The sequence below is a fragment of the Melospiza melodia genome, chromosome 4 (assembly GCF_035770615.1).
Source record: "Melospiza melodia melodia isolate bMelMel2 chromosome 4, bMelMel2.pri, whole genome shotgun sequence".
Lineage (NCBI taxonomy): Eukaryota > Metazoa > Chordata > Aves > Passeriformes > Passerellidae > Melospiza > Melospiza melodia.
The window spans coordinates 61933779-62005867 of NC_086197.1; the positions used below are offsets into that span (position 1 = coordinate 61933779).

At 39.0% G+C, this 72089-nt stretch overlaps 1 long non-coding RNA gene across 1 annotated transcript; it reads left to right on the plus strand.

Moving 5' to 3' along the window:
• The first annotated feature begins 4566 nt into the window (after positions 1–4566).
• On the plus strand, positions 4567–18682 carry LOC134418072 (uncharacterized). Its single transcript, XR_010027678.1, has 2 exons — positions 4567–4758; positions 18406–18682. It is a non-coding gene; the product is annotated as an uncharacterized LOC134418072 (long non-coding RNA).
• Positions 18683–72089: the final 53407 nt, after the last annotated feature.

Genomic DNA, 72089 nt, shown 5'->3' on the forward strand with positions numbered 1-72089 from the left:
GCATTCAGGATTTCCAGGAGGAGTGTAAGAGGATCCACCAGAGCCATAGACACCCTAGAGGTGTGATTTTGCTTCAACCAAGGAACATTTGCCAGTTGGTATTTTTCTGAAAGTTCTAAAGAAACTAAAACCCAGAGCTTGAATCTACTGACTGATTTGGAGGACTTATTTCCTAAATACTTTACATCTTAGGCTGCAGTAAAATGAAGGAGACAGTTCTTACTATAATTTGGTTGAAAAGAGGGAAATAATGGATATTTTGTTCCTAATTCCATTATAATAAAATAGAGAAGATTAGATAACTGCCAAATCCAAACCTTTTAAGAAGAAATCCTCTCTAAAGGCAATGAAATTATTTCCTTGACTTGAATTGTGCTCATGTACAATTTTACTGTTTCATTGGAGTGGGTGATACCAAACAAACCCTTTTGTGATTTTCTGGGTCAGGTGGCAAAACATAAAAGATACGAACAGGTGGCTTCAACACTTGTTCTAAAGCTTGGATATCCCTTATAATTTGAGGTAGGGAAGGCGTATCCTGTGTTTATGAGAAGAGACAGAGGAAGGGTGAGTGATAATCTGAAGCGCAGACTTAAACCCAGCACAACTGCAATAATATTAGAGAGTAATGACCTACCAAGATGTTGGGGCATATTAACACTTGCAAAGTAAAATAAATTCTGCTCTGCAATATATATATGTATTAACTCCAGAAAGGTTAACTTTTAATTTTCTTGAGTGTCTTAGGAACACTTTTCTCTTCTACACAAGATGAAGAAGGGGAAAAAAGTTTTGCCTTTTACTAGTTGTTCAATCCACTCTGCAGATTGCACAGTAACATTCCAGCCCTGGAGTTTGAAATTACCTACTAATGACACAGGAAGTACCAGGCAAGGAAGGTCTGTTCCAGCTGCCCAACAGCACCAGCTAATGTGCTCAGATACATTTTCAGGGGTGAGGAAGCAGGTTGTTTGCTCTATTCATTCTGTGCCAGGGTTGCCAGGATGTTGAACAAGGTTGTATTTACACAAGAAGCTCTTTGCTGATATGAGAATACTGCTGTACTCTGTTGGCAAAAGGGTTTTCATGCAATTGCAAACTACAATAGCAGAACTGTGGAAAGGCACCCCTTACCAGTGAGGCAGTGGAAGTAAAACAACTCTTTTTTCTGGCTTAACCCTTTTTGAATTACAGAGTCCTGAGAGTGCAGTTATGTTGGGGCAGAGGTAAAAGGAACTGAAAACTGCAAAATATTTCAATATTACTGTGTGCAGAGTGTATTGTAACTTGTATTACAAGTTCCTGACTAAACACATGGGTGAAGAAAATAAGTGGAAGGCTGGTAGCAATAAAAGAGCAATAAAAAATGTCCTTTAGGGGTTCTTGGAGATCTGGAATTACCTCATGTAAATTATGGCAAATTTATATTTTTGTATGGGGGCAGAATTTTATCATTCCATGGAATAATCTAAGAGGGAAAAATCACGAAGGAGTCATTGATACCCCAGATATTAACAGAAGCACAAGAACAACAGAGTAAAAATTGGGTACAAACAAATTTAGTATGAAAAACACAGAAATATTACTAAACACTAGAGGACTAGCATCCTGTATTTGTTTGCCAGTAGAGAAATTGTAGTGGCAAGAACTGTCAGCTATTGAGAGACTGACAGTAGGGTACTGTTCACCAATGCACTTGATGACCCAGGAGGAGCCTTCCAGCCCTAAGTTCCCAAAATCACTTTAGGAGTTACAATAAAAGACAGTAAATATTTAGAAAGACAGAACTACTGTTTCCTGGATGTCAAATACAAAGGAGTTTCAGCTCCAAAAGATGTCTAGGTGAAAAATGTTACTTCATATTTTTATTGCTGGTTACAGGGTTTTGAGCCCTTGATGTTGTGTAAGGACAATGTAAGAAATCAACTTGCAATTACTTGGATAAAGTTACTTTTAAAGGGAAAGGTTGTGGCAGTTTGCAAAAGACTGTGGCAGGAGCAGACCCAACTGCTCTTTGCCAGCAACACATCCCTGTGTGGAACACATTTACTGATGCACTTCTCAGGAAAAAGAAATAAGAGCAACTGCAGGTATGTAGAGTTTCTTCCTTGTCCCCACTCCTGAGCTGTAGTTCTTGCATCCCAAGCAACTGTTCTTCCTAAGCTGCATGCAAACTTATTCCTGATGAAGGGGAAGTTATCTTCAGGAGTAGGAATGACCCAGGTTGTGCCAGCTAACTCAGGAGAAAAAGGGTCCCCTCTGCCTGTCATTGCTAGTTCTAAGAGTCAGTTTTCTCTAATTCAAAAATTTCTGCCTTCCTAGTGTTGTTAAGGATTGTGGAAGTGGTGAACAAACAATTTGAGCCTGCCCTGAAAGACTGTTGTCCTCTGGTTTATAGTTATAGATCCTTTTAAAACACTGCTGCCCTTACACAGAAAATTACACACTACTGTGAATCACGTTAATTACATGACAACTCAAGTGTCACCATAATACCTTATACAGTGGAAATGCCACCATCTGGTGGTTGCGTCTCTGCTGGCAGACTGTTGTGGTGGTACTGGGGATTGAGCTGCCTCTGCTCAGTGAGGAAACCCTGTTTTAGATTTAGAAATTAAGGCACCCTGGAAGTCATTTCTGCTGGACAACGTTTCCCTTTGCAGGCATACCAGACAGGCCCAGCAATGTGGAGTAGGAGACACCAGAATAAACGCCGCTTCCATCTGTTTCTGGTTTCTTTCTTTCTTTCTTTCTCTTTCTTTCTTTTTCTTTCTTTCTTTCTTTCTTTCTTTCTTTCTTTCTTTCTTTCTTTCTTTCTTTCTTTCTTTCTTTCTTTCTTTCTTTCTTTCTTTCTTTCTTTCTTTCTTTCTTTCTTTCTTTCTTTCTTTCTTTCTTTCTTTCTTTCTTTTTTTTCTTTTTTGTGATGTGATTTTATTACTGAGAAACTTGTGATGTTGAGACACTTCTAACACAAGCTTTGATTGCAATTGCTTTTTTGGGAGGGCTTGCTAGGACAGAATCACAAGATGACTTCTATTAGAAACACATACAGAGTCCATCTGCACACTTCTTGAACATGCAGCTTCTTCCTCTTTCTGTTGAAATGATTCCTATGGTCTTGACACCAGCAGGAGTTTATTGTCTCCCTACAGGACGCTCTTTAGAAAATCTCACCTTTCTCTTGTAATTTTTTTCTTGTTAGCAATGTCACTTTGTTCTGGAGAGATTTTAGTTAGGGTGTAATTTTATATGCATCCTTCTGAGGTAGCTCAATGAGTTTTGTTGTGATTGTCACCATGTTCTAGGCTGAGTAAAAATATTCTTGAAATTTAAAAAATAAAATCTATTCCTCATTCCACAAAGACATAAGACTTTCTGCTTATGTTTACAAAATAAGAAATTAGTGATAAACTTTGAGTAAGCCAGAAGCTTTTATGCCTTTTGACTGAGAAATTTTGAGTTTACTTCATTTTTGGAAACCAGATTTGTGATTAGATTTCTGACCTATTCTGTGCTGCAGTTAAGACCTGAAGTTCACAGCAAAACGAATTCATGTTCTTAAGCAAAACTCTCTTCAGTGTGGCACAACAGAGCTGCAGAGTCAGATATTCTGTATAACTTGTGAAAATTTTAAAATTGTGTTTTGATGCATTTCAGCAATATATGTGGAGCAGCTCACCTATGTGACCTGCAGAACATCAAGATTTTTTGTCCTCTTCCAACCACCTTGTATTATTTTGAATTACATTTATAAGTCTTGAATACAGGGCCCTCTTCTCCTCACAGACTGTTATGATGCCTACTCCGTGGGACATCAGTCTCTGCTGGGATCCCTTGGTAATATAACTATGTCAGACAGGTCCTCTTACCTTACAAAAATTACTTGGACAGCTAGAGCAGCCTATGCTTGGCTCTCCCTCTTTCCTGAGTACTTCTTGGATGCAGGCAGGGGAATGTGGGTAGGAAATACATCTACTCACAATAAATCCCATGAGGTAAAACACCTAACATGCGTGGATGGTAGGGTCTGTTGCTTCAGGGAGAACTGGAGACACAGTAGGGTGCATGCAGGACACCCTGCTCCATCATATTACACATCCAGCCAGGAAAGTTTGTTATCCAGGTCTAAAAAATCATTGAAAATTGAGTAAATCGAAAGGGAGAGCAATTAGATAGATATTTTTTTCTTGAAGTCCTTCTGCTTTTACTCTGCCATGCGAAGCACAGTTGTTAATGGGTGTCGCATTTTTTCAACTAGCCACTCCGCTGCTTTGTGCATCTCAGAGCTCCCTGTTCCTCTGTCTGATGTGTGTGTCATAGCCAGTGAGAAGGGCAGGAGCTATGTGGCTGAAACACAACAAAGAGCTTTGCAATTGATTTTTCCTCTGATGTTAGAAAACATCAGATTGCTTAAAAGATCTCACTGGGAATTGCAACCTTCTTCCCCACTGGCTTTTTGTAACTTGTTGATTAAACATCCTAGCCTGGGTTTTTCTAGTGGCTTAAAACAAGGACTGACATGAAAGTATTTTCTCACGGGATAACCTTCTCATTCCAGGCATTTTTAGCCTCACACTGACAGTGGTTTCAGCTGCAGTGGGTTCTTGGAATCCCTGACTTCCCACTGGTGACATCCATTGCCAACGATGCCAACAGCAAGCCCGCACCCTGCCTGTCCATGTCTGGTACCTCCCAACAAACCCAGTGTGCAGTGACACATGCTGATGAGCAAATGGAGAAAAAAGGCCCAGAGAGCAGGTATTTCCACTTGTTATGTGTAAGGCCATCTGTCTGCTACCTGGCAGCTAAATGTTTACTGGCTAGCATGTGTGCCTGGCTGAAGACTTAATTGTCTACCACTATTATTAGCTACCAGTTATTGAGTGCCAACAATATGTTCTCCTGCCCTACAGTAGGAGACACAGCTTTCTCATCTTCAAACAGCTCTCAGGAGAGAAGATAAGTAATAAACAGTCATAAGTTACGTGGCTGGGCTTAGTTCTTACAGATAGATTTACTCCCTTGCTTTTCCAAAACATGTTTGTCTTTCAGTAGATTCCCTAAAAAATGCACAAAACCCAGGAAAAAAATAATGGATTTATACAGGTTTTATAATGTGCCATCCTGTTTTATTTGCTCCTAAGCAGTGTCTGGGATTACTGCATTGTCTAAATATGCATAAGATGAGTTTTAAAGCCACAGAGATTTCAGGCTCTCTTGTACCTAATTCTTCTATTTACACCATCCAATTAGTGCTGGTCCTATCAAGATTTTCAGACGCCTCAGAGAAAAAAGTATTACTCCAGAGCCACAGGGACATACAATGGAGCAAGGCAATCTATGTCCTCTAAACACAAGAGATAAACTCCCCTGATTCCTCCCTACCCCTGAAGCTTCTGGAAAAAGGATAACCACAATAAAGGATTTCTGAAGTGATTTTGAGATGCTTGACAAGCTTCATATTGCATTGCTTCTAAGTGTCAGATTAGCCTTAGTAGAAGTATGTTATTAAATAATTCAACAATCACAAGAATTTCAGATTCTGTTTGACTGAAAACTATAGGAAGGAGAATAGACAGTGTAAGCATCAAGAAAAACACTTTTATATACACTAAATAACTGAGTCACTACTTTGGCAAAGTAAGTTTTGTTCCTAGACTGCCACCTCAAAACATCAGTTAGCAAAAAGAAAATTTAAAAATTCCTATGTGTTGGGAACCTTCCATCATATTCTAGCTGAATCTCTAGGGCTTTATATGTTTATATCAATTAACTTAATGCCCAAATGAGGTGATAAAAATAGGTAAGCTGCATGTGGCCTAAAGTCCTTTGGAAAAACAGGACTTATGCCCTTCATACACTCTGGAAAATTACAATCCAGTTTTAATATTCTGAACCATAATAGGATGGTTGGCCTGAAATGGGTCATTAAGCAAAAACTGCTGTCAGGTTTCTCCAACAGCTACAGTTTCAGTCTTTAATTTTCCACTGGCCTGAACTTCTTTGTCAGACATCCACTTCATGTATAAATGTAAGAAATACAATTGTCAGGTCTGATTCCTACACCATCTTCTCAGAGAGCAGTCTGACAAAGGACACTTCAGATGGTAGGCAGCCTGGGCTCCTACTTGCCGGTTACAATGAGAACTAGACTAAAAAACCATTCCATGCAGTGGTCTTCTTCCAGGTATTTAGTGTGAACACTGGGGAGCAAGACCTCTCCATCTTTTCCCCATCACTGTGCATGGCCCTGGATCAGATTAAACACTCAGCTGAGGAGTATGCTGTGTAGACTGCATGTTAAAAATGGGGGATTGATGAAGTTTGTCAGTCATCTTGATACAAATTTGAAGAATAGTATTTCATTTAATAAGTAATTTTTGAAGGTAGATTGACAAAACAACTGGGGAAGAGGAGGCTTCAAAGCATCTCAACAGCAGTAATCCAAAATGCATGAGGAGGTTGCTGAGGAGATATAGTTAGGCTTTTATGAAAATGCTCTTAGCATTAGGCCATTAAGGTACAAGCCAAGCTGGGTTTAGAGGTCTTCTGGGTGGGCAGCCAGCTTTAGAGGCACTCTGGGTGGGCAGAACCCAGAAGATGGAGGCATGTGATATTTTAAATTTTTTTTTCTGGATTCAGGGAGTGAGTTAAACTGCTTAGCTGGGCAGGCAACAATTGACTCAAGAAAATGCCCACCTCTTCTAAGCACCCTAAATGTGACCAAGACAAGCGTTTCATTCATATCCTCTCTGTGATCACTTAAAGAATCCTGGCAAAGTGAAACAGCTAAAATGATAAATGCTTAGAATTACCAGCCATCAAACATAGCTGTTCATGGAGGTGTTCTGAGGGAGTTGAATTGCCTCCTGGAAGAAGGGAATGAGTTTGCATGCACTGCTTTCTGGGCAGTCTCCTTAGCAGTTCAACCAGTAAAGAGAAATTGCACCAGGTCTCTGAAGCTTCTGTAAAACTTACTCCACATCTCTCACCACCTCAGCCCAAGAGATCTTGCTGATTTTCAGACACTTTGCAGAAGTAAAATTGCATTTTCTTTTCAACTGTTGACATGCAGGCCCCATCCTCAGTGTGCTGTTCCTCCTCTGTGTTGCCTTTCCCCTCTTCTCCCTCCGGTGGGAAATGCACGCTTACAAGGGTGGTTTTCACATGGAATTGTGAATAAAGCTGGGAGCATGGAGTCGCTATTCTACTGCCTGTGAGACATAACAACCTGGATATGTTTTGTCATGTTTTCCCTTCATCCCAAGATGATTATTTCTTATTAGTCCTCACCCATCTACAGGAGACTGTAAAACTGTCATTGTGATCCAACCACTAAACCTGTCAACGAATGAGCACCAATGTACCTGGCCAGCAGATGACTCCTGCCTCAGTTATGCATCTCTGGCATGCTCACACCTATTGCTCAGGCAGTCAGCCAAACCACTGCCCTGCCAACATTAAAAGATTTCCTGAGGCTCAGCAAGCTTAAGGATCCACATGGTGGCAATCTTAGATGCTCTTGTTCCTGCCTTTCCCACATAATTCTTATTTCCTGAGCCTTAGAAATTTCAGACATCTTGCAAAAAATCATTACCAAGGCACTGAAATAGGCTCGCTTTGGAGGTGAGATAATACAAAAAGATTAAATTATGGAAAACATCAAAGTTATTTCTCTTTAAGACACCTGAAACCAGAAATTTAAAACTTCTCACTAAATTTTTAAAATGCTGGACGTAGACATATTTTTATTTATAATAAAAACTCAAATACACTTATTGAGAACATTCTTTATCCTGTTATAGAAAAAAAATATTCACCTAATAAGTTATTTTTTAATTTTTCATTTAGCTATTTCACTTGTTTATTAATATTTGAAGACGGCTTTAGTTTACAATTTTAATTTTCAAAACATCTGGCACTGAACTGGGTCAGAAAAGCCCACAGCAGGACTGCTCCTGCTGTGAATAGTTAGAATCCAGGTATCTGCCTATTCATTTCGTCTTTAAATCTGAAACCGAAAGAATTTGTAACATAATGACTAAAATGAAATTATTTCTTTTACTTTACCCTTATTTATTTGAATTCTTTGCAAGGATGAAGAGAATGAGGCAATTAATCAGAAAAAAACCCATACCTTGGTTAAGTGAAATGAAAGTAGCGGTACAAAACTAAGAAAAAGTGCCTGGGTAAGGCATGCTAGTATTTAATTTAATTTGCCTTCTTTCTGGTTTTATTCACAGGCTTATCTAGACTGTTCCTATCACTTTAGACAGGAAGTTCCCTGAAAGCCTTGTCACTACATGAATGCAGTGCTTGGTAGAAGAATAATTTACTTGTCTTATGAACTAGTGCTGGTGTGAACACAGCTCTTTACCATTAGGCCATTTTCAAACTAATTTGCTAAAAAGAAAAGTTGTCACTGTTGCAGTGGATAAGTGATCCCATTCATTATCATTTTTTTTGTATTATCTGTGCTGAAAAATGATGAAATTTATTGGAATTACATTCCAGAGACACCAATCTGTTTTTCTGCCCCTATAGGGCTTTTTCCAGAGGTACCCAGAGACAGCTTGCACTTGCACATCCCTCAAAACACCTAACAGCTTTGTGCCCACACTCCCTGCTGTTCACAATGCATGGATTTAGGGCTCTCAGGCCCCAGGTCCTGGTGTGACATCCAGCTTCCATAACTCGACAGACAGCTGCCAGGGCACAGAATGTCTGAGCAAACATGGCAAGCCCAGCCTGCCAAAAGTGCTGCGCATGCATACGGAGTACAGATACGTGCACGTTGTGCTCAAGGTCTGGGAAAACTGGCATGTCCAGCAGCATAATTGCAGTCTTTGCTGGTGTTATATTTGTGCAAATAAGAAGTATTTGGTGAACATAATTTGTGTTTTCACCAAGGGAAACTTCTGTGCCAAAATTATTAATTTCTTTCCCATGGCTGAGATCATTCTGTTCACAGTTATTTTACCGGGAAATATCTGTCTGTCTTAAGACTCTGATAGAAACACTCCAGAAGGTTAAAGTTGAATGATTGCTGTATCTCTCTGAGGGAGGCTGTTTTCCTTGAAGAGGATGAGATTTTATTTCTCCATAAGCAGCTCCTGAACTGCTGGAATATTTCACAGCATGATAAACCAGTGCCAATTCCTACTGATTGTAGGGCACCAAGACCAAAACTACTATAGTTTAGGAGCTGTTAAGAGGCAATCATAGTCAAAGAGAGGCTGGGCATAAAACTAATTCAGAATGCAAGTTGCAACCATCATTTTTCATTTATTGTCCCATATAAATCAGAGGCCATAGATGCTGAAGTTTATCTGTGGAAATCTACAATCCTACTGTTTCTCTCCCTTTCCTCTCAGGTCCATTTGTTTAGGCTATATGTCCTCCAGCTTTCTTTTTCTGTTATCTTTTATACGATTTTTCCCCCTTTAGCATTTAATTTTCTGTCTCAAGTCTCAAGCATCACATGATGTCCTGAGGGAAATACTGCAATGAGGAGAAACGGGTGATTAGGTGATGTTGTGTCTTGATCATTATAGGCTTTTCTTTTTTTCTCAAGTATGCTATGTTCAAGTGCTGGAAGATGTTAATGGCTGCCATAAAGTTTGTCTTTGATCTGCAGAAAATTCCAAGCCTCATTAATCCCCTGGTTATGGGGGCACCCTCCATTCAGTCTAAACAAGAAGCAGCAGCTAAGCTCCTGTACAAAGTAAATTTGCTGAAAACATTAGAAGCAACCACCAAGGCAGATATCTTACAAAGACAAGCTGAAGTATGAACTAATTTGTGAAGAACAAAGAACTTTCTGGGAAATTATTAGATATTCACTGACTGAGACATTAACTGATAGGAGTTATGTGTTTAGAAATAATGAGAAAACTAGGATAAAGCAAATAGACAATGTGGGTGGCCCAGGGAGAAAGCCAAGACTAAAAGCTTCTGTTGAGTAGAGTACCTACTGAAAATGGAAAGCTAGATTTCTGAGCAAGGAAATAACCTTCTGCTGTTTGTTCCTACCACATTCAGCGAAATGGAGCTTTGTGTACATTCTTTGCAAATACACAGGCATTCATCAGAGGCACTTCAGCTGCCCCAAATCACAGTTTCTCCTATGACAACAAACATGTCAAGATGGTAAGTGGTAGCTAAATTTTGGGACAGGAAAACAGTTGATAGGAAATGTGAGATGTTTTAAAAAATCTGCTTGTTTACTGCGATTGTAGACTTTTTCTACCTTGAGAATGTCTCTTCATATCTGTGACTGCCTCAGTGAGTCTCGGGGAATTGAGGCATCATGCAGGTCAGACTGCCTTTCCTTTTTCACCATAAGTAACTGCAGAATAAATCTGTCAGGTGAATGATCTCCATGATTGTACAGGTGAATAACCAGATTCCATTAGTTTTGGTGAATTTCTCCTTGGCTCTCAATCCTTTCACAGATAGCTCCCACTTTTATTGCTGTATATTGTTAAGGGAGATTAGAAGATCATAAATCTGCACTAAATTGAGCCTAAGACTAGATAGAGGATAGAGTTGTTTCAGGCTGCAGGTCTGGTTTGGTCACTGTCAGAGCTCTTTTGAATGCATACAATTGATCTAAAGAAGCTTTTTGTGTCAATGAGAAGTGGGTCATTGGTGTCGTTTTATTAGGCCATAGTCTAATGATAGAGCTTATTTCTCCTCTGATGCTTCTACCAACACAAGGCTTTTTCCTAACTTGTGTGATAATTCTGTGACCTACAGGACTTTTCAAGCTAAGAATTGTGAGGAAACTTCCCTGGAATTTCTTTCAAAGGCAATCAAAATTTATGACTCAAATTTAAAAAAAATTATTGATATTATTTTACTTTATCACAAATGGCTTTTGGAATAAGTTATTTTCTATATGTATCTTTATTTTCTGTGGAGTCATGAATTTATTTTGCCATCTATCACTTTATCTTCAGACTGATAAGTTTTGAAAGACTCTTTGAAGTCCTTGTTAGCTAATATCATCTGCGCTTCCTTTCTTTTGGGACTGCTTACACGTATTTAACGTCCTAAGCCTAGAAAAAAAAGTCACTGTAAGAATCTACTGCTGCCCCATTCATACTGTTCTTTGACCCATTTCCATCAGAAAGAGAAATTGCTAATCTAGGCCAGATATCTTAAAATATATCTGGATCCAACAACACAGTCAGACTTGAGTATTTTTGAATTTAAATAGATATCTTGAAACAGTTTTGCATTTCTTAGTTAGTTGCAAGATAACCTTGGAAAATGTTGCTGCTATGAAATCAGAATCCAAGTAATGTCTTTTGATCACAGTATACAAAACAAACATTCAGGAGAAAACATGTTAGTTGTTAGTTATCAATTGTTACAGCTATTTGATTTTGAACTGGTCTATCTGATCTCTTTCAAATTCCTACTGAAAAGAAAGCACAGTAAAAAATAGAATTACAAAGGCCATCTGTAATTTTTCTAGTTTTCATAGACTTGACAGGGGACTACAGGCCTGGAAGGAAAAGGGATCTGTGCTGCATCTCTCCCTGTGTGCCTGCAAGCACAAACGCTGTGTGGTTTGGGGAGTTTGCTCAACAGCAACCTTCTCAATACCTGCTCTGCTCAGGGAAAGCCTACCTAACTTGGCACTATTTAACCTCCCAGAAGTGCAAACTCTGCCTTGGAAATTCCTAACAGGCAGAATTTTATTTTGGCTAGTTTTGTTCCAATTAATTTTTATTTGTAAGACAGAGAAAATGACAGACACATTTTGCCAATGCATTGAGTAAATATAGCCCAGCTATCTAAGCTGACCTGCTGCTGGAAAATCTAAGTAACTCCAATCCTTCCCTTCATCATTCTCTCATCCCCAAAGAAATAAAAGCAGAGCTAGAGCAGCGAACACCTGGCATGCTGGTCACGCAGCATGACTTTACATTGTAATCATCTTGCCACGGAGCTGAAAATAGCATTGTGCTGCAGTGTTCACCAGTGCTTCAGGAAGGAAGACAATAACCAGAATTTGGCAGCAGCCCACACACTAGCTGTGAGTGATGCAGAAGTATTCCTCAAATTGTTTCCCTCCTCTCATCCTGAAAACATTCACCCTGCATCCCCTGGTAATGAATCACAGAGGCCCTCACTTCCAGTCTCCAGCTAGAGAAGAGGTGGGCAGGCACTGTGCTGCACACAACCAAGCAATCTCATTTAGCAACACTCTAGTTTTCAACAAAATAGTGCATTAAATTAAATTAATTCTAGCATGTTTAGTATGCCATACAAATTCCAGGAAAAAAATGGCGATAAAAGGCTTTGTTTGAATGAATTGAGGTGAATCATGTGCAGATAGGAGTCATAATACACAGTTGTTGAACTACACAGCAACCCAGGAATACAATATTTAAAACAGAAATTTGGACAAGACATCTTGACTGAAGAGATCAAGAGGGTGGAGAGTGTTGTAGCTAACCTGGCACCAAGGAAATGCCACACAGGACTATAGGGATCACAGGGATTGAATAAAAGTCAAGGAATAGGCACCATTTTCCAAAAAGTGGATGCTATTGTGGCAGAAAAATTTTGTATTAAATTCTTGGGGAAAAAAAGCACAATATTAGGAAGATGTAAATCTGAGTATTTTTATGGTCAGTCACTCATTCATATGCGCAGCTAACACAATAATCAGTGGACTAACAGCACTTGTACATTTTTGGATTTGGGGAACTGAGTATTCAATGATGAATATTATTGTATCACTTCATTACATGAGCACAGCTCTCTAGGTTACTTTCTGCAGAAATACATTGGAAGGAACAAGCACACCAAAGACAAGAGGCACAGAAACATGATGTATTAGCAATGTTTTTTCAAATTTGATGCTAGGTTAGCAATTCAACTGTGTAGTCAACTTGCATTTACTAGTCAGAGATGGAGGTAATCCCTGATCTAAATATTAAATTTTAAATTTTGGCATACTAGGGACAAGAATTCTGAGTGCTAATATTGTAAGAGTTTTTCAAAAGTCAGGTAAGATGACCCCTAGATATGTGGATTGTTATGCATGTCCTCATTATTCCCATGCACTATGATAAGAAATCTGGTATTCCCCTGATAGAAAAGTATAACTATAATCAGTACAATTCCATGCTATTTTATAGAAAATGGTCAAACAACTATGCTTATCTTCACTGAGGAGGTTACTTCCATGAAAATTCATTTATTTACCCAACTCATAGATTGCTTGGACACATTCTGGACGCTTGAGCCAGCAATACCTGGCTTTCTCCTTAAAAAAATAATGCTGTACAGGGTGAATCAAGCATACTGCATTACATAGGTTAAGAGCTAACTAACTGCAGCCCACCAAAACAATCACCAGAGGGAATTGTTCTAACTACATCTCACTGGAGATGATTTCCTGAAGCTTTGTAGAAACTCTGCCGAGAACACCATGCATTGCACACAAAATAACATGGACTGTGTAGTAAAATAAATCCCTTTTAAGAAAGATATTAGTGCAGTCAGGGGAAAACTTTTCCTCCTCTGTCTTGTATGGGTTGTTCTGCACAGGGCAGAGCATAATGACAAGCCTCAGAAATAATTCAAAGACTGAAGAAAATGAAAAGACAACAATGATGCAGAATTTAGCTTATTAAAACAAGATGACAGAGTATTTAATTACAGAGTGTAAGTACAGCAAGTAGGAAAAAAATAGTGGTTACTGGAGGGGTTTTTATTCTAGCATAATGAGAAAGCAGGAATGCAAGACAAACCCAAGAAATGTTGAATTGGATTTTTTGGCAAATGATGAAACGGACTGCCTTCAGAAAAATTTTCCAAAGGGAAGCACTAATTAATCTATTTTTCATAAATTTTTAATAATATTTGAATTGGCCCTGATGCTGAAATGACCAGAAAAATGTCAGTCTTTTTGCAATGACTGTCTTCTTTTCTGGTCAGAGCCTTTTTATTCATCACAGACGATGCCTTAAAATCCTGTTTCTATGCAAGCATTTATTATGAATGTACTTTTAATGCATTTTGCTTGTCTGAGTTGCCCTTTCTGAGCAACTTATTAGACGATAATCATAGAGGTAAAGTCTGATCTGCACTTTTATTTTGTCAGGCAAAATTTAGTCTGATCTGTGTTTTCTTTCACTTAGAATAACAAGCTCTGGGTTTTTTTTTTTGTTTTGCTTTTATTTTTCTTTGTTTGTTTTTGCTTTTGTTTTTTGTTTTGTTTTGTTGTGACAGGGAACTAGCAGAGGTAAAATATGGTGGAAATTTTTGTAAAATTAAATTTAAGCAATGGTTTTGTTAATGCATTAGTTTTTTGCAAGGGTCTTCTCAGACAAAAAGACTGAGAAGAAAAAATTAAAACCTGATTACTCTTTTGCTGTGATATTTGCTGATGTGTCTCATATGCTATAATATTTCAGTGTTTGGTAAAAGGGCAAATTTAGATAGAGGCATGAAAAACATGTCAAATTAAGGCTTTTAGAAAGTGATGAAAGACAGAGTAACCTATGATGTGTTTGCCATGTCTGAATTCTACATGATGCTCAGACTCGTTTTTTCACCACCGAAAGTCAGGAAGTTTTAAAATAATTATATTTTAGCACATTGTGTATGCTGGAACAAGAGAAAGGGAGAGAGATTGCTTATAACTCATGTGCACATGACTATTTATATATTTTTTAATCTCTTTAATTGCCTCACAAACCAATCCATCACTTCTGCTGATTTTATTTGCTAAAATAATGTAAATTGACGAGAATAAGATCTGCACATACACTCTAGAATATAAAGATGTAAACACACTGGAAAGCAGCTACTTGAGGCAGAGTAGTTAAGTAACCATGGCTAGAACTTGTCATTTAAGATTGATGATCACTGCTTGTGTTACTGGAAAATGAGCTGAATATACATTTACAGCTGCTTGCATTGACTCCTTCTGAGGGCTGGAACCATAAATGCATAGGTTTCTAAATAACTGGCACAGAAAAAATGGTAATATTGTGCCTTGTGCCCCTTCCAGGTTTTGGTTTATTGATCCTAGATTACATGGTGCAGGGTTGCTGAGCTGCAGACAAATGGGCCTTGACAGTTCTCTCTGTGGGGTATTGCTCTATGATTCAGTTAATGGTAGAGGAAACCTCTACCTAATTGACTTTTAGCATATTGAAATTCCTTGCTGGGTTGCTATCACAAAACCCACCATTATGACTCGTGTCATCTTCAGTAATTCTGTGAGAGAGAAAGGCTGAAAAGTCAGGAAGAGTGATTTATCATGTCATTCCTGAGAGGGGTCTCTTTTGCTTTGAGAGTGAGAGACAACTCTCAATAACAGAGCTCATGTTGCCACTTGGCACTCATAACCTTAATCTGTCAGCAACAGTACTTAGCATTTCTATAATGCTGTACTGGCATTAGCTAATTAATTCTTACAACACCACTGGGAAATGAGTCACTAAACACCTTTAGAAAGACTTTTCTTTTAATACCTCTGGTGATGTTATGTGCTGAAATTAACAGATTACTGGCACTCATCTCAAAGAAAAGCTAGAAGGTGATCTTAATATTTTATGGCTGTTTCTTTAATTAAAAAACAGTTAAAAAACCTTCAGAAGTTTAACAGAGTTTACTAAATCTTGATTCTATTCCATCTTTTGTCAGAATGAAAGGGAATTCCACTGTATAACATTATTTCAAATGAAATCTCAAGGAATAGTGATTTGTGTCAGTTGAAAACCCAACAATATACTTGCTGTAAAACAGCAATTTCAGATTGTTAATACGGAGGGGAAAACATTGAAAACAGAAAAAACTCCAATATTTTCTCACTTCAACAGCTGAGCCTCCCAGATTGTACTGAAAGATATCATTATTCAGTCAGAATACACTGCTACACTGCATGCCAGAGCAAACCTTGTTGCAGCAGCAGAAATTTATTTTTTTGTCACTTAGAAAGCACCGTTTTTGGGCTGGGGCTGGTTTGTATTGGTAAGCCTCATGCCATTCTTCCTCAGTGGTGGGCACAGCCAGTTGTCAGCAGGCTAAAGTTTATCATTCCACCTTTAGCTGCCTGGCACAGACTGCTTTTTTCTGGAGGCAGGCTTTTTCAGGAGCAATTTCTGTGCTTCCATCCTGGTCCCTACTCCTCCTAGGGCACGCCAGCTCCAGCCTGCAGCGCAGCCTCATGTCTTGCGGGCAGCAAAGAGAGGGGCAGAGCACTCATCCCAGTGTTATTTCTACTGGAGGCAGGTGCAGCATTGTCCTGATTTCAGCCAGGACATGGTGGATTCCCCTCAGCAGCTGTTACAGGGCTGTGTTTTGGATTCAGAATGAGAATGATGTTGATAACACACTGCTGGTTTGGTTTTTTGCTAAACTGTGTTTATCCTAAGTTGAGGACTTTTTCCCTTGTCTTTTGCTCTGCCAGTGAGGAGGTACACAAAAGAAATTGGGAGCGAACATAGCTGGGCAGGTGACCTGAACTGACCAAGGGGATATTTCACACCACAGAACATCATAGCCAGTACGTAAACTGGGAGGAATTAGCAGGGAATGTGGCCAGTCTGGGTTTGGGAAGGGGATTCTGACACCAGTGAGTGGTTGGTGAGCAAGTTCATTGTGTACCACTTGTTTTTCCCCTTTTTATTCCAATTAATATTATTTACCATTATTATTGTATTTGACATTATTTTCATTTATTAAATTGTCTCAACATACATGTTTGGCTTTGATTGTCCTCCCCATTCCATCAGGGTGGGGGGGAAGAAGGAGATTGAGTGAGCACAAGCATGTATGGCACAAGGCTGAAAAGACAAATCTACTGTTGAGCTACAAATGAATAGATCTTACTTTTTTGTGTCACCCAGAACATCTCACTTCCTAGCTGAGTGCTGACAATTTGAACTCAAAAGCAGTTTGCTTTCTCTGCAATTGAGGTATGAAACACACAGTTGGTAACTTTCCTGTCAGTACCATAGCTACAACCAAAGGGAAAGCAGGACCTGAAAGAAGGGAAGGTACCATGGCATCTGTGTCAGCCAAACAAGCTGCTGCTTGTTGAGTTACTATTTACTTGCACAGAGTGCACATCAAAGTACAACTAACCTCTGGTAGCTGTATTTCTACTGTATGCCACTGATTTGTACAGAGAAGGAATGACTTCTTTGGGATTTTACCGTTCAGAAAATGCATTGCTTACACTCATGACAAAATAAATAATCTTAAAATCAATGCTTGGCGTTAGGAGTCACATATCAACACAACTTTTCATTGATTTACTTGTTTGCAAGGACTATTCAATTCAAAATACATCTCAAGTTCCTATTCCCCCCTAAAAAAACAACCAATGGTTACAATACATAAGCTATTAAAATATTTAAAGTATGGAAAGTGGTAGCCTTACAGTCTGCATACAATTGGACCAAACATGTCAAAATTAACCATGGCAGTTACTAAAATATTCAAGATTTTTATACGTCACAGATTTGTATATACGTATGCAACACCAATTTAGAAGTTCTCTTAATGTGAGGGCTATTGATTATATATTTTGTATGACCATAGGTATGCTCATAATGAAGTCATATCTGTTGCAACTGATATTTTGGTTAACATACAATGAGCACACACATCAGTTGTTTGTTGATTTAATGTGTGTAAAACAATAAGGAAACAAGGTATGCAAGTAACCTATATCTAATTATTTTTTACCTGAGAACTTGTATGTCAAAATACTTAGACCATTGATACACTCTTGTTTTTATGTGATTAATGTGTGGGATATTGGATTTTTAAAAAAAAAAGTCTTTGAAGATAAGATTTTAAAAAGTAGCCTGTGAGAATTCAGTGATTTTATTTAACTGAAATCAGAACTGATTTGTTCTTTGCATTAGCTTTAAAATAAATTCCAGAAATTCTTTAATAAAATATCTTCAGAAACTTCTTTTCAGACAACCACCTCTGATTTTACTTGCATACATTTAGAAGCAGACAGCAATGCTATACTCTCATAAAAAGGACATTGATTAACAAACATGGATTAACTCTGAAGGTTTCAGCAATTTATAAAAAATAAATGAAATATTAATACAGAAAATGCTTCCACAGAACATTTGCAAACAGGCTTCAGGGGTTTTTTTGAGAGATGATCTTACTGTAATAAAGGATGTCTATGGCAAGAGGGAAACAATTAGCACTACTTATATAAACTTTTTTCTTCAGTGTTTTTCAGTGTTGTGTTACTGTGTATGTTTGACACACTGGTCTCTGTGACTTATCTTTACGATTTATAAAAGGTTTCAAAAATAATTCTACTGCACTATTTAATGAAATATTTTCCACCTTCAGTTAGAAACAGTAAATGATGGATACCTATTGCTTTTTTTCCTTAAGGAATGCCAACTTGTCCCTGGTGCAGCCAGCAGTGCCTGCCAGCTCCCTGCTCAGCGCAGGAATGGCCAGAGGGCTGGGATGGATGTGCTGGTAATGCAACACGTGGACTGTTTGTTTGGAGAACTCAAATGAAAGCAGGCAGCGTGATCAAGATAAAGCTTTTAATGATGTTTGCCTTATTATAGTTATGAATGCTCTCTATTGATTCTCCTCCTCATTTACCCAAATTGCTAAGTTGTTTTCAACTTCTTCCTGCAATTAACATGAATGAAGCTGACTGGCGGCTGGCTAGAAATTTTTGCTGCTCAATCTTTGTTCATTAACAGCTGTCATGAATAGTGGTCAGGCACAGAAGAGGTGCCTAAAATTTATACCATACATAGAGAGTAAAGGAATGACTAAATGCTTTAGAAAAGACTTGTTTATTTTAGACTTTAATTGGTGCAAAACCTGATGACAGAACAGGGTTTTGACGTAATTTGAACAACAAAGTGCAGAACTGCTCTACTGTGCCAACCTGAGTTCCTGCCATGTTATTGTTCTAAAAATTTCTGTTGTCTCATTTCTTCAGCACAAATATTCCTAGAGAGCATGAGGAAGAATATAAAGGAATTCTAGCTTTCTCCCATTCACATTTTTCTTATTGACTTGGAAAAATAATCACTAAAAATTTTCAGCCATACAAAAAATTCTGAAGTGGTATGTAATGGAGATGTTGGACTAGTGGTCGCTGAGTAATTTAAATAACTTGTTGACTGGCAAGCAGCCAAAAAGTAGGCGTACTGAGGCCAACAAGAAGCCATGACTTTCCAATTACACACCACTGGCTACATTTTCATTTGATATGCAACAACAGCAGCTGTTTTCTTGCTGCCTTTCTTTTGTGTGCCTACATCCTTGGCTTTCTCCTTAGTATTGATCATTAACATTTCTATCCAAATTTACCTCTGTCAAAGGGTATGAAGATAAGTGGACAGTTGCTGCTCAGCTTGTTAGCAGCTTGCAACATTTAACTCTACCAAACACACTTCAAGTTTTAGAAACTCCATCTTTCTGACTTTGGAAAAGAATTGGTGTAATACCAGGAAATACCAGAGAAAGCACAGCTCATAATGAAAAAATGTGATCTGGAGCACATTTCTGATGAAGGATATACACACACTCAAAGGAAAACCAAAATGCATACAAGGCCAACCTTTTCTTTTCTCCTTCCCTCTCCCTTGATGGCACTCCTACAATTGCTCTTATTCCATTAGCTGTGTACTGGATGAGAAAACTTTTAAAAGAGCCATAAGAATGATAAAGAATTAGAAAATATTTGTATAATATGAAGCCTAAGAAGCTCAGTCCATTTACCTTACTTGAAGAAAGGAAGAAGGTACAGGAATATAGTCTATAAACTGTAACCATAAGATTAGAAGATATAGTTCTTCAATCTATCCCACAAATATGTAATAGTCTCTAATGGAAGATAATATTAAATAAATCTAGCCTAGAAGGGAGATGCAATTTAAAAAGTGCAGGTAGTTAAGCAGTGGACCAATTTTTTGGCTTTAGAATAGATACTGATTTCTCACAATCTTACAACACAAATGGGCCTATTTATAAAATATATTTCTCTATTTTAAGTATGGCTGTTGAAATCAGCCAGTGAAGTGACAGTTTTCCTATATTCTACATTGCAGGTCTGACCACAAAAAATCCCTCATAATCCTAGTATGTTTTCTGCTGTTACTTCCAGAATTACTGACAGCAGAAAAATGCAAATGTATGTGGTCCCAATTGCAAAGGATTTGCTTTTTAAAAAATACTCCCATCAACAGCCTCTTCATTAGCCCTCATTCCTGCATGGAGATGAGTTGTATCTTACTGAAGCACTTCTTATTGAATGCTGCTAAGCATTTTCAGCTCTTATATGAAACAAAACACCTAAATGATAACGTGTGCACTTTAAAATATGTAGCATTCATGTTTTTGCAAGTTTTTTTGTACCAGAATATTAGTAAGCCCCATGTACAGAGAGAGAGAGAGAGGGAAAACAGGAAAATCATGGAAACAATGCTAGCAGGAATGAATACATGCACTCCACTCCTGCAACAAGTTTTGGTTCCTGCCTTGGAAAACCAGATGTTGCTTGTTTGCCTTCTAGTGGCTTGAATTTAGAATAGCTTTAGCCAAGAATAGGCTTTGCAAAAGAGCAAAGTGAAACTGAGATGTTACTAGCTCACAATCACTTGCTATTATTATAGCAAGCTCTGAAATGTCAATATGCCTCTGGTGGGAAACATCTGTGAAATGCCACATACTCTATTAAGAATGTGTAAGAGATCCGTGGTACATGTGTACGAAGCAACTCCACAGAATCATCCTGATTTCAAAAGGACAAATGTTTTCCAAGTAGATATGGCTTCTCTAATAATGGCTTCTTTTCATTCAAGCAACTACATCAATATTTTTGGAAATCTTTGGCACAGCTGCATCTCTGAAACAGTGATCTCTGTGGAGCTGCTCTACTTCGTGTGGGACGGGTCTCCCGTGGCACAACCGGGCCTACTGAATGTAGCAAAAAAGACTGAGTGTGCTTCACACGTCACAACATCATTTGCAATGACCTTCACACACTCCTGCCATTCCGCCATGGAATATTTGTGACTAAGGCCACAGGCAAGGACTGGCATCTAAGCTGCTGCAATATAAAAAGACCACAACAGACAATCCTGCTCCTGCTGCTGCTGGGCATGCAAACACGTGTGCCTCTGTTTCCTCTAATGGAGCTACATGGATTTACATTCCTGCTAAGGGTTAGACTACAGCAGCATGTGAAGCAATGATATTTGAATTTCCATCTGAACTAACCTCTTATGATGCCATATTTTAACATGTACAAAACTGCTCCTTTTAGTGAATGGAAACTGCTCTATTAGTGTGAATGTATTTTTTCTGAAATATATTTTTAGTTTGTAGCACATTTTTACTCCTTAAGCATCTAAACTATATTTAAATTTACAGGGTGATCTTTCATATTGATAATACACTCAGTTCCTTGTTGAGAGGCACAAACTCATTCAGAGATGACCCTTGTATTCTTGGATATCAAGGCTGCTGTCAAATCTTGCTGGTCTTTTCCTTCTCTGCTCTGGAAGACTAGTGACTATCTCTGTGCTAGCTGGACGAAATTAGTCTGCACTACTCTGATCCATTTTTCTGAACACTGACGGCTTACCAGAAATCTCTGTTGCTTATATGCTGTTCTGCTAAATTTAAGTGGGTCAGGAACTATCACCATGCTGTCACAAAAGCTATTTTTAAACTTAATACAGCTCAGAGCTGGATTAATGAGTGCACATCCCTCTATCTGTGCGTGAGCTCAGTATGGTCCAGCAGGAAATTGTGCCCTTGGTAAGCACACGTGAGGAGCATCTTTCTGTGTCAGTGCTCGTGGCCACCTGTTCAGATGGCCTAGTGCCCTCTTGCAACGTGGTCAGACAGCTGATTTTGGGTGTTCATAAAAGCAAGGACAGGTTTAGAGCCATACAAGGAATATCACTGCAAATGTCAGCTCCTCAACAAGGCTGCCTGTGGCAACACACATGGCAGATGCTCATTTTTTGTATGCTTCTTGTGTGTATCAGAATGGTCAAGAATACCAAATTTCTGGTGCATAATTCTGGATGCCAAAAATATATACATTCTGCATTGAGAGAAGAAGGGAGAAAAGCAGACAGAGTTGGATCCTCCTGTATCAATTTGTATTAATAATTAGGCAGTTTAATTTCACTGATCAAAAGAGTATTTTTTTTTATTTTCAATATGGAAAAACTTCCCATACATATATGATGGATCTTTTTTACATGGCCTACAAACTAAAGTATTCATTTTCTACACAGAGGCATTACACAGCTGCACTAAGACAACAACTCTCAAGTGATCAGCAGCTGTCTCTGTGTGAGATGTGGCAGCAGCACTATGCAACAGGAATGCAGGAATACTTCTCCTAGCTGTAGTAAGACTGTGCAAGGATGTTCAATTACTCAATGTATTTTACTTATTTCAGGTTATGAATGAGCCACTATTCCACTAGACACCTATGTAAGAATATCTAAATATCATTCATTGTACTGTTTGTTTTACTCTTGAAAAGAACCTGGTAGCAAAATTACTGTGAAAGACACAGAAAAGCTTTAACTTCTAATTCCATTTGCACCTCAGATAACTCTGAAAAAGAAACATTTTTCAGCATGTCCAGAACCCAAGTGGGTTTGGATAGTAAAGGTTAGGAAAAAAATGAAATTCCAGAGAAGAGACTCTTTAAATATGTCTTCAAAAAGTAAGTCCTGCCGATTTTCTAGAGAGTCCTTATGGCCTACTACCTTACAGGTGTAACTGATAACAACCTCTATAGTAATTTCTAAATATGGATCCAGATATATTTCCAGCTGGATATCAGACTAATGAAATATCAAGTTTCTTGGAAACACTGCTTTCTTAATGCAATAAACCCAAGATTTCATGTAGAAAATGTAAGTAAATGAAGCAAATGACAAGTTAAGATGTCATAAGCCACCTTAAAAACTATTAAGAAATTGAAATTTGACTCATCTACATAAATGATTGGATTGTAATTTCAGATTATTTTACATGTAAAGTTCAAGCGGCAGTATGACTATGGTATAATTTTTTCATTGTTTACATGTGGAAGTGTTCTGTTCAAAAATGGAACCACTTGTTTATAGTTAGCTAGTAAAATTAATAAAATATAAGCTTTCCCTTGGTGTAATTACAAGTTACATTATTTTATGTACATAGACATTGTCAAATCAAAATCTCAAAATACCTTGGAATGGAGTCTCTATACTCATAAATGAATGATTATGAAGAAAATATCTCACCCAATAACCCAAATTTTTCAGGTTGTCTTCTACAAATCCTATTCTTAGTTTGCATATGTGTGATGCTTTTTCAGAGTCTCTTGGCCTGCCCTCTGCTTACTGGAGCCATATATATGTCCATAGCTGTCCTCATGGGGAGGGCAAGGCCATTTCTTTACTAAGCCCAGAATACCTTGACAGCAATGAAATAGAGTGAACCAGTCATCAATCACATATGAACAGACCCTGGAGGTATTCAGATACTCAACAATAAGGGTTTTTTCTTATTTTGGAAATTTATTCACAGGTACATCACAAGGAAAGGCGCTGAAAATCTGGCATTGTCACACAGCATTACCAAAAAGCCCTTACATCCTAGAATAAGACTTTTGTCAAAAACATACTTACTCTTGTGTGACTGTTCTAGAAATATCAGAGAAAGTAATGGGACATGAAAAGACTGCAAGTGGTCCCTTATGGGCTGCTTATTAGACCTCTACAGTGACCTGAAAGATGACTCCATTTTAATAAGCTTAAGCTGAATCTATTGCATGCCTGCATCTAAAAACCGCTAGTACTTTGAGGAAAGACTGATTTGATGTAAGTGATATTTTGTTTAAATAACAAGGCTAGTGGCTGTGTGGACAGCTTCTCTGTTTTATGCAACCGCTGGAAACATGGTTTAGTGCTAAACTGGGCAAGAAGCATGCTCTGCTTCCACTTCCATCCTGGTCAAAGAGAAGAACATTAAGGTTTTATGATCAGAAACATTTTCTGACAGACAGAAAGATCATGGTAAGAATCTTCAATACAGTGGGGTAACAGTCCTGTGGTGATTGTGGAGAGGGGACTGTCAAATACATGACCATCAAATTAATGGAAAAATATAATGTTTTATAGAGAATAAATAGGCCAGTATGTTAGGAAGCAGCTGGGATCAATGAGCTACCACTGACTACCAGCTGGTAAATCTCCCATCCAGAGAGCTGGCCAGCAAGGGTCTTTTTTAAGATAATCTGTATTTTTTGAGATTCATGAACCTTCTCAACTTGGCTACCAGCCAGAAGCCAAGTCATAATGTTGAAGAAGGCTGCTTTTTGCTTTCCAATAGATATTTTGAACCAAGTTATGTGCTGTTGGCTGTAAAGGAAGATGTATTGGAGGATAAACTAAAGGCAAGGCGAACTCTGAACACTGGAACTAACAAAATATTCATGACACTAATAAATTTTGTCTGATCTGACAGTGTAGCCAGGGAATCAGGAAGGCTAGAAGACAAATATGTTTAAAATGCTACAGGCCCCATTGTTAAAAAAAAAGAAGCTGGAATGGATCTCGGACATCTTTTGTTCTGGATCAAAAGGCAAAGCATTTCCTATTCTCAGTTTTTACAGTCCTATCTATCACTGGCTGATAGCATCTTTGGGATAGATACACTGTGAGTCAGTGCATCTTTTAACTCCTTCTCATGGCCTGGCAAGAAATGCCCACTGAGTTTTGCCAATAAAGCAGAAATTACGTTAAATCCCTGGTTTCTTCTCACAAAAACTAGTCCCTGTCCCAGCTCTCCTCTAGTGCACAAACAAGGACAAAGGGAATCCTTGGAACATGACCAAGAAATACAACATTACAGGAACTAATTTTTAACACAGTTTTAAAAGTAAGATTTATCACTAGTTCTCCCTAAATCATTATCAAGTTTCTTAAAAGGTACTAGTGGCAGTACCACTAGAGCAGTACTAGTGGCAGAGTGGCAGGCTAAACTGAAGATTTAGAGTTATTAGGAGCTCTGGTCCTGAAGAGCTCCCAAAGAAAGATTCAGAACTGGAAAGAAATTTAGGAGAAAATTTGTATTCAGGCTTGATACCACCCTTAAAGCAATGCTTTTAACAAATCTGTGGGTTTTTTTTTTTAATGAGTACCCAGTGAACAAGGAGGATGATCACTACAATTTCCCACCTGAAAAAAGATGGATGCTTCTCTATGCAAGCTTAACATAAAATTGTCATTCTCCTATATCAATGCACCTGATTATTTTTCAATTCTTTTGTTTGTCTGTGATTTGGTGGGGTTTTTTTGTTGTTTTTTTTGTTTGTTTGGATTTTGTTTGTTTGTTTGTTTGTTTGTTTTTAAACTAGATTATTCCCTAATAGAAGAGATTTTTAACTTTTTAGATATTTTATCAATAGAAGTACAGGTTCTAGCTCTCTGGAGCTAGAACTTTTAGAAAAACTTGGAGGGAAAAGCCATTCACTCTTGGGACATATTTGCACAGTCACAGTGATTTTTCAATTCAAGTTTGGAAGAAAAAGAAAGGCCAGATCTCACAGTCCAGAAAGAACTGAAAAACCTGAAACAAGGGAGGAGTATCTTGAAATCAGTTGTTCTTCTTTGGATTCTAGAAAAAGATTGAAAGCAAGTTGCTCTCCGCATAACTTCACTCAAATATTGGGAAAATATTTCTTACTTGACTGTGGACTGCCATCTGATGGTTGTAGTTAATAATGCTGAAGGATAGATTGAAATTTTTTCAAAAAAAGAAAATAAACCCAGCTTAAAGAAAACCCAGAAAGGTACTCATATGACACTTCTAGATGGATTTCATTTTACTGGTGATTTACAGTTCAGACTAAATTTTTTACACAGCATTTCAAATTTACCATAGCATCCCCCTGAAAGGTTTTTCACTAGAGTGAAGAACGTCTAGGAAATTCCAGTGTTGTTCTACAGAACAGCTGTGCCTTTAAGTTGAATTTTCCAGGATTCATGTAACTCACACATGTCTGTCTGGCTGAGAATTTTTCTGGAAAGGAACACAATCACCTCTTGCAAACAGGCTTTAATGACCTACCTCTGGAATATCAAAAAAAGGTCCCTCACAATGGGCAGAACCCAGTTAATGGTGGCAGACCTGTTAATATAGATTAGGGTTCTTTGAGAAGTAGACAAGTGTCTTCTTCAAAAGATGAAGTGTAAAGTAGTTCGGTGCATAAAAAACTGATACAAGCTGCTGATGACATTGTTGGTTATTGCTCAAATCTAATGCTCTTTGTTTAAGAGCTCAGTTGAGAATCTAGAAGAAATACCAATGCCAATTTCTTCATGCTTCAGGGCATAGCACAAACCAGACTGAAAACTAGTAAGAATATATTTTTTCATTCAACTGCATCCCCCAGCATTGTCAGTGTTTGCTATATATTGGAAGACATGTTCACTATCAATGGACTCTGGCAGTACTTATTCTAAGTGAAGCACTGACATTGAAGAAATCTCTTGTCATAATGTAATCTCTGAATTTAAGGACAACATAAGTATTCTAGCATTAAACACTTTTTGGGTTGAATACCATAAAATCTCCTAATTTAAAATAAAACATGCCAAAATATATATCATGATGAGTATCTGGTTGTACTTCATGAAGGGGAATTTTCCAGACTGGGAAAAAAAAAGAGCCCAAGAATCTTAAAAATATGAAATGTGACTGTTCAGATAATCAACATTCAGGTTAAATAAGATATTAAGAACGAGTTTACTGAAAAATGTTTTATTGCAATTCTTTTAACTTTTAATTGTTCAAATAAAAAGCAGAGGGTTGATGGTTGATAATAGCATGTGATACCCTTACATTCTTACTTAAACAAAGTTTTGGGACTATGTATTCAAGTTAAGTGCCTTAGTTCCCCATACACTGACTGAAAAAGGACAAAATTTATGCAGCAACCGCAAAAGGTCAAGGCATAAACAATCACTGCTTAAATCCTTAAAACAGCCTTCTATGCAATGGATGAGTTTTAATTTCCATGTTAATAAATTTGAGTGGAAGATCACATACATTTGGATGAGTAATGCTCTCTGGAAGAAGTGTTCACTGTTTTGACCACCAGAAGGCCTCCTTACACTGGGAAAGATGCTGTAGCAAAGTCATTGAGCTTCCCTCTCCTTAGGTTGCAAATCATTTCCTTAAAGAAAAAGGAGAAATTATATATTTTTAAATCTTTTTTTCTAACCAATTCAAATTTTGGGTTTAGATTTATAATGCTTTATTAAGGATAATGTTTAAGAAATATTTCTAGTATTACATTTCTTTTCTCATAGTCCTGTCCTCTCCACAGAACAACTTTTTTTTTTTTTTTTGTTTGCTTAATGCCGGAATTTTTCTACACAAAACCATGTCTTTAATTTCTGGTCTTCACTCACAGATGAGTCACTTGTGTCATATTTTAGGTCAAAAACGGCTGAGAGTCCTCTCATATTGTGGTGTCTCTTCTAATACAAATGAGTTAAAAATTTCAGATTATTCACTGCAGTAGTATATTGGAGATTGTTTGTAATTTATTTTCTCCTCATGGGATTAACTTGGAATGCTGAATTTATACTGAAATGCTCTTTTCTTCTTTAGTGTTTTGTTTTCATATTTTTGTGGAATGGGCTTTGAAATTAAAAAGGTGGTAAGAGTTAGCATTTGTTGTCCTACACAGTTCATCATACAAAAAAGCAATCTTCGCAGAACTAGGCAACTGTTACAAATTACATACAGCAAAAATTTGAAAAGTATACACTGATTTGGATTGCCCTCATTTTCAGGTTCTCTACACCAAAGCTCATTTTTGATAGTTTAAAAGGAAGGTGTTTGAAATCAGTGAATACTTTAAAACTTGAAACTGTACTACTCTATTTAATTTAGTACCACTGTAGTGTAAAAGTAATTGATTTAAGATTTGGAGGAGAGAGTAGCAATACTTATTATTTTTAAGGATGTTCTCATCTTATTTACTACAGCTATTCCTTTCTTGTACTGGGAAAAAAGGACAAAAACCCCAGAGTTTATTATATTCCATGGTATTTTTTTAATTGAAATGCTGTATTGTGATAGGAGATAAAAGACATAGAAATAATAGAATCAGAGAATCAACAAGGTTGGAAAACCTACTGAGATCATTGAGCCCAACCTTGGCAACTAGACCATGGCATTGATGCCACGTCCAGTCTTTTCTTAAACACCTCCAGGGACAGTGACTCCATCACCTCTCTGGGCAGCCCATTCCAATGACCAACCACTCTGTCTGGGAAGAACTTCTTCCTAATGCTCAAAATAAACCTCCCCTGGTGCAACTTAAGACTATGTCCTTTTGTCTTGTCCCTGGTTGTCTGGAAAAAGACACCAACCCTCCCCCCTGGCTACAACCTGCTTTTGGGCAGTTGTAGAGAGTGGTAAGGTGTCTCCCAAGCCTCCTCTCCTCCAGGATAAACCACCCCAGCTCCCTCAGCACCTCCTCACAGGCCTTGTGTTCCACACCCTTCACCAGCCTTATTGTTCTTCTTGGACATGCTCCTTCCTAAACTGAGGGGCCCAGAACTGGACACAGCACTCAAGATGTGGCCTCACCAGTGCCAATACAGGGGATAAACCACTTTCCTGATCCTGTTGGCCACACTATTCCTGACACAGGCCAGGATGCCATTGGTGTTCTGGGCCATGTGGGCACACTGCTGGCTCATGTCCAGCTGCTGTCAGTCAGTACTCCCAGGTCACTTTCTGCCTGGCTGCTGTCCAGCCTCTCTGTTCCCAGCCTGCAGTGCTGCACAACATAGGCTATTGTGGCAGTAGGTCACAATATTAGTTATTTTTCCTTCTTATTACTTATTTCCAAGCAAAAATATAGAACTATTAGCTCAATCTTTGGTTTATTAGGATGGCTGAAAATAATTCTAGTGTCAGCAAGAGGTGCCCAGACTTTTGAGAGGAATAGCACATCTGCAAGAGAGCATTTGAGGAGAAGCACAAAGGACTTCCTTCCACTTTAGCCAGAAAGTCAGCTTCATTGGGGACCCAAATTAAATGCCTCTATGCAAATGCACATAGTGTGGGGAGTAAACATGAGTACTTAGGGGCGTGCCCAGACCTACAGGACTATGATCATATTGGCACCATGTAGATGTGGCTCTTTTGACTGGATTATTGAAATAGAAGGGTACAGGTTTTTTAGGAAGGACAGGCAGGGGAGACAAGGAGAGGATGTTGCCTCTATGTCACTGGCCATGTGGAGTGAATGGAGCTCCCTCTGCCTGAGGGTAGATGAGAAGCTGACTGAGAGCTTATTAAAGAGAGGGCAGGCAAAGGTGACATTATACTAAGGGTCTGCTATAGGCTGACTGACCAGGAAGACTGAGCAGGTGAGGCCCTCTGTAAGCAGATAGAAGAAGCCAGACATTTACAAGTCCTGGTCCTCCATGGGGCACTTCAACCATCCCCAAACTGGTTGGAGGGACTGCACAGCAGGGCATAAGCAACCCAGAAGATTCCTGGAAGGTACTGATGAGAACTTCCTTCTCTAAGCGATAGAGGAGCAAAAGATGTGAGGTACTACGCTGGACTTTGTTCTCACCAACAAGGAGGGGCTGGTGGGGAACGTGAAATTTAAGAGCAGCCTGGGCTGCAGTGACCATGAAATGGTGGAGCTCAAGCTCCTCCAGGGGGGCCAGGAGGGTGCACAGAAAGCTCACTGCCCTGGACTTCAGGAGATCAGACTTTGGCCTCTTCAGGGGTCTGCATGCGAGACTGCCATGGGATAAAACCCAGTAGGGAAGAAGGGCCCAAGAAAAATGGTTAATATTCAAGGGTCCAAGCTCCCCCAAGCTCAGGAGCTATACCACACTACCCAAGTCACATAACACAAAGTCAGGGACTGGTGGAATGAAGACCTGCCTGTTGTACAAGATCAGGTTTGAGAACATCCTAGAAGTTGCACAAGTCCATGGGACCTGATGAGATGCATCCACAGGTCCTGAGGGAACTGGCAGAGGAGGTGGTAAAGCCATTATCCGTCATGTTTGAGACATAGTGGCTGTACACAGAAGCTTTTACTGACTGAAAAAGGGGAAATATAATGCAAATTTTTTTAAAAGGGAAATAATAAAAACTCCCATAACTACAGGCAGGCCAAACTCATCTTTGTCACCAGCAAGATCATGGAGTAGATTCTCCTGGAAACTATGCCAAGGTGCATGGAAAATAAGGAGGTGATTGATGACAGCCAACTAAATGCATATTGTGTTTGCCCAATTTGGTGACTTTCTATGACAGGGTTACAGTGGTGGTGGGTGAGAAAAGAGCGACTGATCTAAGAGTAACTAATCTATCTGGGCTTGTATGAAGCATTTGATGCTGTCCTGCTTGATATCCTTCTCTCTAAAGTGGAGAGCCATGGATTTTCTAGATGGACACTCAGTGGATAAAGATTTTCCTGGATGGTCATGCTCACAGGTTTTCAGTCAACCGCTTTGTGTCCAAGTGAGGGTCCTCAGGCAAATGATGCTCCTCAGGGGTTGGTAGTGAGACTGGCACTGCTTAACATCTCTGCAGGGGACATGGACAGTGGAATCAAGTGTGGCCTCAGCAAGTTTGAAGATGGCAACAAAGTGTGTGGTTTGATCAACATGCAGAAAGGAAAGGATGCCATTCAGAGGGACTTGGACAGGCTTGAGAGACAGGGCTGTGCAAACTTCATGAAGTTTTCCATGACCAAGTGCCAGGCCCTACATGTGGGTTGGGGAAATCCCAAGCACACAAACAGGCTGGGTGACAAACTGGCTGAGAGCAGCCCTGCAGAGAAGGACCTGTTTGGGGATACTGTTTGATTGAAAAATCGGACACCACCTGCCCCAGAACTCACAGCCCAGAAAGCCAGCCATACATTGGGCTGATTGCAAAGCAGCGTGGTCAGCAGGGTGAGGAAGGGGATTCTGCCCTTCTACTCTGCTCTTGTGAGACCCCACCTGCATGCAGATCTGAGGTCCTCAACATGAGAAGGACATGGATCTGCTGTAGCCAGTCCACAGGGGGGCCAACAAGATGATCAGAGAGCTGGAGCACCTCTCCTATGAAAAGAGACCGTGTTTGTTCAAGCTGAAAAATAAAAGGCTCTGAGGAGACCCTATAGCACCTTCCAATACCTGAAAGCAGCCTACGAGAGAACTGGGGAGAGACTTTGGACAAAGGTGTGTAGAAACAGGACAAGTAGTAATGGATTTAAACTAAAAGAGGGTAAGTTTACATTAAGTATTAGGAAGAAATTCTTCACCATGAGAATAGTGAGACTGTGACACAGGTTTCCCAGCATCCCAGAGAAGATGCCCCATTCCTGGAAGTGTTCAAGGCCAAGCTGGGTGAGACATTGAGCTACCTGGTATAGTGTAAGTTGATACCCCCCCATAGCAGGGGTATTGTAACAAGGTGATCTTTAAGGTTCATTCCAACCAAAACCATCCATAATTCTGTGATAACTGGGAGATTTATTTGTTTACAGTGCATTCAGTCACACATTATTTTTCTCTCATTCAAATATTTGAAGTGTACAAAATTAACAGACACAAGAACAAACATCCCTGAGAATGTAGGCTGTGAAATTTAAGTTTTAATGCCTATTGAAGTTATGCCAGATAACTATGTGAAAGTAATTTACATGAGTTTGATTTTGCTGCTTCAACATAAAGTTAGTGATAAAAGAACTGCCCATGTATATGCCCATGTATCCTTCTCATGTATATGAAAGCAAATAACACCAATGATTCAACCAAGTGAGTGTGTAAATTAAAAAGGCTTTCTCCCACATAGAAATCTACATAAACCAAACATTCCATATTCATTCATCACCTATTTTACAGTGTAAGTACTCCTTAGATATCACACATCTAAAGGACAACACTAAAATTCAAAGAGCAAAAGACTGGAAAGTCAATATTTTTCTTTCAGACTATTTCAAATACTAAGCATAGTCTTTATTTTTTCCTGAAACTATTGTGATGAAGCATGATCCATGCATTCCAGGTACCAGGGTTTTGTTTAACTGAAAGTGAGTCCAGTACTTCCACAGCTGGAGGCCATTTTTCAAACTATTCATACCAGAGCTGGATATTTATAGAGTGTGGACACCACACTTTAAGTATGGTTTGGTGAGCAGGTTCTTGAGCAGACCTGAGCCCTGCGATTCAAGGAAACTCCGAATCAGTGCCAGTGTTAGGTAGGTATTTCCAGCACTCCTGTATTTTTAGGTCTTTGAAAACTGACTCTCTTACCTCACACAGCTTACTGGTCTCATCTTGCCTCTGTGAGCACATCTTCTTCCAGATCTTGCTGGGTTTCAGTTGTCACACTGAAGCACTAATTTGAGAGTGAAAACCGTGATCTGGCTCATCACTCCTGAAAGATTACCAACCCCCTCTCTTCAGTAATTATGAGCTCCATATCCCAGGGAACGCATCATAAAGAACAAAATTCCCCTCACATCAGCACCAGACATCTCTATTCACTGGGGACGCTTTTTGATGGCAAGGGATGTTTTAACAGCAGACTATGCAACAGATACCTGTACTACCTGCATGGTATGGGAATAAGTGATCTCACTGGGCTGTATTTAACTTAGTTGTAGGCTATATTTGTGAACCTAAGTATCTGTTGCAATTTCTCATCCCCTCAGTTTCCCTAGGGTAGAATGGGTAGAACTCATTAGCATTTGAAAAGCCATCTAAGATCTTGAGATGGAAAGTGATGCATAAGTGCAGATCAAAGAGAGCTGTGCCCATATACTGATAAAAAGGAGAAGACCGCAACTCAAGCTGTAGCCTTAAGTACACCATTAACTTAACCTCAGTAAAATTTATCCAGATGAGTGGAGGTACGAAGGATGCCCAAGGACATGGGTAGGCGCTTGAGGATCTGAGAGGTGTCTTCAAAGTCTCCTCAGGTATCCTCTCACTTTAGTGGGAATTATCAGTCCTTATGACCTGACAGGACTGGTTTGCAGACATACAATGTTCTTGTAATTTTATTTAACATCTGTTTAAACAAAGCATTAACACAAAAAGATCCCTGATACAGGAGGAATGGATCAGAAGTCCTTTTATCTGTAAGAAAATAGTTAAAAGGAAGAGTGGCTAATGAAACCACTTTTTTGAGGTAGTTGGTAATTTATGGAATGAGAGATAAACTAACATGAAGAGCATCACAAACATGCCTAGACTAAATACAGGTATAATAATATAATCTTCTCTTTTAAGCTCTTATGCAAACAGATATATAAGGAAACATTCTTTTAAAAAATCACCAGAAAAATCTGCTTTTCCATTACCCTTTTGAGGCACACAGCCCATGATTTCATCCCTCACAAGGGAGAAGACAGGAAGAAAAGGTCAAAATGGTTAACAGAATAAAGTCCTTTTCTGAGCTGAGTCTTAAAAAGCTGTTATTTTTAGGCTTCCCACAGCAAATGACAGATCCTTTGTCCTGTGACACTGGACATTGTTTAAAAGGAAACAGTTAGTTTAGACTATGACTCTGCTCTGCTCAAGTAGTAGCATTGGTCTGAAAACCTCAGGTATGTAAAGGTGTTATTTAATTCTTCTTTAAAGTTGTAAGAAAATTGCATTGATGTACCCTCACACCTTCTTTATCCACAGACTGAATTTATGAAAAATAGTTGTGATTAAAGCAACTGATTAATGTGGCTTCTGAGGCAATGCTGTGACTTATCCTGAATGTATCCAACCACAATGATTTTAATCTCAATTTTGCCATCAAACACCTTTATTTCTGCATGCAGCAGAATTACTCTAATTATATGGGTTCCTTTTTTTTCTTTTCTTTTTTTTGGTTGATCCAAGAACCCAAAGTGCTTCAACAGCTATAAATCAGCAAATAGAAATGCTGCAGACTAGTCCTCAGAACTCACAGGTGTTCTTGTACACAAACCTACCCACAACGACCTTGTCTCCCCACTTGCCTTCACTCTGCATTTTGCCTTCTGCAGCTGCCTGGGCAATACACACACCAGAGAACACACCTGGAAATCTGGCCAAACAGAGGCCATTTGAATGGATTCTGTTTGAGAGCAGATGGTCTATAAATGAGAATACTTCAGCTCAAATGTTCCAGGATAGTCCATTAATTGTCCATTAACTTGTCACTGAGAGATAGACAAGATGTTGTTTTTGCAAAGTAAATAAGAGATTTTCCTTGTGACATCATGGCGTTAAGCTTGGGATATTTCCAGCAGTGATAAGGAAAGTGAAAAAATGCTCAGATGACTGGGAAACACCCTCTGAGCAGTTGGAGACACACTTCCTAAAGGGCAGGAAAGATCCCCAAGCTTCAAGGTCCCTATTCCATGCACAGCTACTTCTCTTTTCATTTCCCTAGAATTACTGGTTTCCCTTATTTTTCTCCTGCTTCTATCAGTTACAGTTCCATTGAGTCACTCATATCTCCACTGAATACGTATATATATGCTCTCCCTGCCCACTTCTCTCTTGTTAGACTCTGCTTCTCACTCTCCTAAATACTTTTTCAGCAGTGCTTGCTTTTCTTCTGTATCCTGACTGTATTAATGCTTATATTCTCTCCTGTTTGCTATAACACAATTGTTTCCTGTCTCTAGGCAAAAACTGTACCCGCTTTCCCATTCCCACAACACTTTTTTTCTGCTAGTGCCACCAGGAAAAGAATTCTCTTTATACATCTGCTGGTAGGTACTGCCTCTGCTTTCTCTCAGATGTCCCATTGCCTTTTTGCCTGGCTGCTGGCAGCTGGGGAGATTGCTAATGACTCTTTGGTAAGCATTTTAGGTGAACTAAAAGTCCCAGATATGTATGCCAGCACATCCCTGACATCAGGACTGAATAAGTAGACAGAATTTTATATACCAGACAACATGTAATGGAATGACATTTAAGTGCCTGTGTCCAATATTGTGTTGTTGAAAACTTCTCAGCTGCCATATAATTCTGAGGACCTCAACTGTTTGCACTTTCAGGCGCTCCTGTCTTGAAGCTCTGCAGACACAGGCTTCACTACTATTTAAATCTGATTTTGAGTTCTGAGCAATTCAATATACCTATAAACACAAGCTTCAGATCTCACAAAATATAGAGGCATGTGTCCCTTTCTTTGAATTGCACAAGGTGTTTTCAGAAATAATCCACAAAATAAGACTAATCACAGTGTGTGAGGTCCAGGTTTAACTTTGTCTTCTGAGGAATTTGTGTCAATATTTCCTGTATCTTAGAAATTAGTCCAAAAAACAGATGATAGACCAGAGATCTTGGCCAGAGCCAGTGGAAGGAGACTTAGCGATAGAATTCTGGGAGCTTCAGAAAGAGTCAAAGACATGCATCCATACTTATATCTGCATACTGAATAACTTTATGGCAACTAAATTTAAGTACCAGTGACGTTTCCCAGAATTGGGGATTACAAGTTTTCCCTGTTGCTTGTGCCTCTCTGCAATAATACTTTGAATCTACATAGTTAAAAATATGTTTAGTGCTACCAAAAGTGCCTTTCTGGGGATGTCCTTGCTTGTCATTCTCCTCAAGTCCAAAAGTTGAGTAAAGCTTATAGATACACTGAAAAATTGATGAGGACTGATGGTTTGCATACAAGGATCTCCATGCAGATCTTTTTGCAAGGATCCCCATGCATCTCACTATTGTATTTATACAGTATTTACACAGCATTTACTGTATGCACAGTGTATGTAATTAAAAAAGGGTCCCTCTGTTTTGGCAGTATTTTATAGTGAGGCAGCTTATCTGTAGCTTTTCCCTCTGCTTTCCCCTTCATTGTTCCAATTTTTGCCTTGTAACACCATTCCCCAGACCGCCATTGGTAGGGGCTAGGGTATCTCAATCCCAAATTGGTGAAGGACAGAGATTCTGTGCCTAGGTAAACAATCCTTATAACCGCTAGTGGGTAATTTTCTTGTGCTTTAAAAAACAAATTTGACTTTTAGCCATACCACAGAACAGTTTAAAATAACCATGCAATAGAGACAATAAACAGATAGTAAAAGAGAGAGGTTAGGATATTTTTTTCATTATATGGCTTTTGTGCTACATATTTTGTGCCCAGTATGATGGTTAAACTCGCAAACACACCAAGGTCAAGTCTAAAATTCAGAACAGAGATGGAGTTGTTTTTGTCAGGATCAATTTGTAGCAACAGCAGTTTTATCAGCAGGGTGTAGCAGCTATGGCAGAGGACTGTCAAACTGCCAGCTGAGGCCCTGGGAAGCCTGTTATCAGATAGGGTGGTGATTATTACTGCAGTCCCATCATCTTGGCTTTGCTGAAATATTCTTGTAGAAATGTGAGAACAGAATTGATAGACACAATATAGAGAATGAAAGGACTTGTCTTTAAGAGTGAACATTTTCAATAGACCCTGAGTCTGCTTCCTCACCTTACTGAGTAAAAATGACTGAGAAGAGCGGGGCAAAAAGGTGAAGGCAATGAAGAAAAAACTAGACCCTTCCTTCAATATTAAACACTAAAAACTGAGTGGCAAAATCTTGTACATACTGCCCATATCCCAAAACAAGCAGCAGAAAAGGAATCTTCTGTAATGCTGATAAAGTTCAATCAGTTCTAATACAGTTGCCAAAGACACTAAGTAGTACTTATTAAAGTGTAAGGAAAAATATCTGAGAGGAAAGTAGAGGGAGAAGTGTGTAAGTCACGGAAATTGAGGGGAGAATAATACCCAAAGACATAATAGTCAAAAACCAAAAAATACTAGACAAGTGAGAAAAAGAGATATAGAAATGAAATAACAGAAGGGCTGGTCCAGCAGAAAAAGCATAAGTTCTGTATTCACAATGGCTTGCTGCCCACACACGTGCTGCCCACAGGAAGTTCATTCCAAGGTCCTGCCCAAGGTCACTTTCTTGTGATTGCACAATAGGCAGAAATATTTCACTTTCTGGTGCTCTTGTGGCAAGCAGCTTTCTTTATAGCAGCTTTGAAAATATGATACAGCAAGGAATGTACATATCAGACGCCTTAGGAAGACTACTGAGCACCATGTACTTAATGCATCATTCTTTTCCTCTAGGTTTCTGTATTTCATACAATCTAGGGGTAAGAGGAAAAGGGGGTAGAAAAATGCAGGTTTTTTTCTGTCTCTCTGTCTATGTTTTCTATATGTCTCCAAATGTCACTTTCTGAAATATATGTATCAATCTGCAAATAACATGTCAATAATTGTATGTTGAAGTCACCAATTATCTTATCTTGCATGATGTCACAGATGTAACAGAAAAGAATCTCTGTGAATTTTTACTCCATCAGTTGTGAAGTTTTCCTAGTTCAAATTAAAGGCAATTTGTAACAGAGGCTTCTGAAATATTCTCTTCCTTATATTTTTCTTCCTTTTTTCTTTTTTTTTATTTGAACCACATTAATTGCTGCTAACAGAGACTTTTCATTCAATAAAAGCAAGACAATTTATTCTCTCTGCGTCTTCACTTGGCTCAAGACCACATAATTTTCTAATATAAGACCAAGATTTCAGGTCAATATAAACAAAAAGGGTGAGGCTTAAAGTAGCCTCCATTCTTCCTTCTCTCTTTCTTTGTAATTTATTTCTCTAATTATTTCTTATGGTTTTAGTGTGACCATTTTGTTTTGATTATCTACCCTTTGATGTAACTTGTCGCTATCTCCCTCAGACACTTCCTGTGCTGCAAAGATATACAGCTCTTTCTGGATAGTCAATTTACTGCCATTACAGTAAACACATCAATCTTCCAGTATTAAATCCCACAGCTAAATTGCAGGTCTTGTCAGGGATGTTGAAATTTTGTTCCTGATGCAACAAAAGGGAGGATCAGGCTTTACTTGACGATTTCTTCCTCTGCCTTTCTTTAGTTCAGAGTTCCTATGTTTGCCAGGTAGGTTAAAGTTCATTAAAAACAATGGAAAAGATATGCAGTTCCAGCCTTCCCACGCAGCATTGCTAGTATGTGGGCATGGAAGGGCATGTATGCCAGGGTTCTTATTCCCCTTCTATTGTAAAGACTAAGAAGCATAAGCAATCATCTCCTTCTGACTGCTAAATCTGTTTGATTCCCCTCCTTAAAAGAAGTACTTCATTTGAAATCAGTTGTACCAGTCATAAATACGACAGAAACACAGCTATCACAAAAAAGGCAATTTTTTGGTGTGTTTCTCAAATAATCTATTATTTAAATTCTAAAAGTGAGTTTGGAAGGTTCATTTCTAGTCAAGCTTGTTTCTCAGTTAGAGGGGTTTATGAGTATCTTAAAAAAATTTTTCAGCTTTCTAACACATTTGAAGGTATAGGGTTTGAAGGAATATAACTGAAGAAAAGTGCTTCAGGATGTATTAACCATTTGAACCACTCCCTCTGCCCCAAACCAGGACCAAATGTTAGGTAATGAGAGGATCAGAAACTGATAATCACAAGAAAATATAGAAGGATCATGTGACTTCAATTATAAGAGTTTTAAAAATTAATTTTAGTTAGGCCAAAAAATTAATTTTAGTTAGGCCAAAAATATGGGCAGAAACAGGAAGACAAGCCCTATTTGACTCAAGTAGGCAGAAATGCATCCATACTAGCCCTCAGAGTATGCACAGCTTTTAAACATCCGTTGAGGTCAGAATCCTTCCATGATCTTGCACTCAGTTACCCCTCAGGACAGAGGTACAGAAGTGCCTGATGTGCTCAACAGATGAAAAGAGACCACACCCATCACTGTTCAGGGTCAGTGGTGAACACCGTGGGCAAGACCTGGCAAAGTGGGAGATCACAGCTCTTTGTTCCACAGCTGCCATGTTCTGTGCCATACCAGCCTTCATAAACAAGGCACATGGCAGCAAGCCAAGGGCTTCTCTATTTCCTACTGCCTAAAAAAAGAACTTTCCCACTTGTAAGAAGTAACAGGAACAGCAGTACAGCTTCACCAAAGACTGGCTGGCTTCTGAATTGAGAGAACAAGAGGGAAGACATGGCCTTGCTTGAGAGGAGCAAAGCATCCCTCTGAGCAAAAGAGTGACAAGAAGTCAAAACCCTGCATATTACCAAAACCCTGGTTACTGATGGCTCCAATGTGCCTCTCCAACACTTAATTTTAACCCACCCCCACATATGAAGACTGATCTCTTTAATGACAAAGAATATTGCACAGTAGCATTAAAGCAATGTGCTGTCAAGTGTCCCAGTGAATTAATCCCAATGTTTCCAGTTCCCCTGGCAACCTAATCCTAGGCTGTGCGGACATTTCAGCTCTTTCTATACTGCTAAATAAAACAAGGACAAGGAACAAGCTTGAGCACTGGCCTGGTGATCATCTGCACTTTTTAATTGCTAGCATGCTTCCAGGCTGTTTTGGTCTATGCCAATTCTTTGGGAAGCAGTGCCTAAGCCTGGCTAGAGGGATAGCCCATGCAGGGATCAATTCCAGTAGGCAGTATTAGACACCATGGCACCAGCTTTTGTTCCCTGCAGCCTCAACAGTCTTCCAACATTATTCCAGCTTTGCATCTCCCAGCATTCCTGATGCTTTACCCTAGAGCAAGCAATGTCCACAAGCGTGTATGAAAACATAGATCTCATGTATGAAAACATAATTCTGGTGAGACCCCAGAAAAATGCCCAGCTTTTTTTCACATGCTTTGTAGTGAAAAATAAAAAAAATAAAATCACAGAAAATAGCTACATTTTAGTCCTAGAAGGGTACCTTTCAAGGCTCATAGGCAGACAAACATTACGTATCATAGTTGTGGCTAGGCTGGGCTACCCACTCTGAGGGTCAGAAAATTACTCCTTTCTCATTTAGCAATACTGATGTAGGGATTGTGTCTCTCAGTGGTTCTAGAGAGCATTGTGGCAACAAACAGGCTAAACCGCAGCTAAATTTTGACAAAAAGAAAAACAGGAGAAAGGGTTCCTTTTCTTTTCCATTATGCCACAGGAGCAGCAACATGATTTTATCTACAAAACACTGAGGAGCTCAAGGGAAGGAAAAATCCAGTGCTGTCTGTCATTGCTCCACAGGCACCTGCAGGGCGTGTAGGCAGGTCAGTGCACCAACAGCTCACTAACTCCTGTCTGAACAGATGGAGTAAGCAACAAAGAGCATTCTCCTCTAGTAATCCTCCAAGCACCATGACCTGTCATTCTAGGCTGAAACAGAGATGGCCTTAACTTAAACTGAGATGTGACTTGATGGAAAAGAAAGATGAATGCTCACAACCCTTATATGGAAAATATAAGTCCCCTGAGCTGCCCCTACTTCCCCATATCTCAAAGCCAGTGCATCCCAGACTTCTCCTTGGTACAGCCCTGTATTTCATTTACCCCAAAATCTCTGTCAGAGACACACACATATTAATAATTTTTTTAAAAGTTTGCCTTGTGTATGAAGCAGTACCAAAATTTATTCCAGCAAATTCCAGCAAGAGTTAATTTTCCCTAGAAGTCTGATTTGGCTGAAACTCAGGGTATGTGGACAGAAATCATAGCTCTCGGCACCCAGGCTGCATTATCATAACACAGATCTAACTAAACCCATGCAGCCTTCTTGTGTGTTCTCTACCACACAGTGCTGAGTCCTCGCACAGCTATTATCAATGATCTTGTTATTCTGACTTTTAGCTTCATCTCAGTATGAATGAGCTTAAAGGTCACAATTAGACTTGGGGACCAGTTCGCTGGGACATACGTTAAGCTCCCCACCCATAGATAAATTCCTTGGCTACTGTCCAAAGAGCTTATTATTATAATTAAGATTTATATTATAAAGGCATCTAGAGATGCCAAAAGAAATAGAGACCCATTATGTCATAAGTACATCTACTGCATAAATACATAATAAAAAACTGTTCTTGCCTTGAAGAACCTTCTGTCGCGACCTTCAAGCAACTGCTAAACCTGCAACTGCAAGTTTAGCAACAAAGTTTGGGACACACCCAGTTTGGGCAGGAGATTAGTGTTTTTGCTATCAGCTGCATTACTTTTGCCTCCACACAGGGCTGAATCATGCTACATTAAAAAAAAAAAAAAAAAGGAACTGTTTGACAGAGAGCAAAGTGACAGAAATAAGAAAGGCCTGAGGATACCTGTTCCTGTCAGATTTTCTGTAAAGGATGGCCAAGGGCACAGTGCAATGTTTCATACTATTTCTTTCACAGTAACCATTACCCTCTTGTCCCTGTAAAATCACCTGAGGAATTTCCACACTTTTTTGTTCTTATGTAGAGATTGTGCTGAAGTGGCAGGAAGGTGAGAATTTCATTTGTTACATAAGAATCATGGGATCTATTGTAATGTCTTCAAGGCTTTTGAGATACCACCAAGATCTGCTCATTGTTTGAGCTTTAAGTTTGTCTCTTTCTCATCCCTCTTCAAGTCAATAGTTTCTAACAAATAGCAAGCCATCAGAATATAGATATCTGAGTATTCAAAGAATATATGAGTCTGTATGTAGAGGAAAAGTGCTTTTCTGACTTCATGTCTCCTGGTTAGGACAAAAGTTAATGACCCTGTTTCACGCAGAGATGATAACAGAGAATTGCTCTTAAAGCTCATTTCCTTAAAGGATCTGTGAAGGCACTCAGCCACAAAGGGAGTGAAAGGAAAGGTAAATGGACTGTGTCAAGAGGTTTGCTAATTTGCTCTTTCTGGAGGATAAATAAACTTTATTAGTATTTTTAAAATTATTTTTTGAGGACTTTTGCTTAATCTCATGTACTTATGATATAGAAGTGTCCATGGCAGCACTGTACATACTGCTTCCATTCAGTATGCTTACCTGATTGTACAGTTGCAGCAGTTACCTGTACTGGTCCCAATATCTTTGATGATCCCATGCCTAAAAACCTTGAAGCTGAACACTGCCTTCCGTGAGCAGTACAAAGCCCAGGTATACACCAGGAGTGTAAACACCAGGCACAGCAGCAGGATAACATGCTCCCTGAAGTATTAAGCGAAGTTGAAGTTCAGTATTTAGACTCTACAAAAAATAGCCTCTCTCCTCATTAAAAACTTACTTTCTTGAGTTTCTCTCTGGTGTAGAATGAACAACTCTGGGTCATGCACCCTCACTCATTTTCCCATGGGACGAGGGTCAGAAAAATCAGCATATTTCAAGGAGTTGACTCAAGGGAGCTGATGGCAAAAACAAAAGAGAGACTCCTGTACTCACCTTCACTAAGGCACAAGAAGAATAGAAATATTTTCCTTCTAAAAATCATACTATGACTGTAGGGTTTAGCCTATCTCCAGCACTCTGCTGAAGATGTTTCTCTCTGCATTTATGTGCACGAACAGAGATCCCAACCTTGCTCTTCTGATCAATTAATGAGAGCTTTTTCCCTGCAGGTTACAAGGTATCTTTGACCAATGCTGTATGTTCAACTTGGTATATTTTTTCATTCAACTTACTCAATTTTGTATAGAATCCTTGATTGCTCTTTGATTTATAGGAAGGCAGATCCTATTGCACGGTAAAAAGGGTACTCTCACAGAAAGTACAAGTTCTAAGCTTGACAGGCTAATGATAGGGAAAAAAGCAAACTGGAAGATCAGAGTTTTAAGGAAAGGTTCACCCAGTGTACTGCTAATGGCTGAGGCTGATTATATTGTTCATTTTTACCTAGACAATTCAGGAATGGTGATTTTAATTCAGATGATATTTGGCAATAATTCACAGAGATGCAACAGAAAATACCTGAATGTAGAGAAGGAAACTTAAATACCGTGTCCTTTCAACACAGTTGCAATTTCTCACCATGACAATGCATTTCCATTTCCTATATCAGCAGAGTAGAAAATTCAGATTTCATCTTTAGATAGCTTTATCATTTCATTCACCTAGCCTTAAGTCCCCCCATGCAAAGCACTCAGACATTTGGTGCTAGTACAATTAAAAGATTTAGTCTGGGTTAAGGGCTGTTGTCTGCAATTCCAGCTGACCTGCTCAATGTAATTCATGACAGTGGGTCATACTCACTGAGGCGCTTCAGAACATCCTGGATTTTTAAAAACAGACCAAGTAATCTAAGCACTCTGCTGAGAACAGAATTTCTTCCCCAGTCATGAGAGAGAAAGCAAACTCTATTTGACAGAGTGGGTCGCAGCATTTACAATGCTACTAAGGTCCTGAGTTTCCTGATGGTATCGAAAGTATTTGTAATGGAACAAAATGCAATGAAATAGGACATTCGATCTTTCTTCCAGAAACCTGAGATTCACCAATACATTTTTAAAAGGTAAAATCAAAAGTTTATTAATTACAAAGAAACACGTAAGATACTACAATTTCAGTCTGCTGCCAGCACCTCAATTATATTCAGTCTCTAATGTGCCTGCAGCCACAGGCATGTCAATACTACACACTGAAGGAAAAACCAAATTCATGTCTTATTAAATTTGCAACTGTAGCCGCACCCATTTCACACCTGAACTTCTCATCCTCCAGGCAGATTTCACTTATGCACATTCAAGTAAAATGCACTATGTAACAATCTGTTTCATCATTTAGGCTCTTGAGCATGGTCTTTCCTTCTTTAAAAAAATTGTATTTGGGTGGTCAGTGGAGGATCATCAGACCATAAGACATTCTCTCTTTCTTTCAGAGTTAAAATTATAAGAATGTGCTGTATAATATAAAGCTCAGGTTGCATAGTCTGTTTTTTCCTACAATGAGAATCCAGGAGTTATCATTCAACAACTTCACATATTTTCTTATCATAAACATGTAAAAGTGAAATGAACTGATTTGTCTTCTTAATTACTTAACTTTTTGCCATATTCTGTAGTTAGACAAGTTCACACAACTGACCTTCCTTGTCTTTCGATGCATACAGGTGAGACCCGCTATTACAATTTATTTATATGATGAGGCATTTTAATTAATAGAAGAAAAGCAGTGGTAGGAGAAAAGACAGAAATTGCTTGGGTAAGAATAGATGTAGTTGACAATTACATATTTTATTGATGGAATACAGGACTTTCTATCTCTTCTTCAGTTACTTACTATGAGATAAGAGAACATTAACAAGGGACATTGCAGAAGTTGCCTGCTTTCTAGAACATCCTAGCCAGCTGGCTGGAACACTAGTCTTTCTGATTGAACCTGTGCATTTACATCCCCTTAGGCAGGAATTTGGTTGCAAATTCAAGTCTCTCACAACCCACCTGAATTTGCTAATCACCTGGCTACTGGATGGGAATGCAAAGAGAATAACTGCCCCTTCCACTGCATGTGCAAGGCCTGACCAGAGAGATCTTTACAGAAAAAAACCACATGACCTGGCCATGGAGGTGCACAAATTGAAAAACGCGCAGTCTGTGAGTCACAACAAAGCTCAGGTGCCTACTGTCTCAGTGCTGCCAAAAAGACCATTCTCACAGAAGCTCTTGTATGTGTAGGGGTGTTACTGAGGAAGTTTTAAATGCTTTATACTTTGGCATCTTTAGTGCCAGATGGCATTTTAATAGAGGTTTTGGAAATGAAATCACTAAGCTTAAGATCTTGCACACACAGCAAGTCACTTCCATGTGAGTACAATCCACTTGCTAATTGATAAGAGAGGTAGAAAGCAGGCTGTTTTTTCCCCTTTTGTAGGAACACTAGTCATCCTCAGGTAAGGAGACTAGTCAGCACATGCAAAATAGTCAGGAATCTTGGACAAGAAGGTTGAATAGGATTATAGATTGTGGCACCCCCACATAACACAGGAAAGCCACTGTGCCTGTTGCTAGCTCTTTCCCATTGAACTAATAATTCCTGTAACTCTTTTGACGAGTACACACTGAGGCAACATAACTCTCTTAGATATTTTTCAAATATACTAATGTTTAGAAGAGTCATCAGTTTTCCAACATGATGGAATATTCTTGTGATCTATATCATTGGCCTGGGAGGACCAGTTCCTTATACAAAATACAATGCAGTTCTACAAACCTGTAAAATCCTCAACAAAGAGGACAGAATGAGAGATCAAAAATAAGTTGGAGTCTGCAAAATTTTTTCTCTAGATGCTTTGGATGGCTTTAATCAAATACTTCTAGCTTTTGACTCAAATTTGCTACTGTCATGATGATTGGAACTAAGACTACTTCATGCCATTGGAGATGTTGGTCCATTACCTTCATGGTATAATGAAAATGATACTCAATTGTCACTGTGAGAGCTGGCATGACAGTTTTGAGAGTTCTTATTTGCAAAATGCTGCCAAAACACTAAGTGATAATGGAAGTTATCACAGTCTGACTAGTCCCTTTATTCTTTACATCAGTATCTTATTTTTAGTTACTATCAATGTTCTCATACTTCCCTTTCCTTTTCCTGAGACGTCATCATAAAGCAACCATTTAAAGCCAACAGACTGCTCACAGATCCTGATCAAGCACAACAAATGTAAGTATAGCTCAGGTGTCTGTTTTACCTATTTGCTTTTAAAATGATCTGCATTCGATATGTGCTGGTCTCTTCTTTTAGTCTGGGTGGTGTGTCCAAGTATTTTAAAGCATAAAACAGAAGGACATTGCCTGAGCTGGTAGGAGGGGATGGAGGAAATCCTATACTGGAGGGACAATTACAGGAAGCTGACAGAGTCATTAAGAAGTTTGGAAGAATCAACAGAGATGAAAGTGGTTTTGGTATGGTGCCAAGTTGGAGAAGGAAATGACTTGTACACAGGGTTAGATTTCAAAAAATAAACATTAAAAAATATCTCAGAAATGGTTGTGTAGCATTTAGATGAAAACAATCTTGCAACTTTGGGGCAGTCTGTTGTCTATTCACCTGATTCAAAGAAGGCAAAGAAATGTCAGAAGTCATATCCTTCCAGGGAAGGATTCCCTCAAAACCAGGGATACTTGCAAAACCTTGTACCTATCTTTATATGTCCTGATTATGAAAATGAACATAATTGAACTGCATTGTAATTGGACTCTATCCAAATGGCACATTAGGAGCTTTTCATGTCTGGCACAATTTCATGGTGCCAGAAAATCTCACCCATAATCTGCAGTGGTCTTAGAAATGGAGAGGCACACATGGCTTTGTTCCTCACCTTCAAAGGTTTTGTAAGCCATGGTTCTCCTTCCTAGTCTCCTAAATTTTGTTCAGTAAAAAGACCTTGAATTTGCATAATCTCAGTAAATGCCTCCATTTTAAAAGTTAAAATCTTCATGCTCATGAGGCATATTCACATCTCCTGGCTGATGGCAATACTGCTCAAAAAGTTCATGTTCCACCATCAAAGAAGAATTTCTTATATTCTGCCACCTTGGGATGTGCAGATGAGACGAGTCTGCATTTGCTCTATCTCTACAGAGTAACTGAGTAAACAGAGAACAGGATGGACAAGTACACAAATGGATATCAGAAAGCGCAAGGTTGTGTACTCTGGCAAGTACCCTTATGAACTACTCTTATGAGGACTGGAAAACCTTTTTCACAGGTAAAATAAATAGGTAATAAAATGTGTTTAGACTGAGGACTACATCTAGTCTTGTAAGGCAGTAAGAGAAATGAAAGGGAGTGATGGAATGGCTGGCTGATCAGAAGAGAAGATAGGAGTAGCAGTACCTGTTTTTTATTAATATAAAATTAGAAAGCCGTGTATGGAAAACTGGTGGGTTAATATATGGAAAGGTTCGGATTCCATCAAGAGGTGGGATGTGGTACAACCATTGGGATGAGCTGGTATAGAAAGCTGAAAGCTTCCTCTTGAGGAGGAAGAAAGAAAAAGAGTAGAACAGATTCTGGGCAATGAGATGAAACAAGCTGAAAAATATTGCTGTGACAGAAGTGAAATTGCTGAAGAGACTAAGCCAAAACATAGTGTAAGAAAAAGGGTGGAGAATGGGAAGGATTGAGAAGGGAAAGAGAAGCAAAGTGTGAAAATGGGCAAAAGAGTCAGTCTTAGTTAAAAATCATTCTGTTCCATAATCTTCAGTGGAGCCTTACTGTTGTCAGCCCTGCTGTCAGAAAACATCTGAGATCCACAAGTAAAATGGGAGCCTCGTACTGTCATTAGTGATGTCTGCTCTGCAGGACTCATGTATTAATTCATAGAAATTAAGGCTTAAGATACCATTGATTCCCAAATGTTGAAAAAGGAATCCACTTTTGGCTTGATGACAGAAGACAGAAAATGTCTAACCACTATTAAAACAAAAGTCACTTCATGGTTTCTATTGCAAATTCACCATCTTTTAACTTCCAGTTATAAATACTTGTAATCTATCTTTTAAGGTAGAAATCTTTCCCAATGAGAAACTCTATAGTTTTTCATGGCTAGAGTATTTAAATTGTAAAAAAATTTCATTATTTGTTTAGTTTGATTTGTTTGGTAGTATTTAAAAGCTAAATAGATTGAGCCATTTAGGTTTCTCACAGCTTTCAGATGGCAAATGATTTTTGTTGCTATCATTTATGCAAAGCCTTACTCTCTTTGGTGACAGCAGTTGGAATTGCCTGTCATGCTTTATTGAACTAGCCCAGTTATCTGGTTACCTTAGAAACTGACATCCTAGATAAATTCACACCATTATTAAGCAATTATTTAAAGCATTTAGGAGATCATTCAGCTAACACCAGCGGGCTTCACTGGTAGATCTCTTGTAATTTGCCAATGTAAATTGAAACCAAGGGTTCATTAAGAAATACCAGAACTGCATTGAGTTTCTGAGTTCATGACTTTATTCTTCTGTGAATGCCAATGAGCATGACGTTGATCCTTTCATTTGATCCTAAAATAAGCATTAGACTTTTAGAGTATGACCTAAAAGTGTCGCATAGCTTCAATAATACCCACAGCATGCTTACATATGCAAATATTTAGCAGCATTTTGGTTCATTTTGTCTGAAAATAGTAAGAAAAATTCTTGGGAGAGCTTTATCAGGAGTTACTTCTGTTTTCAATTTCATAATATATGTGTGTGCCATTTTATTATAGTACTCTTTATGGTTACATAATAATGCAGTTCATCTAGAGTTGTAGCACGCATTTTATAGATAAATTGTCAATAATGAGTAAGATCATTATATGGACTCAGTTCCTCAGTTCATTATATGAAACAATTCACCTCGGGATGATCTTATCTTCCCCTCACAAGGAAGCTACTTTGTCTGGCATTTATCTGAGGCAGGTAAGGGAGCTACCCATGCCATTCATACTGAAAACTGTACATTTCTTACATTTGATGCATGAAAAGGTCATGCCAGTGATTGACAATTTTCTGTTTCTTCTCTATGAATGTATTTTGCCAGTCATAGACCAGTCCAAAGGAACTGTCTATCTCATCAGTAAACTTAGTGCTATGTGTTTATAGGAACGGTGTGGCTGGGCAGTGCTCAGGTGGAAAGGGACCTGGGGGTGCTGGTTGACAGTCAGCTGAACATGAGCCAGCAGTGTGCCCAGGTGGCCAAGAAGGCCAATGGCTCTTGGCCAGTATCAGGAATGGTGTGGCCAGCAGGAGCAGGGAGGTCATTCTTCCCCTGTACTCGGCACTGGTGAGGCCTCGCCTGGAGGATTGCGTCCAGTTCTGGGCCCCTCACTTTAGGAGGGACGTTGAGTTGCTTGAGCGTGTCCAAAGGAGAGCAACGAGGCTGGTGAGGGGCTTGGAGCACAAGCCGTATGAAGAACGACTGAGGGAGCTGGGGTTGTTCAGCCTGGAGAAAAGGAGACTCAGGGGTGACCTTATCACTCTCTACAACTTCCTGAAGGGCGGCTGTGGTGAGCTGGGGGTCGGTCTCTTTCTCTGGGCAACAACAGATAGAACAAGAGGACACAGTCTCAAGCTGCGCCAAGGGAGATACAGGCTAGAATTAAGGAGGAAGTATTTTACAGAAAGAGTGGTCAAATACTGGAATCATCTACCAAGGGATGTGGTAGAGTCATCATCCCTCGAAGAGTTTAAAAAAAGGCTGGATGTGGCACTTGGTGCCATGATCTAGTTGAGGTGTTAGAACATGGGTTGGACTCGATGATCTTAAAGGTCTCTTCCAACCTAGAATTTCTGTGATTCTGTGATTCTGTAATAATCATGAGTAAATTGCACACGGTCTGCTTAGCCCACATGGCCGAGTTTTTATGTAGAAGTTAAGGTTTCCTAGTCTCCTGCTTAACCATTCTGGTGTCAATTCAGCAATGTTTGTGTCTTTTTCAGTTTTACCCTTTTTTAAAAATAGGGAAACACACAACTTCCATGTCTTTCACACTATAATAATACTTGTATTGAGTATTGAATAGGAAGTTCCAGACATATTTGTATCATGCTGTTGAGTCGCAGTCCTCACCCAGTGAGTTTATTTTAAAAAGGCTTGGGATAGTACTTTACTCCGAGGTGGATGTGTGGGAGAAACACTACCATGGTCTTAGGAGGTTAAAAACCAAACTTTTCTGGCAAACTTTAGAAAATCAGTAATTTGCTAAAATTTGAAACAAATAATCAAAATGAAACATTTCACAGAGCATTGACTTTGCAAACTGTACCCATCCAACCTTAAATAACCCATATTTCAAGAAAAGGAAATTATGAGCAGAAAAGAGATAAAGAAATACAAAGAAAGAGAGAAAAGCAAGATACAGCTACAGCCTTAGATCCTAACATGGACTCAGCTGCCATAAAATGCAAGGACAATTGGGACTTGACCACATGCATATCAGTGCAATGGGTTTTATCTGCTCCGGCCTCCTGTGGCCACCTTCTGCCCAGGTGGGCCATCTGCTCCTCTGGCCACTCTGGGGCTAGACTGTGGTACCAGGGGTGGGGTGTGGACATGGCTTCAGGTGTGCCAGGTGTGACAGTGACTGCGTTGGACTAGAGGCTCCACGGAGGTGGGGCGTGGGACAGTGCATGTCCCTGCTCACCCAACACACTCTTCTGTAGTTTTAAGTCAGTAATAGTTTTCTCCAATCTGTCACACATGCCAGTTTAGCGACCAAGATTATACACTCTGTGATGAAAAGTATGACTTTTTGAAGGAAAGCTGGAGTTTCTCTATGTGATGATATACGAGGTACAATAATTTGATTTCAAACATTAAGATACATAAATAAAGTTTATTACTGCTTCCTTCTAACAAGACCTTTCTATTGATTCCCATTGTGTGTTCATTACTTTTGCTTTCTTTGTCTATCTAGTTTTGGTTGTTGGAACTGCAAAGCAGAGATTTGTGTATTTCCCTCTAAAGCACTGCTGTTTGGAAAGAGAAAGCCTTTTCTAAACTCCAACATATTGCTTGTAATTAATGTGCTCTGTCATGAATCGTAGTGGATATAATTTAGTAGATACAGGGGGGTTATCAGTGACTGTCATGTGAATAATAAGGCTAGGTCATTTTAACATCCTTCTCTGTGAAACCAGCACACATAATGTCAAGGCATACGTCATTCACCCAAAAGATTCATTCAAGCACAGGCCAGTAGGGCAACAAAGACTGGTGCTATTGAGGAGGCAGAGGAGAAAGCCTTAGGCATACTCCAATCATGACACAGTTCAGGAGGCCATGCCTGGGTCAGAGAGCTCTGTGGAGAGAACTCTGCCCCCTTTGCTCATAAGAAAGTGGCAGGAGTATAAGACACTTGTGAACTCAGGAAAGGCCTGTTGCAAGAAATGTTATTTGGAGCTGGTTAAAGGCAGAAGCAGCTGGTGGGGGTTGGGTGGGTGGCTTACTGCTGGGTGTTGTTATTTTCAGGAGACAATTGTATCTCCTCACACAGTCCTAGTCTTTCCTTCTGAGTGCAGTAAAATGTGAAGTAAACACAGGAGAAAGCTGCAAAACGTCAAGAGTGTCTGCAGGGAAAGCCCTGCACCACCCCTTGGTGCACCCACACCCTTTGCACCCCACTAGTTCCCACAGTGTACAGTGTGCTGCCCCTGCAAGAAGCACAAGGTGCCAATTGTCTGAGCATGACATCTGAGATGGCAACAGAGAAAGTGGTGGGATACCACAGCTATCCAATAGCCAACACAAAGAACAGCAATAAAACTTCAGGTTTGTCTGTCTCTATGGCTTTCTGAAGGAATGTGTCCCACTCTAGTCAGGAATCATAGCCCTACATCATCTTCTGTCTGTTCTCTCAAGGAATGCCTTGAACTGTAGAAAATTCTCCTTCTTTCAGTCACCTGCTTGCTAATGATCATACCTTCCCTCAGGGAAGAGTCAGTTCAAACATATCTTGCAGTGATTTAGACATTTTTTACCTTAGGAGACAGTCTAAACACAGTCCAAACAGTGCCATGGAGGGCATTCTTTGCATGCATGCCTTCTTTGGATGGTATCTTATTGTGGATGAAATGATGATATTTTATGCTTTCATCAAATATAAGAAAAAAGACAAACTCCCATGGACTTAGACACTAACTGAGCAAAAGCAAAAGATAATTTCTAGATCTGGTCTGGGTAATATTTTTTGTAAAACTCCAAAATAATTTCTGAATTCTGCATGTCTGAATTAATTATTGACAAATGTTGTTTAGCCACTAAGTCTTAATTACATGACACTTAAATCCCATAGGTGAACAAAGCATCTTATGTCTGTGGGTAATTTAGATATCTTCTGCTTTGCAGTGTGAGCGATGTGCCATGCAAAGGAAAAAGGTGCCTGACTATGATGGGGTAAGCCTACCAGGTAATATATTATTAAAGCATGAAGCAGTCCATGCTGTGGTATCTGAGGCTCCTCCATGAGGCTAAGCACTCTAGGCAGTGATAGAAACATGAGAGCCTGCAGAAAGCAGCTCCTCCTGTGGTTCAGTCAGCACCAGGCTGGGGTTTCTGGATGGCTATCCTGTACCTGAAAATGCAGGAAGATATTGTAATGCCCATGTCCTTTTACAGAGATAGCTCTGTCTCTAATTTGAGACTGCAGGGTTAACACACTGATATTTTGCAATGATCACCCACTTAATCCTTTATTCTTCCTGGAAATTTGAACTTCCTCATTTTCAAAGTCCTACGTAGCTGAAAGAGTATTTCGACTCTTGGAATCAGTGGTTTCATGTTCTTAAGAAGGAAATTGATTCTACAGAGGTAGAGATTGTGTTCAAGGGACAACACATAAAATAGCTTTAAATATTACAGATACTACAATTCATAAATTTGCAGAAAAACTGATTAGAAGAATCCAAGCTATCTCAACTGCACTTATATTCTTTTCAGTGGAAAACTTAAGTGATTTTTACTTTAGTTCTCAGTAGTTTATTGAGAAAAGTGCAGTAAATTACCTAGAAGAGATGCAGAATTTGGTCATCCACGTGACCAAATCTACATACCTAAACCTTCAATGATTGTTCAAAAAATCAACCATCAGAATAAAAGATGGCTTAAAGCTTTTACCATAACTTTATTTTTTGCCATTATTCCATTCAGAAATCTTAAGTAGGAACTTGCTTGTTATCTATTCCATCAACCAAGGATTCTGTGAATAAACATGTTTTCTTTTTGGTAAGCTATAAAATAGTTTGTTCCAGCCAGTGTCAGGCACAATAGAACTGTTAGTGTGATCACAGAAGAATCTGCCCCACCAGAAAAGAGGAAAAGAAAGACTTCCAATTCATGTAAGTCTACTACAGTGAGCTTTGAAGTGCCAGCTAACAGCTCAGTTCCTCATATATAGAAAATAGTCCTAACAACACTGTGCGTGGTAGATAGCTGGAACTCCAGCTCTTTTTAGATCTGTATAAATATAAATCAGAATTAAAAGCCAAGGAATTTTCAATAAAGGATGACCAGTACCATGCTTCAAGAATGTTCATATAAATAGTGAAGATAGAATATTTTTTACATTACCACTGATGAAGTAATTGCTTTTCACAGTAACTGCTTTTCATTCCTAATAGCAACAACTGTATCTTTTATTTAACAGTAGAACTTAATGGAAAGAATTATGGGCAGAGCCCTTGCACTCTGTTTAAAATGCTCCATTCAAAACAGAAAATGTAAAGTTACCAGAACTGAAAAAAAACTGATATTGCAGAATTTCGTCTCTGTTCTCCACAGCTTAAAGCTAATGTTGTCCTTAAAGAACAAGGTGGGAGACTCAAAAGTTCATGATTTTCCTCCCTCTGATCTACAGCTTTGACATTGTGCAAAGAGCTTAAATCTTTATAAAAGTAAAGATGTTCCATTGAATCATTCAGTCCTTTTGACTGAGTTTCCTCACCTCTAATGTAGGGTCTCCATCACTGTTTTGTCTAAATTCTTTGCCACTAAAATATTAAGTATCCAACATAACTTAGGCAAGAGTCTTCAGTGCAAAACTAATAATAAACTAATCTAGGCTACTTGATCTAAGTTGAGTTCAGTTCAAGGACCCAAAATCAGGGAACTAAGGCAAGATTTGTCCTACCTAACTCAGATGCCTGGATCAGGAGTTCAGTCTCTTTAGAAACCTTAGAGAGAGACAGACAGACATACACTGGGGCATTTATGATGCTGTACTGGGAATGCAGGGCTCTTCATTCTCCACTGATTGCAGGAAGCAGAGAGCAATTTCACTCGTAGAAGTGAGGCTGAAATGAGCTAGATCTGTACCATAGTTCTGCACTGGGCACCTGGAGAGTATCGTTGAGATCACATAAGTACCCTGTACAATCTCAACAAGACATGGCTAAAAAATGTGTAGAAGGAAACATAAAATCACTGAAATGCATTAGAATATGCCCACCAAATTTCAGACTTGGAAATTAGTTTACGTACAGCTTGACAAATCTGATATATTCATTTAAAGAGTTAAACATGAGACTTTGCTCTGCTTTACTAGTAAGGAAGGAAAGAATGTCTCTTTGAAAAAGTTTTTCATGCCCTTCTCTCATCCTCTGCTGTACATTTCAATTGCTGTTGTCATATTTTCCAGTCTTAACATCCCCTTGAGTAATTATTGTCACACAATTAAGAAAACATTTGGAATGGAAAAGCCATTTGTTAGAGCTGCACTCTAAACCAATGGTGTACTCCTGTGCTTTGACTGATAACCTTTCCCCTGACAACTCGCTGGGATCTGATGACTGTTTAGGTTCACTCGTTACTGACTCTTGGGTTGAATTTTCTGTGACCTGACCTTTCCAGTAGTATATTTTCTTGCTGAAACAAACACATTTTGACAGGTCAGTAGGGGCCAGCTTGACACTCCTTAAAGCGCAGAAGACAAATCCACTTTGTTTAGAGCACAGAGACTTTTTCAGTATTTTTCTTCACAGTTTGATGGGTTAATCCATAGCATTCTCTATACTAGGGATGGATTCTGTACTGTTCCTGATATGTTTTCTGTATATTTATGATATGTGCTAAGCAAACTAATGTTACTGTAAAAGCAATCAGTCAAAATTACTAATAGCAAAAATGTTGGATTAAACTAGAAAAAAAGTGAAATATGACACTTTTTTTTTCCCAGAAATCAGATTATTTAAGTAAAAAATTCCATGTGCAGTGCATTGGTGTTTAGAAGACTCTATTGAAAATATTGCATATATTCCAAGATAAAGACTTTTAGAGTAATACTATTGGATATTTTAAAAGGTATACATTAATGTGGATGATCCTAATGATGCTAATAAAAGGTAACAAGCCCAGCTCCACCCCTCTCTGCTGCTGCAAATTTGACAATGATAATGGGGTTGTGCGGCAACAAAAATAAAGACATAGGAAGGTTGGAATTTTTTAAGCATTACACAATTAAAGAGTTAAAAACCCCATTTGATTATATATGTGTATGAAATTATAAACACAAAATAACTTCATTGAAATTGCAACATAATTCTTTAAAAGAAGTTGGAAAATGCCAATATTAATTTTGCCTGTACAGCATTAATTCAGGCTTTTATCCATGCGATTATAATTGAGGCTCAAGTTAAATGATCACATCCTTTTTCCCACAGGACTTCTGCCTAACTTGAGCCATGCTACAAGGTCACATCCTGGCAGAGTCAAGTTTATCTGACTACACGCTTATAAAATCAAGTGTGAAAACCCCAAACCTAACAACAACAAAAAACCTCTAGTCCAGAAGCTGTACAGTCCTGTTAGCAAAGTACTGCTTTTGATTTAAAATGCCTCCTGCAAGAAATATGCATGGATTCCCAACCACAGCTGGCTTGCTTCTGGCCTGGGGAATGCAAGTGCAGTATGCAGGGCTCTGTGCAGCTGTCCACGTAGCTTTGCCAGCAGTTATACCTTGCCAGAGCATTCATACATCTTCATTAGCAGATGCAGATTTCTAATTTCAAGAATATTAAACTCAGCAGTGCTCTTAAGCAACTTATATTTTCCACTCTTTAAATTCATTCAAGACAAAATGCAGCTCTGTGTTACAGACTGTTTCCCTGAGTGGCTGATTACCTCAGGGAAGGTTACACAAAGTGTTTTGCATCCACTTCCAATCCCCCAACCCTTTCTGGTTTTAAAACAGTCCTAAGACAATTATACCTCTGAACAAGTGACTTTCAAAATGCTGATTGTTACCACAGGGAGGACAGAAACCTGGCTGTCAATATTGTGAGGAGTAAAGTTCAGAAAAAGTGGTCTCCACTTCTTCCTTCTTACCCTCAGGTTTTTGCTGCAGAAAAAATTTGAATGGGATGTGACAGGGATAGGAAAATGCTCTGTACTGTCACCTGTGTCTGTGAGTATTCAGGTATCATGAAATAGAAGGTATCCAAATGACAGAACACATATGATAAATAATGTGTGACAATTTTTACTATTAAAAAAATTAGTTCTGTTTAACATGAGTCTTATTGTAACTGCATGTTGAAAACATTTGAAAAAACCCCAGTCATTTAACCTTTTTATCCATTAGCATAATTTGCATCTTCACTATGAACAACAACAACAACAACAACAACAACAAAACATTTTAAAGTGCTTCAATAAAGTTTAGAAGCACAAGAATGGCCTGTTTCAAACACTATCTCCAAAAATGCCTTTTTATTGTTCAGTTATTTGGAGTCTAAATAAATCCACAGAAGGGCAACATTTCAAGGAAAACAATTGCCAGTATGCTGTCAATTCTGTCTAAAACCTACCTACAAACAAACCTAAAAGCTTACAGAAGAATGGATTAAATTATATCCTGATACCAGGAAAAATAGTGATTCATCCAATCCATTTGTAAATAATGTTTTAATTTCAAGTAGTGTAAATCCAAAGTAAATCTCCAGACTCAAATTAAGTTCTTCAGAGAAGTCATAATCTGGCATGAGAGATTATAAAAACCTTTTTGAGGACAGGGAATTTAATAGTTTCACATAATGAGTTATTCTGATCATTTTTATTGTCCTAAAGGCTAAAAGGATAAGCTGATTAGTTGTTGGAGAATGCATCATGTTCCTTCAAAGTTGTTCAGCGTACTTACAGTCCACTTAAAGTAAGCTTATATTTTTGAGGTCCTCTTAAGCACATATTCATGCTTTGAGCCTCTAAAACAACTAAAACCTGTTTCTTCAGACCACCACTTCCTAGGAAAAAGAATTGAGTTATTAAACATTGCATCATTAAGTACAGAGTGACAGACTAGACCTGTCAGCTCCTAAAGGCCGCCTTCCTTAGAGCACAAGAGCTCTCTATCGCTGTGTGTAAGAAGTTCAGCAAGACAGGCTGGACACTGGCTTGACTAAGCAAGGATCTGCTCCTCCAGCTGAGGAGTAAGAAGCAAATGCACAGCCAGTGGAAGCAGGGACAGGTGACCTGGGGAGAGTACAGGTATATGGTTCATGTGTAGGGATGGGGTCAGGAAAGAGAAAGCAAAGCTGGAACATGGCTTGACAAATGACCTAAAGAATAACAAGGAGGATTCTATAAGAACATAAATCAGTAAAGAAAGGGTAAGGAGACTCTATTCACCCTGATAAGCCAGAAGGGTGAATTGGCAGTGAACTGTTATAGAGAAGTCTGAGATACTCAGTGACTTCTTTGCCTCAGTCTTCACTGCTTCTCTCAAGGTCTCCAGTCCTCTGGGTGAGTGGGGGCCAAATGAATCCCTCCCACTACAAGTGAAGATGAGGTTCAGAACCACTGATGAAGTCTGTGGGACCTGATGACATGCAACCCAGGATCTTGTGGGAACTGGCTGACATTGTTTTCAAGCCACTATCCATCGTATTTGAAAAGTCATGCCAGTCAGGTGAAGTCCTCATTGACTGGAAAAAGGGAAACATCACTCCCTTTCTTAAAACGGGGAGAGAGGATGAACCATGAAACTACAGATGCCTCACCTCTGTGTCCGGGATGGTCATGGAGCAGATCCTCCTAGAAGATGTGCTAAGGCACATAAAAGACAAGCAGGTGATCCAAGGCAGCCACCATGGCTTCACAATGGTCTAATCATGCCTGAGCAACCTGGTGGCCTTCTGTGATGGAGTGATGGCCGTGGTTGACAAAGACATCTATGTTCTCTTAGGCCTTCAGTACAGTCCCACATGGCATCCTTGTCTCCACATTGGAGACACATGGATTTGACAGATGGATTATTCAATGGATAAAGAACTGGCTGTAGGGATGCAGGCAGAGAGTTGTGGTCAATGGCTCTATGTCCAGGTAGAGGCCAGTGCTGAGTCCCATCCCTCATGGTTCTCTCTTGGGATCATTCCACTTCAGTACCTTCATTGATGACAGACAGCGAAATAGAGTGCAGCCTCAGCAGGGTTGATGAGAGGAAGCTGAGCTCTGCAGTTGACACAACAGAAGGAAGGGATGACACCCAGAGGGACCTGGATAAACTTGAGAAGTGGATCCCTGAGAATCTTATGTATTCATAAGGTACATAAGATATATAAGATACTTGTTCAACAAGTCCAAGTCCAAGGTGCTACATCTGGGTAGGGAAAATCCCAAACATGAGTTCAGACTGGTAGAAGAAGTCACTGAGAGCAGCCCTGTGGAGAAGGACCCGGGAGTTCTCATGGATAAAAGGCTGGTCATGAACCAACAGTGAGCACTTGCATCCCAGAAGGCCAACCACATCCTGGGCTGCAGCAAAAACCGAGTGGCCAGCAGGGCCAGGGAGGGGATTCTGCCCTTCTACTCTGCCCTCATGAGACCCCACCTGCAGTGCTGCATCCAGCTTTGGTGTCCTCAGCACAGGAAGGACATGGAGCTGCTAGAGACAGTCCAGAGGAGGGTCACAAAGATGATGAGAGGGATAGACAACTTCTCCTACAAAGACAGGTTGAGAAAACTGAGGTTCAGCTTGGAAAAAAGAAGGCTTCAGGGAGATTTCTTTGCCACTTTCTAGTACCTTAAAGAGACTTACAAAAATGAAAGAATGAAATATTATATAAATCATAGTGAGGCACTTATCAACATGGAACAATTTTTCTATATAGACATTATAGCAGCACTAATATGAGGCTCCCTTCATGTTTATTCAACCTATTCAACAATGGAGAATTCAACTTATTCAACAATCAATACAACAATTGTACAAGATAGAAGTACCCTGAGCTGGCCACTTAACCTAGTGTCTGTGGGCAGAAGGGAAGCTAATGTTTTAAGTTAAGCAGTAAGAAGGAAATGGTGCAGTGATAAGGGCACTTGGGATATGCTGAATCAAGGCAATTCACCTCGTATGGGAAAACTGACTGTGGGAAAAAGCTGTGGGAAAAAGCAATAGGCAGTGAGTTCAGATGAGTAGACACAGAGATGTGTAGAGCCCCAGCTAAAAAGGGATGTATGTGAACTATGTGTTGAGAAGTTATAGCCCCGGAAGGGTTTATAAGGTGGTGTATCATGGCCTGAATAAAAAATTGGCATAAAAACAGGGGTTTGATGCATAAAGACATGCCTGTGGCATTCACATATTTACATGAGGAAATCAACTCCCAATCGAATTTATTTATGTGATGAGAAAGCAATAAATAGGATGCTAATTATTATAGTATCTAGTAAAAAAAAAAACTGACTAGTTCAAACATTTTCTGAAACTTTCCCAGAAAGAGGTGAAATTTAATGATTCTGCCATTACTGTAAAATTAGTAATGGCTAACTTTCTGAAAACTGTCTCACTGTAGCACTCTAGCTCTCAGTAAATTGCCTATTAGGTAGTATTGAATTAGGTTTTTGAGATAGAATCTGCCTCTCCACAGACAAATTCATATTGAATATATTTCACTGTAATGCCATTACTTAAATAAGGATGCTTTCATGAAAATAAATTTTGGAGAAATGCTGTGCAAAGATGTTGCCATAAATATCTTTCTCCAGAACTGCTTTCTTTCTTTTGCAGATATTCTTGGCTTAGTTTTGTTCCCTCTCTTTGTGTAGTTTTAAACAAGGCTATACAACATAGGTGCCTGTATGATCATCATAAAGCAAGGGTAAACTAAATCAGTCAAACTCTTCTGTTTGAGTTTGAGTCAAACTCTTCTGAATGGACACCCATAAAAGCTTTATTTGGACTGCCAATTTCAGTCAAGGTTCCAGTCACACACTGCTTAAGCAGACTCTGACAGGAAGTCTATGTTTCTCACCTTAAGTAGTTCTTGTTCTGGGTAACAGAGAAACTCAAGGAGATTGGAACATAAATTCAATTTCAAAAGATATGCTCAATCACAGCTTGATTATAATATAAATGGTGGTGTGCAATCAAATGGTAGCTGTAACACATGATCTTTACCAAAACTGCTGACAGAATATCTGTCTGTGCACAGCACAGTAACACTCTCTGTGTGGTATACAGAATGCAGAACTAATAAATGAGTAGTGCTAATCTTCAGTTTAATAGTCCACTTATTAAAATGGATTAGTTGCTTTCTCATAGAGCTACACTTTTTTTTAAAGTAATTAAATCAGATCCATTAAATGGTTTCAGAGAAAGTGGTGTCATTTTAAATTACACTTTACAAAATGTCCTAGGCACCTATTGTTCTAATGTTCTAGACACCTGTGGTTTTACTTTCAAACAGAAACTTCTTTTTACTTCATAGAAAAGTTAAGAAGATGAAGAAAGAGTTGGAGGTCTCTAGTGAGAGAGTCACATAACAACATGGAGTGAAATCCAGCAGTTCTACTGTGACCCATTACCTCCATATTGAGGAGACTTGAGGAAATCCTCCTGCGAGCTAGCTATCCCCTTTGTATTCCTTGTGGATGTCAAAGTCTGCATGAAATCTGTGAGACAGGATAGACAAAGAATGCTTAATTGATGACACTGACATTAGGATGCCCTTATAGCTTTTCTATCATGTTACCCTGCAAAATAGGCATCAGTGTTTGACAATACTTCATAATAAATCATACCTAAATGGGAATGGGACTTGCAGATCACATATGTCTCCAGTTAAACAACAACCTATGGCAATGGTAGCATGTTTATATGGAGAAATAATATTGGGAAAGTATTTCCCCTATTCCTTAGTGCCATTTGATGTGATTTATTATTTAGAAGGAAAGCAAGTCATACCATTTGTCTGGTGTGAACTTTGCAGATTGCTGACTGCAAACTGGGAAAAATTGTTCTAGATCATGTGAGACTTGCAAGAGCTAAAGATCCACATCTAGCTGATTTCTGAGTACTTACAGGGGTTTTTTTGCATGCTTTCAACTCATCAGAGAAAGCCAAGGTCGGTACCATATCATACACTAGAGCAAGGAAATTAATCTTACTCTATACTAGACTATTTCTGGAGTAAGGAGACCAGACTTACTGAATTTAAAATGTACCTTTAGTGATGGATATTAAATATACTAAAACAAATGGTACAACTGAGTAATTGCCTTAGCTTTGCAAAATACTGGTACCTCAGAGATCACAGTTTGAGAGCTGCTACTACATTACATTTATTTTAGAAGGTGCTAATACATATCTTGAATTCAAAATACTAAGGAAATGAACTAATAAGATGAATAAGATCCCTTGATTCATAACCAAGTTTTTCATACTTCCAGTTTTAACATTTTTCTTTTTGTTTGAGTTTATAACTATATTATTTGTTATTTACAGCTCATGATTGAAAAAACTGTACTCTTTTCTTTGTAAGCTTCCACTTTCTTTTCAGATACAAAAAAAGGAAATTCATTTTGATTTACACTCACAAAAATTTGTAACAGCTTTCAGAGACAGTATTTTTTATTTTTTTTTACTGAGGACAATTTTTTTTATCCTTTCCACTATTTGCAGCAAAATGTGGAGTGCCCCTGTTCCTAAAAGTCAGGAATTTGATCTTACCCTCCTTGTGAGATGCAACAGCAAAAGTCAATCAGATAGCTGAGTCACAGCTATGCGGAAATGCACAACTCCCACTAGAATAGAATCTAGAATTTTACTGAGTATCAGATGCCAGTATGAAAAGTGGATTTTAAAACTCTTTTGATATTCATCCCTTCGTTTAGCATAGTTCATTTAAAGCTAACTTATCTCTGGCTGCTTATATATTGCACCAGCCCACTCACACCAAAGTATTCACATCTGCCTAGGTGTGAGAACTTTGCAACTTCTGCTAGTTATCAAACATATACAATATTTATATGTCCCCATTCTGGGTAAAATATAAGTAGTCCATGCAACTTTGGAAAATTGGTAGAATTTTTTCCCAAATTCATGGCATGTGACATGTCATTACAAGATTCCTTTAGTTATAAGACTCCAATCTCATCAATACAATTTTATCTTTCAATAGTTTACCATGGACTGTGGCAGACTGTGTGGCCAGGGTGTCACTTCAGTCTCAGGGACTGGTCTGTGTGGCCACAGACATGTACAGAAACCACATTGATTGGGCCTTTTGGTCAAAGTTGGTTAGATCAGTCGATTACCCTCAGCAACAGTCAAACTGTGCCCCACTAACACCCATGGCCCAAGCCCTGAGTAACAAATACATTGAATTTGTTACCATGCATTTCTTTCACCATATTTAGTACTACAGCTGGTCGGTGAGTCCAAGTGATAGGAGAGAGTAAATATCACTATGAATCACTGGGGAAGAGAAGTTGCCTTGATCTAGGATGGAATGTAAGCACTTTCTGAAATGTAAAAGTCTTTAAGTTACCTTAAGTTGGGTAACCATCAATGCTAAACCTTCATATTCTGGTGCTTAATGATTAGAACTTAAATGCGAATGTTTAAAAAAAATCTGCTAAAAGTAATAGCTAGGTTAAATCACAAGGGAAAGCCTTCTTCATGGACTGGCTAAGTCTCCTTGAAAAGGGGAAGGAGGGAGAGGAAGGTTACAAGGCAGGGACAGAAGCACATTTCAGAGGTATTCTGGAGAAGATTAACTTCTTGATAGACTGTTCTTGTGGAGAGATGAGGAGAATGAGGTCATGTGCTACAGGAAGTACTTGTGGCCAGAAAGGCAGAACCTTCACAGAGCATTTGGTGGAGGCTGGGAAATACAGGTCAATGGAGTGAGTAAATGAGACAAGAGAGCCTATGAAAGAATTTATCCTGCAACAGTTAACACTAGAGTGTTAGACCTGTTCTCTCCTTTCCAGATTAAAGCAACTCAATTCACAGCAGATGATATATGTCAAGGAAAACTATGTCTTAAAAATACTTTTACCAAAAAAGAAGCATATGATCAGTTGAGAGGAACAAAGAAAATTAGTTTACCCCTCATGATTTACTGGGTTTTTTTCTGGCTAGGGAAAGTAAACATAGGACTACAACCTAGTGAGTTGTGCTGAGTATTCCTGAGCAATAGTTAAATAGCCTAATAAAATTTTGGCTGATAAGTGTGGAGAAAAAAGTACCCAAGTAATTTTTATTACAGTTTCGTTATATTTCTTTTGGCTGCTTCCTGCCTCTTTCAAATTTCTTCTGTCTCCTTTAACAATAGGCTTTTAGCTTCAAACTTGCTGCCAAAATAGGCATTAAAAATCACGAGTTATTTATCTGCTCTGATGTACAGTCACTTTCCACAGATGCTCTGCAAATACCTAGAAAGAGAGCCCAGGCATATGTTGGCATATTTTTTTTATGCCTTTGGAGAGGCGACCGTCGCTTAACTGTGCAGCCCAGAAACAGGACTCCAGTGGCATTTTCAGGATGCTTCAGTTACCATGAACAGCAGGTGGCAACCATGCTCCCTGCTCTTAAAACTCCCCCTAAGATCCTACCTTCCTCATCCTCTGGAGGTACCAAATTTTTTCAGCAGTGTAGGCAAAATTGAATGGTAGGGAAGTTTGAAGGAAAAGAGTTGAACCAAGCCTGTGATGGAAAAGTAAGCATTAGAGTGGCTGTTGATTTTTATTTCTATTTCTGCTCTCCCTCTGCATTCTTAGGCTCACCAAAAGAGTTCTAGCCAAACCCAGTAGATGTGTTCTGCAGATCACGGTGCAGATCCCACCCTTCCTTCTGCTCTCTCCCACTGTGTAGTGACTTGTTACCTCAGATGTAAGACAGGGAATGAGCTCCATCCAAAGAAGGCTACTGCCATTGAGGTGCAGATGCCTAAGTTTTCTGTGCCCAGAATAGGTCCACAAAATGTCATGGGTATCATGACACTATGGTTACAGACAATATGGAAGCTGACATGGTTTTCCACAGAGACTTGATACATGATTATATCTACAGAATTGCATTCATCAAGATCCTATAAATCTTTATTAAGAAAGACAATAGGTCTTTATTAATGACAGATGGGGGGATTGGGTGCATCCTCAGCCAGGATTCAGATTCTATTAATCTGAGTGGTGCAGTTGATATGCTTGAGGGCAGAAAAGGGTGACTTTTACAATTCAGAGACATGGACCCATGCAAACATCATGAGGTTCCACAAGGCCAAGTGCAAGGTCCTGCAAATGGGTTGCAGCAATTCCCAAGTCTGTACACACTGGCTGATGACCAGGCTGAGAGCAGCCCTGCAAAGGGCTTGGGGCTACTGGATGATTGAAAAATAGTACATGAGCTGGCAACCTGAGCTTGGAGCAGAAAGACAGCTGCCTTCTGGGCTGCAACAAAAGCAGCATGGGCAGCAGGTCAAGGGAGCTGATTCTGCCCCTCTACTCAACTCTGGTGACCCCACCAGAGTGCTGCATCCAGCTCTGGGGTCTGCAGTACAAGAAACACGTGGCCTCTATTAGCGTTGCTCCAGAGGAGTGACACAAACATAATCAAATGGCTGGAGCATCTCTCCTGTGAAGACAGGCTGAGAGAGTTGAGGTTGTTTCTCCTGGAGAAGGCTCTGGGAAGACCTTGTTGCATTATTTAAATATATAAAGGTGCCTTATTAGAAACATGGAGAGATACTTTTACCAAGGTATGTAGTGACAGGACAAGACACAATAGTTTTAAACTAAAAGGGGCTAGACTTAAATTGGATATAAGGAAGAATTTTTTACTGTGAGATTGATGACACACTGGAACAGATTGCCAGATTAAATAGCTATGGATTCCCTATGGTTGCAAGTGCTTAAAGCCAGGTTGGATGGGATTTTGAGTAAGCTGGGCTGGTGTCTTGCCTGTGGCAGAGGGGTTGAAACTAGATGATCTTTAAAAGTCTATTCTAACCCAAAGAATTCTGTAATTCTGTGATGTTCTGGCATTGTAGTACCTTATGCATAGAGATAAACTGGAAAGTCATTGTTACAGCTTCAGCTTTTCTTTAGCTTGTTTAATACTGGCAAAAATTTGTCTGTAGCAAATGCAAAGCCAAGTATCCACATAATGGAATCTAGTGGGGGTTTATCAAGCAGTTTCACAGAAATACAGAATCACAGACTCACAGAACTGTTAGAGTTGTAAGGCAGCTCTGGAGATCATCTAGTCCAAAACCCTGGAAGGCAAGGTCACATAGAGCAGGTGACACAGGAACGTGTCCCTCTTTGTTTAATTGTCTCCAGGGAGGAAATCTCCACAACCTCTCTGGGCAGCCTATTCCAATGCTCTGCCGCCCTCAGTGTAAAGAACTTCCTCCTCATGTTGAGGTGAAACTTCTGGTAGTTTAATTTAAGGCCATTGCTCCTCACCCTATCACTGAACACCACCAAAAACAGTCTGGCACCAATCTCTTTGGCACCTGCCTTTGAAGTATATATATGTATTGATAAGAACCCTTCTGTCTCCAGACTAAACAGGCCCAGCGCTCCCAATTTCTCCTTATAAGAGGGATTCTCCAGTCCCTCAATCACCTTTGCAGACCCTCTCCAGTAGCTCCCTTTCTCTCTTGTCCTGAGGAGCCCAGAGCTGGACACAGCACCAGGAGTGGCCTCACCAGGGCTGAGCAGAGGGGCAGGATCATCCCCCTCGGCCTGCTGGCCACGCTCTTGCCAGAGCACCCCAGGGCATCCCTGACCCTCCTGGCTGCAAGGGCACTGCCGGCTCATGGTTAACTTTTGATCCACCAATAAGATAACATCTGTGGTTCTCCTGGTGGTAAAGAAAAAATCCGAAAATAGCCCTTGAAGTACAGCAGCCTATTGTTATTGTCAGTGTATTATTACATTTTTCTGTGTATCATTTAATAAACCTCTTTGGCCATAATTTTCTGATGCTTTGAAAGAACTTGATGAAAATAACAATGTTTCTGAGAATACTAGTAACAGTGGTAATGGTTATGAAGTATCTAGAAGGGCAACTAGGTGTTCTCTAGTTATTCCTCAGTAAGAGGTACAGCTAAAGTGTAGTGCTGTACATTATCTTAGGTCTTAGGCAAACACGATTTTTTTTATTAAGTTCAATGACACTGGATTTCTGTTCTTAAGGTGACAGCCTAGGAATAGACAAAGAAGCCAAGAAATGCCTATTTAATAGGTATGCAGAATATCATATGATGTAATGTCTCTTGCTAGACGGAAACCCCAGAACCTTTTATTTCATCCATCATGCACTCTCAACCTTGCCTGACTTTTAGTTATATCATATGGTGCGGTAAAATGTGTCACTTTTTTTTTTTCAAAAGCCTTGTGCAATGTCTTGCAAAAGAAGTTACTGTAGGAATTTGCCCTAAAGGCAACCAGCAATCACCACTTTAAATCATAGTGACCACTTTAGACCAGCAAAAAATTGCCATTGATGCCTGCTGAGCTTACACCTATGGACATCAGAGGGAACACCACTGTTGAGGTACTGTATTTTCATATGGTCTAGAGTTTGTCCTTATTTCTTTTGATCCATTTGACATTGGTTAGAAGATCAGAATTCTTAACTGTTTTAAGCTGAATTAGGTCGATTATTATCTGAAACGTTTAATGACCCTTGAAGAAAAAGGCAGTAAGTGCAGACTGCGTTATGGTAACAGATATTTTTCAGCTCCTTACCAAGACAAGGTATACAAAACCAGTTTTTTGGCTCATTTACCAGGTGAATAAGCATTTTTGTGATCTAGTGCATTTTTCCACAGCTCTGATCTGCAATACTTTGTCACAATACACATTTTTATCTTATGAGCAGACACCAGAGCCTCTCAGAAGGACCAAGTAGAGTTCAACTGCAAAAATGTTTGGCTACATAAAGCAATGGCTTTCCATTTCAACATTTAATTCTAAATTGCATCATAAAATATATTTACATTAAAAATGGTAGGTATTACCTAAATATATAAAAAATTATACAATTTAGGATCACATTTCCTTCTTGAATGGGAAGATCCCATAACGTATTGGGATCAGAGTTATAATTTTATTAGTTCTCTCAGCAATAATGTCTGATGTGAAATACTTACACAGCAGCAGACAAAATAGAGATATTTCTCACTCTGCTCCAGTTAAAATATTGCCAAATATATTGCTTTTATTTAGGATGTAATAACTATTGGAGGCATCAACCAGCTCAGACTCCACTGTATGGGGGATTATTCAAGCCATGCAGCTGAATTAGAATTAGCTTTATCTAGTTTCCACTGTCTGAAAGATGGACAAGAGGTGTACAGTCCTCGTGCATACTCCTTCTGCAGTGAAGAGAGAGAGGAAGAAAAAAATAGGTTTAATTAATTCCATCTGTCCAATACATATGTTATGAAGGGGTTGAGTCATTATTTGAAGGTGTCTGTTTATATCTGCCAGCTACAGGGAAAGCCTGAACAACTACCTAAGTCTAATTTTATATTAACTTTTAGATATCTAAATTATAAAGATAAATCACTTGCTAAATTACAATTTTTATTCAATTTTTATTAAAACAAATAGATGGAGAAAATAGATGATGAGAAAAGTGGAACAGTAACAGCAAAGAAAAATATTTATAGGCCTGAAGCTAAAGCATGAAGTATATTATTAATATACGAGCAGTGTTACCTACTGAAGGCACTTCTTTCTTCATTAAAATGCATTACTTGATTTCCTGCATCTGATGGAAAGCACACAACTGCTTTGTATAGTCAAATAAACTTATCTAATTTTTTTTTAACCTACCTTCCTCATAACTTCTTTCCTTCTCACAGAAGTTCCTGGTATGTGTGGGTCTCCTTGCCTCTCCCGTTTAGATTCTTGGTGAAGCTTATTCAGACTCATGGAGCTCAAGTTTTTTGGGGCCCCAATTCCTCAGAGAGAAGTGCCGGAATGGGTCCTTATGGTCCACGTGCTCCTAAGTTAGTCAAAAGATGGATGACCCTGCCACAAGTCCAGGCTGCTTCTCAACTGTCACTAGTATTGAGGGATTTCTTGGTCTTCAATAAAGTAAATTAAAATCAGTTCCATGGCTTCAGTGGTAAACTTGAAAAACTTAACTAATTAGTTCCCTACTCCAGGCATCTCATGTGCCCTCTCTTGTTGTTAACTGGACAGTTCTGAAGAATTATAAAATGTGGAGGTTGACTTTTCTAGGGATTATATTAAAGAGCCTAATCTAACACTTAATTTGCAATCTATACTAATTTGTAGAAGAAAAAGAAAAAGAAGACCACATCCCAATGTCAAAGTGTCACCCTCCAACATTTTATTATTAAAAATAGAAACAAAAGCAAATACATGTAAAAGAAAACTAAGGCGGATATGGAATGCTTTGTTGGTACAAAGCATTGCCTGTCTGACTCTGTTTGTATTCAAAGCTGCCAAGAATTTCAGTTACAGTTAATTCAGCTTGAAGCACATGGGAGCTTGCTTTGTTTTGTTTTTTCTTCTTCTTCTCCTCAGTAAGAACAACACAGGTTAAGGAAACGGAACATGTTAATCATTAGAATAACCCCAGATCTAAAAATTCTTGATTTGATAATATTTGATCATAAATACCAAGTTTAATGGACAGATTCTATCGTTCACTAAAATACTTCCATTTGGTGTGAACTCTTCATAGTGGACTCCTTTCCAATGCTCTTCACACAGAAGGGCTATTCACTGGCTGTTGCTACACCCCAATAGCAGGACAGGGCCGTGACCATAATAGAGGAAGGAAAAAAGAAAAAAGGTAGAAGAAGCAAAAAAATATAACAATTACAGCTTAAACTGAGAAGGAGCTGTAGTGTTGAAAGGTGTAACTTTCAAGCCCAGATTGTATTTCTAGTCACATTTTCTGTATGTTTTCAAATATCTAAGAAATTTATATAATTGAAACATCCAACTGTTGACCTATCAATATGCAAGTGCATATTATGTAGGAGAATAGTATTTTAGAAGAGTTTTTATCCTAACTCTTGGTATCTTTTCCGCAGAAACCAGTTGCCAAGATATTGTCCCAAAAGGGCTGTTTCAAAATTGGTATTTATAAACTATCCGGTGGTTTTGTGATGGGATTAAATATCCACTGAGTACAAGGTCAAGTCTACAAAATAAATTGACTTGTGACCTACTTTGGATTTCAAATTGTTCCACCAAAGCTAGGTAATTCATTGCACATTGCATTTTACTTCTTAATCATACCTCTGTCAGAGGTTTATGGACTTTCTATACCAGTAACCTCTGAAATAAGTAGAAAAGAGGAAAGGGAAAGCAAACTGTAGGAGTCTGCTCCTTTCTACGTATCACAGTATCCTCTTCTGATCAACTGGTCTCCAGTGCTGCAGCATTCAGAAAGGACTGAAGACAGTTTGCACAGCTCAGCTGATTTCACACTTTTAAATCTATTTTCTTAAAATGATCAGTTGTCAGGTTACCTCAGCCCTTTGATACTTTGCTGTAGAACCTAAATAAAACAGCTTATGCACACTCTCTGTTTTGAAGAGCTTGGGAGAAACTATCCACAGATTTAAGCAGGGCTTTTGCAGGAACACACTGTACCAGATCTCCCAGATATTGTGAAACTAACAAGAGGCTGAAATGTCAAGCTTTTTAGATGACTGCCCCTTAGCCAGAAACAATGTTGCAGTTAAACCTTTTCCTCTAGGCATTCAGGGAATACAGGAACTGTCATTATGCTGACAAATGGCATGCTTTGGGTCTATTACCACATGCAGAGATGGATAAAGTGTGAGTTATCTGCTGCCAAAACTTTTGTTGGAGTATTGAGTATAATAGTAGAATATGCCACTGTTTGGTCTACATTTAGAATAATTGTCTCAGACACGCAAATAGAATATGTTTAGGTGGACATAAATCTATTTGAAAGTTAATATTGGTTAATGGTGTTTTTTGTTTTCATGGTTATTGTTTTTGTGGTATTGCAGATCTTCCCATCTCTCCCTAGAGAGACATGGAGTGACAATATGCATTCCAAAAATGTTGGAAGGCTTTGTGCTAACAATTATGTTTCATTTAAGAAAATAACTGTGCAGAGCTGCATGCTCCTTCCCTAGGTTCAGGAATGCCTTTCAGTTCCATGTAGATCCTTTTCCGACATCTACAGGGAAGTCCATTATTAGATGCACTCATTGAAAAGAAGGAATATTGAACTAATCCAGCATCATTTTACAAAATGAAACAGTGGGTCTAAAGAGAGAAAATACTGTTTTGTTTGCACAGCTGTTGGAAGAGTTTGATGATACTGAGCATGTTTCTGTGCCTAGAAATAATTTTGGTTCTATCACTTTTTGAGGATAATGTCTTCTTGAGGTACTGTTCAGACATTATGTTCTCATTCACATCTATGATATGGACACCAGAAGTTATTACTTACACCTGAAAATTATTTTTCCAGCTAGATAGTATAAGATAGACTGCTGTACAGAAAATAACCAGATGAATACATCCCTTATGGATGAACCAAACCCTTTTCCATCCACATACTTCCTTTGATCTCTTGGGGAAAACTGGCCTCAGAGGTTCCTCATGTGTTAATTTTTACATTACTTTTTAATACCAGTCAATCTCTGCAGCTGCAGAAATGCACCAAGCCTACCAGAGACAAGGACTGAACAAAAGAAAAATGACTGGTCTTGATAAGAATTATTCCATTTTTAGCAAGGTATTTTACCATACTAGTTTGTATCTGAGGTAATGGGGAGAAAACAGTACATAAGGAAAAAGTAGGGGACAGAAAGTGAAGCAGGAATTACTGGCTGTGTGATTAAGGTAAATTTAAGAGTGGTGAATGCTCTAAAAGTTTTGTTGTGTTATTTGTGTAAAATATGAAGAAGCAAATCTATGCATTGTATAATGGTGTGAAAATACAGATTAACTTCCCAATACTGCCTCAGTCACCTGTAATTTGACTTTGTTTTTTAATGAAGATGAATTAGTCTTTCCACAAAGGTATAATTCACTCCATGGAACTGTTGTGTTGTCACCCAGTGCATTTAATATGCACGATTCCCATTTGTATGTTTTGCTTTGCTTTCTGCAGTCAGGTACCTTACTTCAGTTGAGATTTAAAGCCAAACCTTGTTCAAATAGTGGTAACGCAAAACACTCCTAGGAGAATAGTGAAGAAAAGTTTATTTAACTGGTGATGGTGTTTGGTTGCTTTTTCCTCTGGTGGGAATGTCTGTCTCAGACTTAAACCACACAGCTGGGGAAGACAGCCTCAGCCTCCAGCCCAGGCTGCCTGCATACAGAGACTGTAATTGTCAGCCAATGTAATACATGCTAAAGAAGCCAGAGATTTCATGATTTTCTGCTCAAGAGAGCCTGGGGCAGCCTCGCCTAAGACTCTACAGCATGCGCAGAAGAGATCAGACAGTTCAGCCAAAGGCAAGCGTTAGTATACAGGTTATACAAATGCACAGTATAGACTTAGAAGCTTTGTCTTATCCTTCAGAGCAACACCATTTTGTACTGGTGTATATGAGCTAATTAGGCATATTAGCTCAGAGCTGGTACAGAGTGGCACCAGGCTACTCTGCTCACTAGTAGTAGCTTACAGCCAATTTGTTCTCACAGACAAGCAACTGAACACAGTGTAAAAGAAGGAAACTGAGAACACGTATTATCAGTGCAGATAATCTGGGACTAATCTAACACACAGTCTATAAGGCTTTCTGTGCTCACATTTAAGCCATGAGCATCTGGTCTTGGCCATATTTGGTCTACTACCGATGAATGGAGAAATCTGTCATCTGTGGATACCCTAACAGAACTAATATCTTCCAAATAAATGTCTGAGCAAAATAAACGACTAAGGCAAAGCTCTGTTCATTGCACTGCTCCAAAAATAGGTGTATATTAAAATAGAGTCAAGTGTTATACAAAGTGCCCTGGCAACAAGAACTAATATTGCAGTGAGTTGTAAGTCCCAGGAATGCAAAGAGAGTTGGGCAAACAAACTGAACTGCTCAGTTATAAACACGGGCTGCTGCTGCTGCGAAGAAAGGCAACAACCATATTGAAACATGAGAGAAACCTCAGCATGCTGCAAGTCTAATGCACTACCTTCAGGCAAAATACTGCAGAGGAAATAAAAGCTTTGAAACTTTTGGACAAAGAGGATGGGTAATGTTGACTGGATTAGAGAGATGCAGCTAATAGGGTTGGGACAACTTCCAGAATGTGACGGCACATAAGGATTTTCTGGTGACAGGGAGAAGGAGGAAGACTAAAAGCTGTGAGCATTTTAGTCTCTACGTTTGTTCTTGTCAGACCCTTACTAGCTGTGCACTATAAAATATCACCTCTGACATGCTGTGGTTGCATATTAACCCCCTGCCTATTTCCCCAGCTGCATCTCTTCAGCATGTCTTCCAGTCACAAAAATAACTTAATACACTGATCTGATGAAAATATTTAGATGAATAATAATTCTGTCTAACAAATATTTCAG